Source organism: Choloepus didactylus, chromosome 6 (genome assembly GCF_015220235.1).
Source record: "Choloepus didactylus isolate mChoDid1 chromosome 6, mChoDid1.pri, whole genome shotgun sequence".
Lineage (NCBI taxonomy): Eukaryota > Metazoa > Chordata > Mammalia > Pilosa > Megalonychidae > Choloepus > Choloepus didactylus.
In genome coordinates, this window is record NC_051312.1 from 111,179,192 (window position 1) to 111,251,280 (window position 72,089).

At 39.6% G+C, this 72,089-nt stretch overlaps 1 long non-coding RNA gene across 1 annotated transcript; it reads left to right on the forward strand.

The window, feature by feature from the left end:
* Positions 1-13,780: 13,780 nt before the first annotated feature.
* LOC119538294 lies at positions 13,781-41,993 on the forward strand. Its single transcript, XR_005217538.1, has 4 exons — positions 13,781-13,817; positions 30,029-30,541; positions 30,875-30,972; positions 41,910-41,993. It is a non-coding gene; the product is annotated as an uncharacterized LOC119538294 (long non-coding RNA).
* The last annotated feature ends 30,096 nt before the right edge of the window (positions 41,994-72,089 follow it).

Below are 72,089 nucleotides of genomic sequence, written 5' to 3' on the forward strand. Positions count from 1 at the left end.
TGACTCTATAATTTAGTTTTTACAAGAATGTCATAGAAATGGAATTATATAATATGTAGGCTTTTGAGTCCAGCTTCTTTCACCTAGGGTAACACATTTGAGGGTCAGGTATATTGTTGCATGTTATCAGTAGTTTGTTGCCTTTTATGCCTGAAGAGTATCCCATGGTATAGATGTATCACAGTTGATTCATCCATGCATCGTTTGAAGGACATTTGGATTGTTTCCAGCTCTTGGTGATTATGAACAATTCTTCTATAAATATGCACACACAAATTTATGTGTGATAATAAATTTTCATTTCACTTGGGTAAATACCAAAAGTGGGATTGTTGGGCCATGTGGTAAATGTATATCTAACTTTACTAGAAACTTTCAAACTCTTTTCCAAAATAGTTGTATCATTTTGCAGTCCCATCAATGAGAGTTCTAGTTGCTTCACATCCTTGTCTGCATTAGGTATTGTCAGTTTTTTAGATTTTTTAAAAATTATCCATTGTAGTAGATGTGTGGTATTATCTCATGTGCTTTTAGTTTGCATTTTCCTAATGACTAATGCTGTTGAGATAATTTCAGATACTTATTAGTACCTCATACTGTTGTTCAGGTCTTCTACATCCTTACTAATTTTCTGTCTACTTGTTATATCAGTTATTCTGAAAGCACTCGAAGTCTCCAACCAAAATTGTGGGATTTGTCTATTTCTCCTTCACATTCTATCAGTTTTTGCTTCATGTACTTTGAAGCCCTGTTGGATGCATACATATTTACAATTGTTTTACCTTTTTGGTTAATTGATCCTTTTAAACTTTATTTAATACTCTTATTTATTTCCAGTAATATTCTTTAATTTGAAGTCAACTTTGTCTGCTATTAATATAGGCTCTTCAACTTTCTTTTGAGTAGAGTTTCTATGGTATATCTTTTTACATCCTTTAATTTTAGCCTATTTAGTTCTTTAGATTTAAAATCAGTTTCTTATAGACAGCATATAGTTTGGCTCTTACTTTTTAATCCAATTTGATAGTTTCTGTTTTGCCGGTTTGAATATATTATGCTCCCCAGAAAAAGCCAAGTTCTTTAATGCAATTTTGTGGGGGCAGACATATTAGTGTTGATTAGGTTGGAAACTTTTGATCGAGTGTTTCCATGGAGATGTGACTCACCCAACTGTAGGTGATAACTCTGATTGAATTATATCCATGGAGGTGTGGCCCCACCCATTCAACATATGCTTGAATAGTTTACTGGAGTCCTTTAAAAAGAGTCACTCAGGCCCAGACGCTTGCTGACACTGATGCTTGGAGACGCTTGCTGACGCTGATGCTTGGAGACAGAAGGACGTTAGCTAAGAGACGAAGCCCAGAGTTTGCCGCGGGATATGCTAAGACAGGACCCCTGGGCACTTAGAGAGAAACATCCTGGTAGAAAGAACCTAGAATGCACAGGAGCTGAGAGAGGAGCTGGAACGCAACCCAAGAACAACAGACGCCAGCCATGTGCCTTCTCAGCTGACAGGTTTTTCAGATGCCATCAGCCTTTCTCCAGTGAAGGTACCCTCTTGTTGGTGCCTTAGTTTGGACACTTTTATGACCTTAGAACTGTAAATTTGTAACTTAATAAATCCCCTTTATAAAAGCCAATCTATTTCTGGTATTTTGTAAAATGGCAGCTTTAGCAAACCAGAACATCTGTCTTTTAATTTATTTGGTAAATTAGACTGTTTACATTTAAAGCAATTATTTAAATGCTTAGAATAAAATATATCATCTTGCTAGTTGTTTTTTATTGTTCCATCTTTAATAAAATGTTTTCCCTCTTATATTGCCTTCTTTTGGATTGAGTATTTTTTATGATTTTACTTTATCTTCACTATTGGCTTATTCCATATAACATTTAAAAACATTTTAGTGGTTGCCCTAGAGTTTACAATACACAGTTTTAATTAATCACAGTCTGCCTTCAAGCAATACTTCACACTTCAACTATAGTGTAAAGACGTTACAACCAAATATTTCTGATAGCTCTCTCCCATCCTTTGTGCTATTTTAAAATATATGACACTATATTTTATTTTTAGATATACTATAAACATACAATACATTGCTACTATTTTTGTTTTGGATAAACAGATATCTTTTAAACCAATTAAAAATGAGAACAAAATATTCATGGAACTCTTTATTTATTTCTGTAGTTCCAAGTTTCTATCTGGTATCATATTTCTTCTGCCTCAAGAACTTCTTTTAATATTTCTTATAGTACAGGTCTTCTAGGAATAAATTGTCCTTTGGCTTGAATAGTTTGTTCTTCTGCAAGTTGTGTGTCTTTTTTTCTCTAGCTGATTTCAAGATTGACCCTTTGTCTTTAGTTTTCAGAAGTTCGAATATGATTTATCTAGGTGCATGTTTTTCTTTCTAATTTATTCTGCTTGATCCTCTCTAAACTTCTTAGTTTTGTGGTTTGGTATATTTCATTAATTTTGGAAAATTCTCAACTATTATGTTTTCAAATATATCTGCTTTTTCTTTTTCTTTTCTTCTAGGTTTCCAGTTACAGAGATTATTTGATATTGTTCTATAGCTCTTGAATACCCTATTTTTAAAAAATACTTTTTCCTCCAGAGTTTTTATCATATTAATTATATTTATTTTTATTTCCCTGAGAGTTTGAGCATTTGATCATATCTGAGTCTGGTTCTATTGATGACCTTGTCTCTTGACAGTGTGTTGTTTTTTCTTGTTTCCTTGTATGAATCATAATTTGTGATTAAAGCCTGGTATCTTATGGATACTAGATAATGATGTAAGTTCTATCATCCCTGGAAATGGCTATGCCTCTTTTGCTCAGTATTTAGTGTGGGGGGTTGAATCCATCTAGTTGGGAGTTGAGCTGGTTTGAGCTTTTCTGTTGCTATATGTATCCTCAATGTACCACAGGCCTCAAATTCCTCTAGCATTATTTTGTGTTAAGGGTGGGAGATTGGTACTAGAGGATTTTTCTTACTGCTCCTGTTCTACTGTCAGCTTTAGACTTCCCCTGTGAGCCTGTGCCTTGGAGAGGGTCTTTCTCCCTGCTTTTGCCTCATTCCCAGTGGTAGGCTGCTGTTTGTTATGCAGTGCTTTATAGTCTGGTTTGGGGGCTGGAGAGGAGGTGTTTTTTTTGTTGTTGTTCTTCTGGTTTAACTTTAGTCTTAGGCAGGTGCTATATTCCTGGGTCTCAGGGATGGGGACTTTCATTGATCTCCCTCCACTCCAGTGGTAAAGGATCTCTAATGTTCTGGGTCCAAGACATTTTCCTGCTCCTCCCCCAAAAATAGAAATATTTTATGTGTCCTTTCACCTGCAATTAGTCTTCACCTATACACTGAGGTTGACAGGACTTGCTACCGTTTCATTGGAAGCACAGGCTTTTGTTCCATGGGGGAATTAGGGAAGGAGTTGTGTAGATTATCCAGTTTTTCTTATTTTAAGGATGGAAGTGATTGTCTTTCTAGTTTTCTACTCCTTAAGAAGTGGAAGCCAGAAGTCTTCTTTTATAGAAAATTTAAGCCATGTTAAAGAGTTGAATTGTATCCCAAATGCAGTAGGAATCCACAGAAGGATTTAAGCAGAGCACTAGTTGGACCTGATTTATATTTTTAGAAGATCATGTGTTTAATACTTATTGGGCATCTGCTATATGTTAGGAACTGTGTTAAGATCTGGGGTTTCCAAGATAAATAAAAAAGTAGCAAGAACAGTGTTCTCAAAAAGTGCATAATCAAGTAGATAAGTCTTAATGACTATAATAAACAGCTAACAAAACTTCACTGTAAGAAGTCCATAAGTGAATATCCAAACAGAGAGCTCTGGGACAATGAAGGAGGGAAAATTTAATTCTGGCGCATAGGGGTAGAGATGGTACAAATTGACATTTGAGTTGTATCTTGAAATTTAAGTAGGATATTGCTTCAGAGGAATCTCAAGTGAACAAGATTAATATCAAGAGTCTTGCAGCTTGTCTTTTGAACAGATTTATTTTAATTTCTTTTTCTGTATTTCTTGGCAAGAGTGAGTTGCTCAGATGTGGCCTCTCTCTCTCAGCCAACTCTGAAAATAAACTCACTACACCCCCCCCCCACCCCGACATGGAACATGACTCCCAGGGGTATAAATCTCCCTGGCAACATGGAACATGACTCCTGGGGATGAGCTTGGACCTGGCATCATGGGATCAAGAAAGTCTTCTTGACCAAAAGGGGGAAAAGAAATGAAACAAAATAAAGTTTCAGTGGCTAAGAGATTTCAAATAGAGTTGAGAGGTCATTCTGGAGGTTATTCTTATGCATTATATAGATATTCCTTTTTAGTTCCTAGTATATTAGAATAGCTATAAGGTAATACCTGAATCTGTTGAACTGTAATCCAGTAGACTTGATTCTTGATCATGACTGTATAACTATATAGCTTTTATCGTGTGACTGTGTGATTGTGAAAACCTTGTGACTGGCACTCCCTTTACCCAATGTATGGGCACATGAGTAATAAAATAAAGACAAAATTATATAAATAATGGGGGGGGCATAAGGGGTATGGGATGTTTTGAGTGTTCTTTTTTTTTCCTTTATTTTGGATTAATGAAAATGTTCTAAAATTGATTGTGATGATGAATGCACAACTGTATGATGATACTGTGAGCTACTGATTGTATACTTTGGATGGATCATATGGTGTGTGAATATATCTCAATAAAACTGCATTTAAAAAAAAAGAATGAGTTGCTAAGAAAGGGAAACTTTTAGGTTTATCAAGTATCGGTACCACCACTAACTACAACCACCACTGCCATTGCCACAACAAAAACCTTTCTATCAAAAAGAAGTTCCTAGCCAGTGAAATCAATAGGTGATTTCTGGTTTACTGAGGTGGCTTACTATTAGAATCCCCTTAAATGTTAACACATGGAGATCTCTGCATTTAGCATCCAAAGATTCAGATTCACACTGTGGAGGTCAGGGTTTTGTACTTTTGTGAAGTTCTCAAGGTGACTCTTAAGACCAGCTAATACATGACACATGGATTGCCTCTCATATGTACAGTCCTCTACTGTTAGTTTGAGTTCCTCCAAAAGAAGACTCTGAGATAAGGACTTGGTTGCAGATTGTTTTTTTGTGAGTTGATCCCAGAAAGTATAAATGAGGAAGTAGGGAAGGGAAAAAAGGGAAAGGAAAGAAACTAACAAAGCATTAGTAAATGAGTGGGTTATCACTTTGGGCATGTGGGACTCAGTCCTATAGGGGACTTTCTGAGGAGCCTATACATAGTCCCTCCTGAAAAGGCGACTCTTGGGTAGCCATATTTTGACCATCTAAATCACCTGCTTGCCAGTGATTCTGATTACTGTCTGTTTCCAAGGATGAGCCCCTGACTTGAAGGCAGTGATCTATGGGAAAAAAGATAACTCCAGTCAATGAGATTCTCTCAAGAGAACAAGGCAGTTGGCAGGGACATTTGAGATGAGGTCTGATGCCATGAATTACAGACAACTCCATGAAAGGCAAGTAGAAGTATGAGAGAACAGAGATACCACTGGAGAGAGATGGAAAGAGCAGCTGTCAAGGGTAGTGAGGCTTTTCTATTCATGTGGCCCACTGAAGATACTGTACTGATTCTTCCTGAAACTAATTCATTAAGTTTTCTTAGAAGCCCATGCAGATGTATCTGCACAGCAAAATCCCTATTACTTGAGGTAAGTTGAGTGGGTCAAGAATCTTGACTTAAATAATTGAGGAAAGTAGCTACAGAGCCACAGATGAAAAGCTGGACATAACACAGTCTCATAATCCAGAATTTAAACAATCTGGAAGCAGATAATCAGAACTTGATTTTAATATAATTATAATGATTAGTACTAAGTGAGAGTACTTATTTACTTCCATAGGGCTGTTAAACCTGTGATCAAAATAAACTGATTACAAAAATTATGTATGCCCACATGCAGACCTTTTTGAAAGCAGAGCTTATTGTTATAGAATTCTTCTAACATATTTCCAGAAACCTGAGCCTGTGAGGTGGATTTTTCTCTTTTTTTAATGCAATTTTATTAAGATATGTTCACACACCATATAATCCATCAAAAGTATTCAATTAATGGCTCACGGAATCATCAAATAGTTGTGCATTCATCCCCACAATCAATTTTAGAACATTTTCATTACTCCAAAATAAAAATAAAAATAAAAAAGAATATCCAAAACATCTCATACCTCTTATCTGCCCCTATTTTTTGTGTCTTTATTTTATTACTCCATTATACAGGGTCACTGAATAAATGGAGTGTCAGTCACAAGATTTTCACAAGGTGGATTGTTCTTTACATATGCATTCTGATTCCTCATATAATCTATTCAAGGGGGAAAATACTACAATTTCAGATAATTGTTCTTTTCAGGATAGAATGTGAGTGAGAAGTGAAGTGCCCTGTATTTATCTTAGGCTAGGTCTCGTAGTCAGCTTCTCCCTGTCTGTCACTAAGGTAATCCTTAGGTCACAGCTGATTTTTGGAGCAGAGAACTTGGACCACTACAATTGCCCCAGGCCAAATTCTGTCTTTGGATGAACTTGCTGCTCTTGCCGAAGCCAGAGCGAAAGGCACCCACCATGCAGGTGGAAAACCAGAAGTTTTCCCTAAGAGATTTTTTTTTTTTTTTCTGCAAAGAGCAGCTCTTGAGAGATGAGAGATGTGCAAATTGTAATTGACAGAAAGGAAGGAGATTTTTAATGGCTTTATTCCATTTATTTAGCAAATAGTTATCAGGGACTCACTTTGTATTTAATGCTGTGCTTAGCACTTGTGGTGGTTTGAAGCTGTAATGTACCCCAGAAGAGGCCATGTTCTTTTAATCCATTCCTGTGGGTGCAAACCTATTGTGGATGGGTCCTTTTGGTAATGTTGTTTCAATTGAGATGTGACCCATTGCATTCAATACGGGTCTTAATGTTTTTACTGGAGTCCTTTATGAGAAGATAAAAGAGAGACGAAACTGAGAGAACTTAGAAAAGCCCCAGAGAAGCCAGCAAGGACCACAGAAGCTGAAAGATAGAGCCACTGAAGCCAGAAGCTGAAAACAACAAAACGCAGGAGAGAAGGACCAGCAGACACCGGCCATGTGCCTTCTCGTGTGACAGAGTGTCCCAGATGCCAGCAGCCTTTCTTCAGAGAAGGTATTGTCCCGTTGACACCTTGAGTTGGACATTTTCATGGCTTTAGAATTGTAACTTGTAAGCTAATAAATCCCCATTGTAAAAGCCAACTCATTTTTGGTATATTGCATTCTGGCAGCTTTAGCAAACCAAAAGGGCATTATAGAAGAATAAAGAGAAATATAGGACCCATGATTTTCCTCAGATAGCCTGCCATAGACACAAATAGTTAATTATGAAATTAATGTTTCTATAGCACTACATATTTACAAATTTCTTATATGTGTATATATCTATGTATATGTATGTGTGTATACATGTACAGCTTTGTACATGTAGGTCTAGTCTTTGTACAACTCCTGGGAGGTAAATGGTGAACACTTGGATTTTGCCGAATGGTAGGAGTGTCATCATTATTCATGGTCGTCTACTTTTACCACAGCTGATAGTTTATGTTCATGAGATAGCTCATGGTAGACCCTGAGGAGGTGGTGACTGGAAATTGAATTCAACCATGGGCAATGATTCAATCAATCATCCTCAAATAATGAAACTCCAAAACCTCTGGACTGGTTGGCAATACCCTATGCATATTACCACACATCAATGCTAGGAGGGTAAGGTATCCTGAAAATGATAGTAGGTTTGCATTTGGAACCCATCTAGGATTTACCTTACGGGTCTCTTCCTTTGGCTGGTTCTAATTTGGATCCTTTCACTGTAATAAAACTGTGCTCATAAGTATGGCACTTTCCTGAGTTCTGTTAGTCATTCTAGCAAATTACTGAACCCAAGGGTATAATGAAGATCCTCAAATTTGTAGCCAGCTGGTCTGAAGTGAAGGTGCTCCTGGGGACCCTGAACTTGTGGCTGGTGTCTGAAGTAAGGACAGTCTTGTGAGGACTGTTCCCTCTGACTTTGCAGTTTGGCAAACTCACTACATATACATTTCTTTCCTTATTTAATTGCATAACAAAACCCTCTGGAGTAAGTGACCTTATCATTATTCCATATTTCAGGCATAAAAAACTGAGTTAAGTAAACTTATTCATAACCCACTGTATGTTATTCCATCACTACACTTACCACACTGTGTAAACAAATCTGGCCCCAAATCTCCCAGGTTGCCCACATTGGTCCAGAAGAAGTATTCTCCTTGCCTCCTGAGGTTCCTTGTCCATCTGTTCTCCTGGTGCCTGGTGAACCCTAGGCCTCCAGCTGTGCCTCTTTCCTCAGATCCTAGTTCTTTATGCCCTGTTCATGTTTCTTCACTGCCTCTCCCCCTCACCAACACCGTTGCCACCTCAAACTCCTACCTGCCAACTCGCTCAAAGGCTGTCGGTAGGTTTACCCTATTTCAAGCTGATCATACCTGAGGGACACAGAACAGTGGTAACTAATAGTTCTCAGGACCCCCTCTTGTGTGCTAGTTCCTATACTCATTTCTTTAAAAACATTATTTCATTTATGCCTCACAAGAATTTACATATTACTATAGATGAGAAAATAGGTTGTCTAAGATCATACAACTAGCAAGCAGCAGAACTGGGACCCAAAGCCAGGTATTTCTCACTCCCATGTCAAATTCCTTAATGATTAAGAATAAATATCTGGACTTACCATCTTGGTAAGTTAGAGAGTCTGCCTTGCTTTGGAATGTTGAGAGGATGTTAAGAGGATGTGAACAAATCTTTCTGAGAGCAAGGTGTTGGAGAAGGGTGCACACTACCTTTGCAATTATTCATTTTATCTCTCACTTCTTTCTCCCATACTCTCCTCCAGACTGTAAATTCCTTAGGGGTTGAGACCGAGTTTATTTCCTTATGCCTTACGCTGAGCACATTGCCTGAAACAGAGTAGGCACTCTGAAAAACACTTGCTGAATGAATAAATAAATGAATAAATGAATTTTTCTGCACATGCACAATTTGATCTTGAACACATGGCTTATGAGTGCCAATGTCCTATTTAGACTTGCATGCAACATACTGATTACTGTGATTCATTTCATGATGTTGTCTCATTTCCTATCATTTCATCTATAGAGCGTTCCTCCAATTAAAAACCATTTTGAAAATAGCTAGCATACTCCTGAGGATAACAAAGGGCCACATTTTTGAAGGCAGCAGATGGGATGATTTTGGTGGCATCCATGTAGCCTCATTTTTCTTATCTCTCTCAGATCCTATATCTTCTGTCCTGGGTCATCCTCTCTCTTGCCATCCAAGAAACTGATGGTGTCCTTGACAGTTTGAAGTCCTGCCCTTTCTTCTTTAGCTGATCCTTGCTCACAGTTTCTCCCCTCTCCCTCTCCATTGACATGTCTATATTCCTACTGGCTTATCTCTACTAGGGTCTGAATTATTTTACTATATAATTTATATCGACACATAAGTGACTGATAAACATCCATCCTTTGGTTTTCTTTTTAATTAAGAGAAAAAATATTTAGCAAAGTGATTTTAAATAGTAAAATAAAAGGAGGTATTTTAGGAAGTATGAGTTTCCTTTTCCTCCAACACCATCTCTGGCCAGAAGAACAACTTGCTCTCTGACTTCTGAAGGAGAGACTCCTGTTCTAGAGGATTCCACTAGAACAATAACTCAATGAAGTTCAACTTTGCAAACTCTACAAGAGAATCTGCATCATTTTTTTTTTTTTTCTTAGAAGAAGGAAAAGTGGGAAATGGGTGCTTTTAATCAATCACATATGCAACTAATACTTATTACATATATTCTACATGCCAGGCACTATTCTAGTTGCTAAGGGTAAGGAGGTAAATCAAGCCAACTCCTTGTCCTCATAGAACTTACATTCTAGTTGGGGGAGAGATGTCAGAGACAAAGAAATAAGTCAGTCGAATGATTAGAAAGCCCTTCAAGCTCTAATTTTACATGCATCAAGTTGGGTTCTATTGGAAAACTGGATGCCAAAGATCAAATCCCTAATAGGAGGGTTCTGCTGGAGGCTGCTCCTGCTCTCTAACTTCGATGGCCCATTTGGTTTCTCTGAAGACCCTAGGAAATCACTTTTGCTCATTGATGAGAGGTTAGGAGGTCCTGTGGTCAGTCAGAAAAGGGTCCTCCTCTGAAAGAGGATGTTGATCCTGGGGCCTTGACCAATCTCACGAGGAACTATAGTTCACACTTATTGTTTAGCCCATAAAAACTCTGGGAAATAAGGCCCTCATGAATGGCTCCAAAGCAGAGGATATCTCTCCTGTCCTCTGGGCCTATTATCAGCTACCTACTACCCAGGCCGGCAGTGTGCTACCCAGGAAGCACATTAGCCTAGAATCTTGCACACAGTAGGTGCTCAGAAAATGTTGATACTTAACAGTTTTTTTTTTTTTTTCACTGATATTAAGGGAGAAAGGCATGCACAAATAATTACCATACAATATGAGTGCAATACTGAGGACAGTATACTTACAGCTTAATTAGAATGAACACAGAGATGGAAGTGACTAATTCATTTGGGAGGGGTAGGAATGGTCAAAGAGTGTGTAATATTTCAGGAGGACTTTGAAGAATGCATGGGTTCTAAATAGACATAATTACATATGCAAAGGCACAGAACTTAAAAGAACATAGTTCCATGTGACAAGAGACTGGGGTGTGTTTATTAATTATTTGGTTAATTAATATATTCATTCAACTAATATTTATTGAGCATCTACTATGCACTAGGCACTAACCAGGGGTTTTACCTATACTATTTTTATTTGATGCCTTACAACAAGTTAAGCTTACAGAAATCACTTCTCACCAGCTCCCATTAGGGTTAAGAACAGTATACTTAGTAACAGATATTCATGATCTTAACAAGCCAAGAGTGATATATTAAAGAATCACATGTGTCTTGAGAATCCTAGTATGAGTGTTTTTTAGTCTGGTCAAAACCTTTTATGACTTGTAAAAAAATTTAGTCCCTACCTTTTCCAGTTCCAAAAGCCTCCTTGCTTTGTTTGATATTCCGTATTCCACAGTCAAATTGACCTAATGAATAACAAGACTGTAACCAGCAGTGATGACAAAAGGAGCATCCAGGACTTACTTTGCCGTTAGCTCAGATCCATAAACCTTAGCAGATTCTGCTCAAGACACTTTATCTAGCGTGGGATAGTCTGCTTGTTATCTTCCTATAGCTTTGGCATAATTTGAAGCACATATTAAAGACTCACAAAAGATCTGCTGAGTTCCATCTGTCCAGTTTTCATTCTGAGCCATTAAGAAGTTAGGTTAGTAAATCCCTTTAGGAACACTCTATCTTTGGCCTAGATTCTCGAGTGGAGAGAGTAAATAAGATTCCAGTGGATGAGGGTGGAAAGAATGTCTGTATCAGGAATGGATTTTGTGGCTAATAATGGAAATTCAAATGAATAGTTTAAAGAAAACAGAGGCTTATTTCTTATGTCAAAGAAGTCCAAAGTAGCTGTCCAGGCAGAAATGGGAGTGCCACAGCTGTCAGGAGCCCAGGCTCCTCCTATCCTTCTTTCCACCATTCTTGGTGTGCACTTTCCCTTTTCAAGTTCAACTCATGGTCCAAGATGGCCACCGAAGCTTCAATCCAAAAGCAGAAGGGAGGGAGGAGTAGGAAAGGTAAAGTCTCTGCTTACTGCCTGCCCCCCTTTTAAAGGCCTTTCGAGAAAATCACACCCAACTGTTTTAATTTACATCTCATTGACCACCCACAGTTGTAAGGAAGGATAAATAGACTGTTAGCTAGGCGTATTTTTTGCCAGGAATGAAATCCAGTCTTCTTTCCAAAAATAAAAAGGGAAGAATGGATAGATAGTGACTCTCTACCCCTTTGCCCACCTCTCTGGGTCAGTAATTAAGCTTTACTGGGTTTCTCAAGTCTCTAGCACACATCTGGGATTTGAAATCAGGAAATAGAACAGAGTAAGGTGTACTTTTCCACTGGAACTTCCAACATCTATTTCTTTCCTGGATACCTGGATATAACTATTCTATAAAGTTAACCTAGAAACTGTAATAAGCATCAGTGAGAATGAAAAAATCAGCTTGAAGCAGGAAATGGAATTTGCCAAGAATCTCAGCAGATGAAATTCTGCCTAACTACAGCAGGAGTCCAGAATGGTTTTTGAACAGAATGAGATTAAATAAATGGAGGAAAAGGGGCATGTTTTCTGCCTTGGTCAGGAATATTAAATTCAAAAACCCTGGGTTGAATGCCTGCTAAAGGCACCCCTTCTGTTCCCAGCTTCGATTTTAGTGCTCTAGTCAATAAACACCTATGCCTCCACTTTCATTACCTTCATGCTGGTTTGAATATATTATGTCTCCCCAAAGCCATGTTTTAATCCAGTCTTGTGGGATATTTGGATTAGGTTGTTTCGGTGGAGATGTGACTCACCCAACTGTAGGCAATACTTTTGATTAGATTATTTCCATGGAGGTGTGGCCCTGCCCATTCACATGGGTCTTGATTAGTTTACTGGAGTCCTTTAAAAGGAGCAGACCCAGATGCTTGGCAATGCTTTGAGATGCTAGCCTAGCATTTGCTCCAGAAAAGTGAAGAGAAACAAGCCCAGAGACATTTTGGAGAAAGCCGTTTTGAAACATAACCTGGGAGCAAAGGACCAGCAGATGCCAGCCATGTGCCTTCCCAGCTGACAGAGATGTTCTGGATGTATCAGCCATTCTTCAGTAAATATATCCTCTTGTTGATGCCTTAATTTGGACATTTTATGTCCTCAGGACTGTAACTGTAACCAAATAAACCCCCTTTATAAAGGCCAATCCATTTCTGGTATTTTGCACAATGGTAGCATTAGCAAACCAGAACAACCTTCATCAGGTCATTTAGTGTTTTTTTATCAAAAGAGGCCAAACATGTTTGCAGAGATGAATGCAACAACAAATGTGCCATCATTTTTTCACCTAATAAGTCACATAAAGAGCCAATTTTAAGGAACATTTTTGCATTGAAATAAAGGGGCAACCCATATTTTGTTAGTCCTGCATCATGTTAAAAAAGGCAGAGAAGAAAAACATATGACATGGTCCTTATTTTCAATCTCATTGGGAAGATATGCCATATGAGACAGACCCTACTAGAAAGAGGCATCAAGCAAATCAAATAGGGTACCGATGGGGTTACAAGAACAGGGGGAAGCCCAGAGAAGGGAAGGCTGATGAACCAAGGTGATTAGTCCAGTATGCAAACAAGATGTCACCACTAGAGGTTAGATACATAAGAACACCATTGTGTAGCCTGACAGGAAAGTCAGGATCCATAATGAGGTATCAGGCTAAACAAGAGAGGCAGGAAAGTCTGGACTGGGTGACCAAGAGTTGGTGCACTGATATCCAGCTCAAACAAGATGGTATAAATAAGAGTTTGGTTATTTAATCAAATGTGGGGGTGAGAAGGTCAAACTGTGCATGAATAATAGTAGAAGAATATGGTACATATATTAGGTTCTGGTACAAATGTCCACCCAACAGGGACAGAGATGAGATCAGTGATCCTAAGGTTCACAGCTTATTGATCATGGTGGTTTTGCATTCTCTTGTAGTAATCACCTTTCAGGAATCTGACTGGGGTCACACTGGGACTTTGAGACCTTCCGGCCCAAGCAAGGAGTATGGAGACAGTCCTTGAAGGTAATCAATTTAGTTGCGCCTCACTGCCCCCCTCCCAGCTCCATCTTAGTTTCCTAGGGCTGCCATAGCAAAGTAGCACAAGCTGGTTGGCTTAAAACAACAAGAATTTATTGTCTCACAGTTTTGGAGGCTAGAAGTCCAAAATCAAGGTGTCAGCAGGTCCATGCTTCCTCTGAATTCTGTAAGTTTCTATCTGTGGCTTGCCAGCAATCCATGCAGTTCTTTGGTTTGTGGCTTGATTCAATCTCTGCCTCCATCACATGGCTGTCTTCTCTCTCTGTCTCTGTCCAATTCTCCCCTTCTTGTAAGGATATCAGTCATATTGGATTAGGGCCCACCCTATCCCAGTTTGGCCTCATCTTAACTAATAACATCTTCAAAGATACTATTTTTAAACAGGACTCGGGGTTAGGATTTGATCATATATTTTGGGGGAAGCACAATTCAACCCATGGATCCTCCTTTTTCAACACCTCAAGAGCTCGGCAGGAGGAATTATGGAAAGTGTGAGGCAAGGAGTTCAGTTCATCCTGTTTAGTCATTAGTCAGCCATGGTTGAAGTGCTTCCCAATAAGTGTCAGTTGACTGCCCTCCATGTATAGAATAACTACTGGCTGGACCATGTCAGGAAGCCTCGTATGGCTCATCCAGGCATTATCTCACTGCCTGCCCCTCATGAGGTTCACAGCCTTAGAAGGAACAGAGGAATGGTGGAAGGGCTCCCACTCAGCCCATCTGCCCTGAGGTCAAGCCACCAAGAGATAGTCTTGGGAGCTCTGATAGCAGTGCCACAAATCAGGAGACCTGTCTGCCTTGTGGGGAGACCTAAACTTCTGCCCAGTGGCTGTGGAGTCACTTTTATGAGTGACTGTGGGCAGGAACATCTCTCCTGGGGCAATCACACATAGTTATGGATGTGGAAGTACTGATTTCATTGCTTTTTAAATAGCACACTGTCTTGATAACTCATTAAATCCCAGTCATTCGCAGCTTGCCCCCTAGAAATCAGGAGAAGGAAGCTACCTTCTCCTAAGGTTTCTAGTAAGAACTTGATATTACAGAACACCTTTCTGAAAGGACCTCAAAGCTTTAATATAATTCATCCCAATCTCAATTTACATGTGAGTAAATGGAAGCACCAATTAACCAACTTTCCTGAGGCACAGAAAAAGTGTGGGGACAAAAGGTAGTACTGTAATTAGCCAGACTGGACTTCACCCCAGGCGAAGAGTTACAGAAGATGCCAGATCTTAGCATATGAACAGCTTGCAAGCAATTGCTATCCTTCCATACCTCAAGAAAATCCTAACTGATTTTCAATCATTTAAAAAAGTAACCTATAGTAACTTTTTTTAAACCACCAACTAGAAAGACCCAAAGTGGCTTTCTATACAGATAGTCTGGTAGTGTGTTTGGGTTGGGGTGAGGTGGGATGTGGACAGCATAATTTTAAAAGAAGTTGCATCATGTGCTAGGCCAATATCTTATCCATTGCATCAAAATGTTTTTCTTGAAGTAAAAAATGAGGGCCAATTTTTCTCCAATTTATAAATCTATATTTCTCCATAATTAAATTATGTTGATTAAAAATAGTCTGTCTATAAACTACATTTTCCCTTTTTCTCTCTTGCTTCACTGAGAGATTCTTCTCAGTCTCTTCATCTAGCTCCTTCTTACCTCTTAGACCACTTGACATGAGAATGCTCCAGGGCTCAGTCTTTGCTACTCTTCCCATTTTAATCATACTCACTCCCTTGACAATCCTGTCCTGTCTATGGCTTTAAATGTGATTCCAAGTCAAGACTTGCCCACTTGACATCTTTAACTCAGTAAGTCAGAAATAGAACTCCAGGAGAGCACAGGCACAAAATGACAGAGTAGGAAGTTATACATATCACTCCCTCCACTAGAAAAATGAAAGAACTGAAAAAAGAGACTAATTAACTAAGTGGTAACCCTGGAACTAGAATGGCCATTTTATAACAACTACAAAAGTGTCAGAGCAAGTGAGAGGCTAAGTAACAATACCTACAAATATGTATGCTAGTATTATTTCATTTTTCATTTGTAATGTTGTCTTTTATGTCTTATAAGGCTGAAAAATCAAATGCATAAAATACAAGCCTAAATCTTTGTTACTGGGCACACAATGCATAAAGATGTAATTTGTGAAACGAACAACATAAAAGGGAATGATGGAGGGACGTAGGTAATGTGTATGTGGTAGGCTATTGGAGTCACGCTGGAATCAACACAAACTAAATTATAATATATGTGCCAGTTTGAATATATTGTGTCCCCCAAACGCCATTATCTTTGATGTAATCTTGTGTAGGCAAACATAATCAGTTTTGATTAGATTGTAATTCTTCGAGTGTTTCTTTGGAATGAGCCCCACCCAGCTGTGGGTGACGACTCTAATTGGATGATTTCCATGGAGTGTTGGCCCGCCCATTGGGTGGGCCTTGATCAGTGGAGCCATATAAATGAGCTGAGGGGCAGAGGGAACTCAGTGCAGCTGTGAGTGATGTTTGAAGAGGAGCTACAGCCAAGAGGGTCACTTTGTAGAATGCATTGGAACTGAGAGAGAGGCTTCAGCTTACAGAGACATTTTGCAGACGGCCTTTGAAAGCAGACTTTTGCTCTGGAGAAGCTAAGAGAGGACAAATGCCCCAAGAGCAACTGAAAGTGACATTTTGGAGAGAAGCTGAAGCCTAGAGAGGAACATCCTGGGAGAAAGCCATTTTGAAACCAGAACTTTGGAGCAGACGCCAGCCACGTGACTTCCCAGCTGACAGAGGTTTTCTGGACACCATTGGCCATCCTCTAGTGAAGGTACCCAATTGTGATGTGTTACCTTAGACGCTTTATGGCCTTAAGACTGTAACTGTGTCACCAAATAAACCCCCTTTTATAAAAGCCGATCCATCTATGGTATTTTGCATTCTGGCAGCATTAGCAAACTAGAACAATATATATAGTAAGTTAAATGTAACCCCATAGTAACCATAAAGAAAATATCTAAAAACTCTACACATAAGGAAAGTTTAAGTAATTCAAAATGGCTCACTATAAAAGATCATCTAAATGAAAAGGAAGGCAATAATGGAGGAAAAGAGGGACAAAAAGGTGTTCAACCTATAAACAACAAACAGCAAATGGCCAAAATGAATCTTCCCTTATCAGTAATTTCCCTAAATGTAAATGATTTAAACTCTTCAATCAAAAGACAGGGGTTGCCAGAATTAATTAAAAAAATGACCCAACTATATGTGTTTACAAGAGACCTACTTATATCTATAAATACAAAGAGGTTGAAACTGAAAAGTTGGGGGAAAATTTCATGCAAATAATAATCAAAAGAGAGCAGAATGATTATATTCATATCAGACAAAATAGATTTTCAGTCAAAAACTTTTACAAGAGAAAAAGAACATTAAAAATCAATAAAATTGTCAAATCAACAAGAAAATTCAACAATTATAAACAAACATGCACCTAACAGTAGAGTGCCAAAATATATGAAGCAAACATTGACAGAATTGAAGGGAGAAATAGACAGTTCTGCAATAGTTGGAGATTTCAATACACCACTTTCCATACTGGACAGACCATCTAAACAGATGATCAAGAAGGAAACAGAGGACCTTAACAACACCATAAACCAACTAGATCTAACTGACATTGATAGAACACTTCATGCATTAGCGGGAGAATATGCATTCTTTTAAAGTGCACATGGATCATTCTCTAGAATAGACCATATGTAAGAGCACAAGAGAAGTCTCAAAAAATTTAAAAGTATTCAAATAATAGAAAGTAACCTCTCTGACTACAATGGGATGAAGCTAAAAATCAATAACAGAAGGAACACTGGACAATATGTGGAAATTAAACAGCATACTCTTAAACAATCAATGGGTTAAAGAATAAATTACAAGGGGGATTAGAAAATACTTAAACACAAATGAAAACAAAGACACAACATACTCAAATTTGTGGGATGCAGCTCAGAGGGGGAATTTATAGCTATGAATGCTTATATTAAAAAGAAACACTCAAATTAATAACCTAACTTTATATTTTGAAGAACTAGAAAAACAAGAGCAAAGTAAACTCCAAGTTAGCAGAAGAAAGGAAATAAGTAAGGTGATAGTGGAGATAAATAAAATATAGAATAGAAAAACACCTGAGAGAAGAAACAAAATATAAAGTTGGTTTTTTAAAAAATCAATAAAATTTACAAACCTTTAGCTAGACCTGAAAAAGAAAAAAGGGAAAAGATACAATAACTAAAATCAGAAAGGAAAATGGTGATATCACTACTGACCTTACAGAAAGAAAAGGATTATAAAAGAATATTATAAACAATTGTATACCAACACACTAGATGATCTAGAAGAAATGGAAAAATTCCTAGAAATACACTAATTATCCAAATTGACTCAAGAAGAAATAGAAAACATCAATAAGCCTATGACAAGTACAGGGGTGGAATCAAGAATCAAAAAACTTCCATCAAAGAGAAGTCCAGGACCAGATGGATTCAGTGGTGAATTCTACCAAACATTTAAAGAAGAATTAATGCCAATCCTTCTCAAATTCTTCCAAAGAATTCAAGAGGAGGGAATACTTCCTAATTCATTCTATGAGACCAGCATTGTTCTGATACAGAAGGCTGGTAAGGACATCACAAGAAAAGAAAATTACAAACCAATTTCTTCTATGAATATAGATCCTTAAGAAATTCTTAAGAAAATCCTAGCAAACTGAATCCAATGGGATATTAAAAATGTTATAAACCATGACCAAGTGAGATTCATCCCAGGGATGCAAGAGTGGTTCAACATACAAAAAACAGTAAATGTAATACACTACATAGATAAAATGAAGGGAAAAAAACACATAAGTGTCTCAATAGGTGCAGAAAAGTTACTCCTCAAAATCCATAACACTTTCTTGATAAAAGCTCTCAGAAAAGTAGGAATAGAAAGGGACTTTCTCCATATGATAAAGGCTATTTATGAAAACCCACAGCTGTATCATATTCAATGGTGAAAAATGTAAATCCTCCCCCTAAGATCAGGAACGAGGCAAGGATGTCCAGTTCACTGCTATTCGGTATCGTACTATAAGTCCTCCTAAAATCAATCAATTGGGCAAGAAAAAGAAATAAAAAGGTATCCAAATTGGAAAGGAAGAAGTAAAACCATCTCTATTTGCAGATAACATGATCTTATATGTAGAAAACCCAAAGGGATCCACAAAAAAACTATTAGAGCTAATAAATGAATTCAGCAAAGTTACAGGCTACAAGATAGTTTGTTTGCTAAAACTGCCAGAATGCAATATACCAGAAATGGGTTGGTTTTTTCAATGGGGATTTATTAGGTTTCAAATTTACAGTTCTAAGGCCATGAAAATGTCCCAATTAAGGCAGCTGAGGAAAGGCTGCTGGCATCCGGGGTTCCTCTGTCACATGAGAAGGCACATGGTGATATCTTTTGGTCCTTCTTTCCTGGTTTCTGGTTTCAATGGCTCTCTCCAAAATGTCTTTATGTGTTTTCTTTCTATGCTCTCCTGCTTTACTTGCCTTTTATACTCTCATAAAGGACTCAGTGAAGGATTAAGACCCACCTTGAATGGGCTGGGTCACATTTCATTTGAAATAGTCTAACCAACATATTCCACCCACAATAGGTCTGTCCCCACAAGAATGGATTAAAAGAACATGGACTTTTCTAGGGCACATAACAGATTAAAACCAGCATAGTCCACCCTCTTGACTCCAAAAAGACATGTTCTTTCCATATGCAAAATACATTCATTCCATCACAATATCACAAAAGCCTTAAATCATTTCAGTAACAATATTAAATACAAAGTCTTATCAAAGTCAGTTACAGGTGTGGTTTTTCCTAAGGCAACTTTCCCCTCCAGCTGTGGACCTGTGAAATTTAGAACACATTGTCTGCTTCCAATATACAAAGGAGGGACAGTTATAGGATAAATGTTCCCATTGCCATAGGGAGAAATTGAAAGGAAAACAGGGGTCACCAGACCCAAACAGTTCCAAAAAACTTCAGGGCAGGCTGCATGAGATTTCAAGGTCTGAGAGTCATCTACAGAATGATGTTTTATCCTCAAGGCTTGAGAGGGTGGCAGCCCCACCCTCTTATGCAGTGCCTTACGCACCATGGACCTGCTCTCTCCAAACACTGGGGTGAGGGTTCCAATATCTCCAAGTGTTGGGGAAAACAACTTGGTTCCACCCTCTTCAAGCATCAGGGCAGCATCGGAATCCGCCATCTCTGGAGAACATTCTCAACCCCCTTAGAAGAGTGGGGGGGGGGTGTTAGCCAGGCTTTCCCCAATCCCTGGGTGTGATGACTAGGTTCATGTGTCAACTTGGCCAGGTGATGGTGTCCAGGTGTCTGGTCAAGCAAGCACTGGCCTAACCTTTACTCAAGGACATTTGTGGCTAGTCAACTGGCTGCAGCTGTGACTGATTACATCAACAAGGGGCGTGTCTTCCACAATGAGAGATTTCAATCAGCTGGATTTCATCCAATCAGTTGAAAACTTTTAAGTGAAACAGATACAGGACCTTCACTTCTTCTTCGGCTAGCCAGCAAAGTGTTTTCTGAGGAGTTCATTGAACACTTTCATCAGAGCTGAGGTGTTCATCGAACACCTTCATTGGAGTTGCCAGTTTGCTGCCTGCCCTATGGAATTTGGACTCTTGCATCCCCACAGTTGCGTGAGATACTTTTATAAAATCTTATATTTAGATATCTCTTGTTGATTCTGTTTCCCTAGAGAACCCTAACTAATACACTGGGGAATGTGCCCCATACTCTCTGAGGCCTGGAGTAGCAGCATTCTTCCTGAACAACAGGGCAGCCAAGCTTGTCTCAGTCCTCCAGGCATCTGAGAGCCTTGGGGTGATAACACTCTTCCTGAATAATGGGGTGGAAGGCCCGCTCTCTGAAAACTCTGGGGCAAACTCACCCTCTCCACCTGCATGAGTGGGTCTGCTCTCCTGGCTGTAGGTTTCTTGACTCCAGACTTCAGCTTCCATGATTCTGTCTTTGAAATCATTTTACCTTCAATCTGTCCTTTTTCTGTCCCTTTTAGTCCAGATGGGGAGTGGTTCCATTTATACAGATCCCAAAAAAACTTGTTGGTTTAGCATGCAGCACACAGGAGTCCTAACCGTCAGACAATTGGACCTTCCACAGATCCATTATGGATAACTCCGTCTCCAGGCCTGGCTCATCCTGAAATGGTTGACTGGTTCCAGGTTTGGTTAAATCCTCACATGGGGCAGTCTTCTCTGGGGACTCATTTTTTGAAAGCTCAGAATTTTCCAAACTATCAACTTCTAGTTTCCTTGTATCCAAGAGTTCAGTTCTCAGCTTATCCCTTCCCTCTCACATTTTGCTATAAGCTGCAGGGAGATGCCAGTATGCACTTCCCACAGTTAGTTTGGAAATTTCCTCAGCTAGCTATCCAAGCTTATCACTTTCAAATTCTCCCTTCCATCCAACACCAGTACTCAATTTTGCCAAATTCTCTGCTACTTTAAAATGAGGGTTATCTTCCTTCCAGTTTGCAATGACACATTTGTTATTTCTGTCTAAGGCCTCATCAGAAGCACCTTTAGTGTCCATATTTTTACAAATATGGACAATCTAGTCTCTTCAAAGCAATCTAAGCTTTTTCTATCAAGCATCTCACAATTATTCCAGAATCTTCCCCTCACCATTTATAAAGCCATTCCAGCATTTTTGGTATTTGCAAATCACAGTACCCTACTCTTCTGGTACCAAAATCTGTTTTGGTTTGCTAAAACTGCCGGAATGCAATACACCAGAAATGGGTTGGCTTCTTTCAATGGGGATTTATTAGGTTACAAATTTACTGTTCTAAGGCCATGAAAATGTCCAAATTAAGGCATCAAGAGGAAGATACCTTCTCTGAGGAAGAGACCTTCTCTGAGGGAAGGTACATGGTGACAAATGCTAGTCCTTCTCTCCTGGGTTCCAGTATCAATGGCTCTCTCCAAAACATCTCTGGGCATTTCCGTCCATGCTCTCCTGCTTTACCTGCCTTTTATCCTCTCATAAAGGACTCCAGTGAAGGATTAAGATCCACCTTGAAAGGGCTGGGTCACATCTCAATTGAAACAGCCTAACAAAAAGATCCCACCCACAATAGGTCTGCCCCCAGAAGAATGGATTAAAAGAACATGGTCTTTTCTGGGGTACATAACAGACTCAAACTAGCGCAAAGATAAACACATGAAAAACAATTTTTCCCTATATACTGGCAATGAACAATCCAAAGGGTAAATTAAGAGAATGAACATTTACAACAGCATCTAAAAGAATACAATATCTAGGAATAGATTTAACTAAGGCTACAAAGACTGTTATATTGGAAAGTACCAAACACTGCTGAAAGAAATGAAAGAAGTCCTAATTAAATGACAATATAGCCCATGTTCATGCATTGGAAGAGTTAATATTGTTGGTATGTCAATATTACCCAAAGCAATACACATATTCAAACCATCCTTATTAATATTCCAGAACTTTTGTGCATCAATTTGAAAACTGATCCTCAAATTTATGTGAGACTCTGAAAGCCAAACACTCTTAAAAAGGAAGAAGAGGGTTGGAGGACTCATACTTCCTGATATCAAATTGTATTACAGAGCAACAATAATCAAAACAGTGTGGTACTGTCACAAAGATATACAAACAGATCTGTGGAATAGAACTGAAAGGCCAGAAATAGACCCACACATCTTTGGCCAATTGAGTTTTGACAAAGGTGCTAAGTACATGCAGTGGAGAAAGAAGAGTCTCTTCAAGAACTGGTGTTGGAATAAACAGATATCCACACGCAGAAGGTGAAGCTAGGTCTTTATCTCACCCCATTTACAAAAATTGACACAAAGTACATCAAAAATATAAATACAAGAGCTAAAACTATAAACCACTTAGAATATAACATGGGGCAAATCTTTGTGACCTAGGACTCAGCAATGGATTCATAGACATGACACCAAAAACATGAACAACAAAAGCAACTATAGATAAATTTGATTTCATCAAAATTAAAAATATTTGTGCATCAAAGAAAATTATCAAGAAAGTAAAAAGATACCTAAAGAATAGGAGAAATTTGTTTCAAAGCATATATCAGGTAAGGACTTAATATCCAGAATATATAAGGAACTCCTACAGCTCAACAACAAAAAGACAACCCAATTTAAAAAATGGACAAAGGATTTAAATAGGCATTTCTCCAAAGAAGATATACAAATGGCCAATAAGCACATGAAAAATTGTTCAACATCATTAGCTGTTAGGGAAATGCAAGTTAAAAGCATGAGATACCACTTCACACTCTCAAGGATGGCTATTATTAAAAGAATGGAAAATAACAAGTGTTGAAGAGGATACAGAGAAACTGGAAATCCAGTGTATTGTTGGTGAGGATGTAAAAGAGTGCAGCCACTGCAGAAAGCAATATGGTGATCCTTCAAAAGTTTAGATATACGCTTACATTTGACCCAACAATCCCATACTAGTTATATATCCAAAGAGAGGGAAAACGGGGTCTATGCATATACCCAAGGGGAGGGAAAACAGATACTTGTACAGCAATGTTCATAGCAGCATTATTCACAATAGCCAAAAGCTGGAAATAACACAAATGTCCATTAACAAACCAATGGACAAACAAAATGTGGTACATGCACACAATGGAATATTATTTGGCCCTAAGAAGACATGAATTTATGGGACATACTGCAATATGAAAGAAACTTGAAAATTTGTGCTCAGTGAAACAAGAAAGACACATAAGGACAAAAATTGTATGATATCACTTAAAAGAGATGATGAGAATAGCAAATTCACAGATAGAAAGCAAATTCGAGGTTACTGGGGGGGGGGGGATGAGCAAAGGGAGAGGTTTTATTTGTAAAAATAAAAAAATAATTTAATAATAAAAGAGATAGAACTCCTGATCATTTCCTGAAAACTGTTTCATTTACAGTGATCCCATATCTTCTGATGCCAACTCCATCTTTCAGTGTTCAGACTAAAAACCTCCAGTCATCCCAGAGTCCTATATTTCTCTCTTACTCTCCATCCTATCAGTCAGAAAGCCTGTTTCCTCTACCATCAAATTATATCCACAGTCAACCACTTGCCACCTCTGTGGTCTGGGCCATTGCTATCTCTCACCTGGATTTCTGCAATAGCCCCCTGATTCTTCTCCCCTGAGTCTACCCTCAACATGGAAGTCAGTCTTTCTCTTAAAATATTGTTATTTATTCCTCTGCTCAAAATCCTCCAGAGTTTTCCCATCTTCCACCTTGTAAAAGCCAAAATCCTTACAATGGCCTCAAGGCTCCACATGTTGTAGCCCTCCCTCCATCCTGCCACTCCCTTCCTTCTCTGAGTTCATTTCCTACTACTTTTCCCATTAATGACTCTGCTGTAGTTTAGCTCCAGCCCTCTTGGCCTCCTTCCTATTCCTGCCAAGCACATTTCCACGGTAGGGCATTTGTATCAGCCGTTTCTTCTGTCTGGAATGCTCTTCCTTTAGATATCTGCATAGCTAACCCTCTCACCTCCTTCAAGTTTTTCTTAGCCTTCAAGATGACAAACCCCAAATTAAAAAGGAACTCTCAGTACAATGGAAATAATGAGTTCTCCTGAAAGATGGAAAGCAATGGGATTGGATTAGGACTAGAAACTGTATCCCAGCATGTGAGCAATGGCAAGCAGAGAGCACTGCCATAAAAGGTGGGGCTGGCACCAAGGGCTACATACTGGGAGGCAGGAAAAGAGGGCACCAGAGAGAGATTCCAGTATAACCAAGCCTTCAAAACTCTGCCACAGTGTCCCCAGAGAGCTCAGAGGGCCCATGTTTCTAGTATCCAGATTCTATCATGGCAGAGATCAAAGAGAATAAGGAATGCAAAAAGGTAAGTTACTGCATTTAGTTGGAAAGAGGTCATTGGGAACCTTAAACAGAATGGTTTAGAAGCATGACTAGAGAAAAAGTTAAATTTCAGGATTCTCTAGAAGAAACTGGAAGATCATATTCAAGTGAGTTTAAAGTTTATATTCTAAATTATTAGTGTAGGAGATTTGGAAGTCAAGAAAAAAATGAGCTGGTTTCCCAGGGGAATAGACAACCCTTGAGATAAAGGTTAATATGAACTGCTCTCTGATGCATGTCTTTCCTTGTGAATAAGAAAAATGTTTGTCCAAGGAGGAAGGAACTTCTTGGGGAGGAGGGATAGGATATGCACTTTAGAGTGGAGAGAGGCCTCTTGTTCTTTGGAGGGATGTGAGGATGTGGCGTGGGGAGAAGAGAGGAGAGGGCTACGGAGAGACATTTTCAGAAGCAGGACCCAGAGTCCTGCTTACCCAGGGTTAGGAAAGGATTTTCCTCTCCTGTGCACTCATTTCAGTAGTGGGAGTGAGGGCAAAGCAACTGGGAGAGGAGAAGGACAATTTCTTTTTTTTAATAAGTGAAAGCCCATTGATTGCTCATACTTTGATATAGCTATAATATTCCCTGCAAATGTGACATGACACTTGAAATTAATCAAACGAATCACATGATTTTAATAAATAGTTAAAAATTTTAACATATAACAGGAAGTCAAATAAGGGAAAAATTAGGTTTTGCCAATATCAAATATTTGCAAATATTTTGAGTATTAAAAAAATCGTCAGAAATTGCCACGCAAGTGAAACCCACTGTCTTACCCATAACATTCCTGGTAACAAAGTCCTGGACTCCTGACCTCAGGAAAGTGGTTTTCACAAGCACCCTTTTGGAAAATGTCATAAAGTGACTTCATTGCCCAATAATTACATGGGACAGGATGGGACAGATGATTTATGCATCAATCTTAATATAGAACACCTACTAAAATCATTTCTTTTTCAACTCCTAAACTTGTGGACACACTGTCTCCTTTTCTTTTTATCTTTTATTTCACAGTCTGAACAGATCAATTCTTGCTTCTTGTCTGGCCATTCATTCATTCACTCATCCATAAAACATGTATTTAGTGCCAGACACTATGCTAGACTCTTACGATAAAAGAAAATAAGACACAGTCCATATCTTAAAGAAGCTTGCTGTCTAGTAGGGGAGGCAGGCAATTCAGAAAATTCCTACACATGGTGTTCAATGTCATGATTGCAGTTCTTATGAGGGCTTAGACCTTGGGGTAAGTGAAGGCAGAATTTCAGGTGTACACACATCTAAACCAAGTCTGGGTTCAAATGGGTAAAGGAAGGGCAATTCAGGCAGATGGAGTGCATTTCACAAGGACTTAGAGAGCAAGATTGTACAGTCTACGCAGAAAGCATCCATGTCCTTGTGGACTTAGGAAGCAGGGGCTTTCCCCCATATGGAGACACTACTGTCTCACGAAAGCCCAGCAAACTGGTGTTATGCTTCATATGCTCGCTTCTATCCCATTATTCTCATAAGGAAGGCACATTTCTACAGAGCACAGAAATCAGATGCAGTAAAGGCAAATGCTGAAAAAAACTTAAGAAGTGTGAGTAATATATATGTGATGGGCATAAGGCAAGCTGTTCACCCCCCTTCCCACACGGGGGTGATGGGAAAGTCTGACACCTGCCAGTCACTAGACAGATGCTGCTGTTAGTGCTTCTGGAATAAACATAATGGCCATCAATATGGCTCCAATCAACAAGAGTGCCCAGTTGGGAAGGAATGCACAGCACTGTCATGGAGCAGAGTGGAAAGACCTGTTGCCCACTGTCCCCATGTGGTGTAGTTTGTGGGACCCTGAAAAACTTGCCTGGACATCATGTCTGCTCACCAGTTTCTTGAATACTCCACTGGTTATGGTTTCAAAGATATCTGTTAAGAAGTAAAAATGTCATCTGGGTGAGTGACTCATTAAGCTGATATCACTCAGCCACACTTAGCATGAATCCATCAATACAAAGCAGGGTCTGATGAGTAGGACCCAGGAAGACACAAGAGTTAATGGCTACAAGGGAATTCACAAAAGCTTTGGGACATGGGGCTAGGCAACGGAGAGGTAGTAACAAAAAGCTATTATGTCCTTTTGGAGAAGAGTTCTGCCTAAGAGCAGCAGGCTATCAAGAGTAGGGGAATACACTTCCCTCTTCCCAACTTCACATGAGGTCAGACTTTCAATACCAAAACACTAGGAACGATGTTTTTGCCATCCATTGGCCAATAGATAACATATGGATTCTAGCTCAAGGAAAGTGTGGACAACTCAGAGGTGATAAAAGCTGGTGTTAGATGGGTCACAGGGCAGTTGACATCAAGGAAGCCCAAATATAATTTAATAATGATGAGATAAATACATAACATCGTGGCTGCTTTGCTACTTCCAGTGTAGAAGTTATCTGCCATCATTCTTCATTCCCTTTTACCTTCTCCTCCCCTACTGTATTGGTTTCCTATCACTGCATAACAAGGTACCATTAATTTAGAAATTTAAGACAACACAAATCTACTGTCTCACAGTTTCCATGAGTCAGGAGACTAGACATGGCTGAGATTGGTTCTCTGTTCAGAGTCTCACAAGGCTGCAATCAAGGTGTTGGCCAAGCTACATTCCTATCTGGAATTTGGGGAAGAATCCATTTCCAAGCTCGTTCAGGTTTTTGGCAGAATTCATTTCCTTGTGTTTGCAGGAATGAGAGCCCCAGCCTTTTACTGGCTGTAGGCTAGAGGCTGCCTGCTGTTCCTAGAGGCTGCTCTCAGAGTCTAATGGGCACCCATATTTCCTTGCCACATGAACTTCTCTTGCTCCAGTCTGCCAAGATGGAGTAATATATAACCAAATCGCATCCCATCACTTTCGCCATATTCTATTACAAGTCACAGTTCCCACACAAACTCAAGATGAGAGGATACGTGGAGTGTGGACACCAGGGGGCAGGAATTATGGAGGTCACCTAAACATTCATCCGGCATAACCCCCAAGACTGTCCCTTAAATTACATTCTTATTCTCCACCCTAACGAAAAGTCACCCTATCAAAAAGACATTGTTGTATCGAGTCTATGATTCTGCCTAATACAAAAGGTTGAATTAATAATTTTAGAATGTAAGGGTCTTTAAGATCTTCTAAGGCATGCTTCAGCTTGGCGGCTTTCTCCTCAATACCTGTGAGTGATACTGTGAGCTGGAATCCACTTTCCTCTCATTCTGAGTCCAGGCTTGCTATTATTCTTTCAGTTCCTTCTATCCCACGGCATCTATATTTATAGCAGCTCCTCTTTCAGGGAAAACAATTTCACCACAATTTTTGGCTTCTTGTTTTCCTTCCTTGACTGAGTGCATGACGAACTGCACCGTCCCAGGAGGGCTGTTTTCTGTTTTTACCTGCGGTCTTTGAATTATTGTATTACCAGCTAGCTTTGCCTGCCCAGGCTCCTTGTGCTCTTCATTTCTTCACTAATACAATTTTTCGTGTGAGTCCTTGGTTTTGTCTTCCTGCATGTCATCTGCCTCTAGGGAAATTATCAGCTGTGAGCAAGATAGAGCAGTCTGTACTGTGCCGTGACTCTGAGGAATGCTTTCCCCATAGTCTGTTGAAAAAGTACCAGGCTTACAAAAATACCAGCCATGGCAACTTAAGCCCCAAACAGCTGCTGGTGCCGCCTAATGAATGCAGTCCTCAGTGGGACTGCATAGTGCTTCTGCATTTCTCACACACTGAGCAGGAAACTAATCTTTCTTCTCTTGCTTCCCCCTCCACCTATGCCCCCATGCTTGAACTCTTCTTTCCACTTTACCCCAGTCTGTTGTTTTTGCCAAATGTTTCAGGTTCCACAGATCTGACTTTTTCTCGTCTCTGCCATGAAACATGAACTCTAATCCCTTACCTGGTGGTCATCTCCCACGTGAAACCAATCCTATATGCTGCAAAGGGACCAATTAAGAAGCTATTTCTCTTTCCCTAAAGTTATTTGTCACGGCTCAAACTAATTCAGCCAGCTTCCAGAAGTTCCTTTCTCCCAGCATGTTTAGCAGCAGGAAGAGTCAAATGTTCCTCAATGCCTATGGCTCACTCCCCATATACACAAACAGGTTTGACGAAATTCAGTTTAAAAAAACAACATTCAGTTGAGACCAGAAGACCCCAAATGTTTTTCAACTTGAAGTTTCCACTTCTCAACCAACTGTTTTTGTGTCCTGTTAGCTCAGCCTAAGCCACTGACTATTTGAAAGTTGTGTTGGTAGGAGGCTTGTTTATTTTCCAGGCCACTGGGAAACCTTGTGGGATATGACTTTATGGCTGTGTATCAAATCCATCAGTAATTATGAGTGCACTGCAATACACATAGGCAAGACTAAACCTCATTTAGTTATTAAGATTTAAGAGATATTATTGATTGGTTTGTCCTCAATGGGTAATATACATATGGACCAAAAGTATTACTTTTATATACATACACAGTCTGATAATATAAATAAAATATATATTATATAATGACTATATATTTTATATAATGTATAGCCTATATATTATACATTGACATATAAGATTTATAATATATATACATGTATATGCATATGTGTATATATGTATACAGATGTGTGTGTGTGTGTGTGTGTGTGTATAATCTGCAAAGTAATGCATGATAACAATAAAAATACAGTCCCATCCTGTGGCCCTTGTCTCATCCCCACCAGTCCTGCTCCTCAGAGGCAACCGATATTTATTTCTGTTTTTAGGTCCTCTGGCCTAAATAATATGTCTATATTGTTGTTTCTGTTTTTACGGACTAGCAATGTTTAGCTATTGGCTTCATACAATGATCTTTGAGGCTTTAGCTACTGTTTTCCCGCAACCCCTCTTGGCAAAGTTTTAGGATATTCTCTCAATCTACAGTGTTCTAAAATTTTACTATAATATGTTGAGGGGTGAGTCTATCGTTTTTTATTAGGCTTGGCACTGCATAGCCTCTTTATATTTGGAAATATTCTCCTGTCATCTCTGGGAAATTTGTTTTGTGTTTTGTCTTTGATAATTTCTCTGCTCTCTCTAGAAATTCTACTAATGAGAAATCAGATCTCTCAGGTTGATCTTCAATGTCTTTTAATTTCTGTTCATATTTTATTTAACTGTCTTTTACTTTATTTTCTAGGCGCTCTCCTCAACTTGGCCTTGCACCACATCTACTGGATATTCAATTTTGGCATCACACTTTTAATTTCTGAAAAATGCATTGTCTGAGACCCTACTGTTATTTCATCTACGCAATATATTCTTGAGTACTTCTGAGTATACTAAGTTCCCTTCTATTCCCTAAGTTCTCTTTTTTGTCTTGGGCACAACTGATGTGTTTATGTTGGTGTTTCTCTTTCTTGCTGTAGGTTTTCCTCAAATATCTTGTGATTTTTGGTTGTCTCTTCAGATTTAAGAATGAGCAATAAACAGACCGACCAGGAACTCTGTGTATGCATGCAGGATGTGTCAGCTGGCAGGCTTCCTCCAAGCTCAAGGATATGGGGCCTTCTAGGATGGTGGGGAGCCCCAGGTGTTGAACGAGGAGGACCATACTCTGGGTCACTAACCTCCACACTGGCTACCCTAGTTCGAACCCAAACAATTCATTCTATTTTGTTAGAGAAGAGCCCTCCAATTCTTTTCCCTGAGGGTAAGTACTTGAATTTATATTTCATGAGGAATGGGTGGAAGGGTGCGGCTGGGGTCAACTGTACTATAGACAAAACTTCTATTTCAGTCTTATCTTTCTACTCCCTCCTTTTGAACCAGAGCCTCTCAGATTTTTCAAGGCAGATCAGCTACCTGCTGTGCTGCAATGTCTTCTGCTCATATTCAAGGCTGCATCTTTCTCTCCTCTACCTCAACAACTGACATTCTTTCATCCATTTTCCGTATTCCAGAAATTCATTGATATCTCTCATCTCTCTACCATTCATTTTATTGTTGTGAGATAGTTTTTGTTTTTTAAATATCCTCTCAACAGGGGCTCAGCAAAGAGATGCAGTTTGTACGTATGATCCTGAACAGGAATTTAGAATGAGAGTAACATCTCCCATTTGCTCTTCAAGGGACCCATGTGAGGTTAGTGTCTGCTGGGTTCTTTTACTCAAAATTGTATGATATCAACAAAGGTCTAAATGATTGAATTCACACTGAAGTAAATTATTCTTAAAATGGCTGTGAACATCTATGTCCTCTTTAAATGAGGATCATAGTACCTACTTTACATGTTTATGAGAATTAAAGGATAACATATACATATATATGAAAGTGCCCAGCACAATGCTCAGATCATAAAAGGGACTAAATTAATAATAGTTCATTTACTTCTCCCTTGTCATCTGTTGATTATAAGTGCTATCTAAAAACAATTCTCCTATTATCTTTTACATTGGATTATTTGGTATCATTTCACCCCCACTCAACACTGCAGCAGCCGAAAATTTTATGTACACTCTATGTAGATTCTACAAGATCCACTAGTGCTTTCAGTGTTGGGGTTGCTTATTCTTGTTTGGTTCCTGTAAGTTGTAAAGAAAATACGACATTTGGTAGATTTCGGTTATGATTTGCTTATTTTCTTGCCTCTATTACTTCAACTCCAGTTAGGTAATGGAAAGAAACTCTCTCTCCAAATTCTGTACAGGTAATGGATTTTGCAATTACTGCTTTTAGAAATTGCTTTTAATAGACTTCACCTAATTGCTTTATTTGGAAAGTCAGTATCTAGTGAACCTAAGTGATGAAAGAAGGAGAAATGATCCTGAGGTGCCAGGGGTTACTCCAGCCTGGAGGACAGAGTACTTGGAATCAGCGCATGAATCAAGAATGAAACCCATACTGTAAATAAGCCCAGAAACATTATACTGAGCCAGGGCTGAGTTGACATGTGCTCTGGCCATTGCTAGTTAGTTAGGTCTTACAGAAATATGAGGATCACGGCTGGGTGGAGGCCTTTCCAATGATTCATTTATTTCTAAAGCTGTCTTTGGCTGCAGCTCAGCAGCGTGGGGAAGCAATATGTTTGGATAGGATGAGCAAAGCTTAGGAGAAAGAGATCTGTATTCAACCCTGAGCTTACCTTTGGCTTCTCTTTCCTTAGGCTAATTACATCACTTCTCTAAGCCTTCGTTTCCTCATCTTAAAAAAAGGGGATAATAATATTTACCATATAGAGTTATGGCATGGATCAATTGTCAAAGTGTGTTTAGCACATAGTAGATTCTCAGTATATGTTTGTTCCCATCTCTCTCTAACCCATACCTTCCCAGCTTTTTCTATAAAGAAACAAGATCACCAAAGCAATTTGTGAAAACACTGAAGAATCTAGGCATTGTTCAGCTGGATCCCAGCCTTTAAAAATCTGCACTTTCCATGACTGGGTGACTCATGAAAATGATGGGCCTTGGAAGACAAGGAATACCAATTTAGAATAGCCGGAACCATTGGAAAGTGGATTAAAGCTATTTACAAAACAATGACATTATGCAATCAATGACATTTCTAAATTTTAACTTCCAAACAAATGTATTAGACCTGAAGTTTTGTTTAAGGCCCCAGGAATTCACAATAATTTTGCCCTGACTCAACATAGATAGAAATAATGGTTCTTTCCTTTCTTTCTTTCATTTGTTCATTCGTTCTTTTTTAGTTTGAGAGCTTTTTCTTGAAGTTGAGTGAGGAGATTAAGAAAGAAGGCAGGTCTTCTCTACATATTTAATCTTCTGGGCATTTACCCCTTAACTGGATTATAACACAAAACCTAACAAATCATTGTAAAAACTAAGTAAAAAAAAAAAAGAGTATAGCAGTTTTGTGAGCAAGGATCTTTAAGCCTAGTTAGTGAAGCCAGCCACAGTAGAATAGAGTGGAAATGGTATTTCAAAACTTTCCCTTTCATTTGATTTCTGAGCGTGGCAAGAATCCAGGCAAATACATATACTAGAATTCCCAGGGCTCAGGACTGTGGGTGACTGACCCATTTCCCCATCTCCTGCAGGATGTCTGGGAATGTGATCTGCAGGCCAAAGGCCCAGGACCTGAAAGAACATTTTTTGTGCTTTCTAACAGATTTCAAAGATCATTTTGTACAGGTTTTGGGACACGTATGTTCGAGTCTCTGCCTGAGGGACTTTCTTAACTCTTCTTGGAGGTTTTGCCTTTAGGTCAGGCAATTTTTAAAACCGGCCCAGTGGAAGCTCCAAATGAGTCTACCAACGTATTTTAGAGGTTTCCAACTCACAAGCACACTGGGGCTTCCAGGTACATAAGAACTTACCAATTAAGTTGATTTAAGTTAAGGGGAAAAATACCTCTCCTTCACCATCCTCCAAGTTGAATATACTTTTCTTCTACTCACAGGGATTTTATTCCCTGTGGAGATTCCAAATGTCTTGGAGAGCCAGTGAGACATTTATATTGTAGTTTTCATAGCCTGAATGAGTAAATTAAAATCTTACTTGAGTGACAGTTTTGTTGAAAGGCATGAGATGGAGAGAAAAGGAAAAAACTTGGTCTTTTGTGGGACGGAGAAATGCTGGCCATTCCCTTACAGGCTATGTCATTTTGTTGAGTGTCACCCATAATTTTATCCCCAACCTTACATTACCCTTCCACTGGGAGGCACACATCAGGTTACTAACAGACTGACAGTCTAGGATAATGGTCAAGTCAGATACTCCTAAACAAGTTATTTAAACTTGTTGAACCTCTCTCTCTTCATCTTTATGATGGGAATAATAAGAGCTAACTCATAGGATTATTATGAGAATTTAATAAAATAATCCTTGACAAGTCTTTTTCTTTTATGGCCTGGTATATAGTAGTTGCTAAAAAAAATGTTGACATTATCATCATCTTCATCATCATCATCATCATCATCTGGTTCTAGTAGGTATGGTCTCCGAACAGAAATTATTTGTTACTGATTAGTTGCTGCCCAGCCAGACTCAGTTCTGTTTGACCCAGGGTTTTCATTTGTCTTCCCTTGAGCCATGAAAAAGAAGGTACACAAACTGAACCACCCTATTTGACCTTGGGGATAGGACCAGACTAACAGGGAATGTGCACATTGCCAGGACTTCTAGTGTATATTAAATACCTCCCTGAAATTGCATCTGTACCTTAGCTGTGGAAAAGAAGGTATAAATAGCCTCAGGGAATTGTAGATGAGTTTGAATGGGACTGGATATCCCGGGTGTCTCTTCATGAGATACTAATAACCCTCCCCTCTCTGTTTTAAAAGTAATGATGTGCAGGACTCATGGAGAAGAAAAGGACAAGTAATAAAGTCTCTACTCTGCTTTCACATCCTATGGCATCCCTTGGGATTTTTTCTTCAAGGTTTATACCCAGTGTGTGAATCCGACCCCTTGATATAACATTCGTGAACAGTTCTGTGCAAACAGTAAGATCTTGTTTCTGCCCCTCCTTCCAACTCCCCGTGGAATTTTCAGGGATGAACAGAGCCTTTTCATCCTGAAAGCAAGCAGGAATAAGTTAATGTCCACTTCCCTTTTCACCATCTTCCTCATCCACTATTTTCAAAATCTTCATGTAAGGATTTATGTAGTAAACAAGACAGGTCATGATTTGCTTATTGTGTGCGGAAGTTGAAAAGAGCTAGAAAGAAAGAGAACGGTTCCCAAACCTCAGGAGCTTTGGGAAATATACTTTAATCAGAGAAGTTCACTCAAAGGCATATCTTCCCAGTAGATATAAAATGAGCTGTTTTTAAAATTGCATTGTATCAGCTGGGATTGCCCTTCCAAAAGTCGCCTTGAGATTTATTATAAGACCATTGAGAGTTAATCCAAGAATGCAAATGGAGGGAGAGGAAGCTCGAGACTGCCACATGTAGCTCTTACTTTTCACAAAAGATATGTAACTCAGATATTAATTTAAGATATGACTCAGATAACTTAGGTATGACACATGATTCCCTCATTCTTTGTCCTGTGGGAAATCCAATGCCTTCCCTAGATTTCTGCAAATCCCCAGGGAACTTACATGCACATGATCACCTCTAAGCTGAGCGATTTATACTGAATTTTAGTTCAGTCCATGAACCCCCAGCCAACTCCCTTCTGAAATAGGTATGGAGTGCAGCCTCTTTCCCTGAGTTTGACCAAAATCCATTCACACGGGACTTTTTTGAAGGTATGTAAAAGCAGAGAAGTAAACATACCACAACAAAAACAATTTAAATGTGAGCATTATTCATATCTGTTCTTTAAAAAGTCCCTTAGACAGTTTCCAACTTGGGCAACAGCCTCTCATCACGCTACTGGGCCCTCCACTTTCCCCTCACTCACCCCACGATGCATACTCCAAATATCATTTCTAGTGGACAACTTAGTTCGCTCTCTCACCCTTCCTTCCTTCCTTCCTTCCTTCCTTCCTTCCTTCCTTCCTTCCTTCCTTCCCTCCCTCCTTCCTTCCTTCCTTCCTTCTTCTTTTCCCATTGTCTCCTGCTGATCCATGTCCACATGGTACCACTTTTAGTCCCGGTGGTTTAAGATATCTTTCCTATATGAAGCAGTTCTTTTAAAAAAAAGGAATTCTGTAGAGAGTTGCTAAGATAATAATTGTTTTGAAACCCTTTAAAATATGTCCCAGGGGTATATGAAAGTTGACTGAAAAGTGACTCCTATCTTAAGTTAATTTTGGGAAAGCTCACTATTTAGAGGACTGATAGGTTGAAACCACAGGCAATGTGAAAAATTCTTATTTTGGTTTTCCAGATTATTTTAATTTAAAAAAACCTCTGACTTCTTTTTTCTTCTTGGCCCAATGATGGACAGAAAAACTGAGTCTTCTTTCCAAAGTGAGAAGGGCTATGGCCAAGCCATTTATTAGTTTCAAAGGGAGGATTCATACCACATACTTTTGAGTTGTCTTACGTTGTCTACCTGTGTCTAGGCCTTGTTCCCACATAGAATGCACACATAACACACAAACACACATCCGGAAGATTCCTTTCCTTCCCTTGGCACAATTCAAGAACTTGAAGGAAGAGCCCTTCTCTTCCTCCAATTACTCTAATTTCATTCTGACTCTTGAAATTCCTTTAAAAGGAGATAAAGCCCTTTATTCCACAATTTGATATAGTATTTAAAATGCAGTCCAAGAGGTGGAGGATGGATAGTATAAATTCAAACCAAGAGGTAAACGGTTAATCTTAGATCTTTGTTTCCTGAGAGCTGTTGTGTATGTGTGTGTTCCAATAAAAGTTTATTTATAAAATCAGGCAGCAGGCCAAATTCATCCCACAGGTTTTTATTGTCGACCTTTGGTTTCTAGTATTACCCTTTCCAGCTCTCATAGAGAAATGGTGTAGGTTTTCCTGAGAGCTATTTTTTTGATATGGAAAAGATAAAATAAGAGAGCTTGAAAAGTGAACAGAATAGAAATGCTGTGTTGTAGATGAAGTCAGGGCATTTACAGAAGGGGCACCTGCTTTAGGCCAGTCAGTGATCTGGGACATTATCTACGTAACGTATCTTCTATAACTCTAAAATCACTCTGAAGGACAGAAATGATAGATTATCAATATTTTGTACTTGAGGAAACAGACAGCATATAAATAGAAGAGCTGGAAACCTGATAAACAAGATTCTTTTGTATTGGGCCACCCGCCATATCAGCACCCCATCCCACCCCCCAGCCACTCTGACCGTTTCCGAACTGCAATGCAAAATTCAACAAACATCTTTGCCTCCCCCCACCCCCCAAAAAAAATTGCGCAGAGCATCTGGTATGGGTCAGTAGGAGCTAAAAAGCTGCACTCCTTAACCCCAATATATATGCAACCTGGTCTCCATTTGTCTCTATTTAGATGCATGTGATTCACTCTTTTATTCCTGGGGAAAGAGAAAGAAACTTTATGTGCCTAGGTAAGGAGTGTTACTGGAGAGAAAGGAAATGGTTTGAGGAAGATGGAATATTGCCTCCTTTCTTCCTCTATAAAAGCTAGAGCTGTGTGTGTCTGTGTACCCATGTGCACAAGTATACCCTCATTCATGGGTGTGTTTTCAATTTATGAAAATCCTGAACACAGGTGGACAACACTGCACAGATTAAAACCATGTAGTATGGTTCCACCATTAAAATCTAATAATGATTTGGCCATAAACCTTCTAACTAGGGAAAGAAACCTCACAGAACCTTTCCATCCATTCTTATGTCAAGTAGCAAAGAAGAACAATTCATATTTCTATTATTAAAACAATCTAGAAAAGCTAAATTAAGGAGTGATTATTCATATAACTGGGAGATTCAGCTGAACAGCCCTCTAAAAAGGGAAATTTTTCCAGTTCACTTGGGGTAGTTTTGAACCTCAAATGGAGAAGAGTCAGAAGAAACTGATTAATTGTTCAAGAGAAACTTCATCATGCAACTGAGTTCAGGCACAGCTGTTTTGGGGCTCTGGCAACAAATTGTGATGTCAAATTTGGAAGGAGCACATCCCATCCCACTCCATCACTACTCTCAGTCCCAGGTACATTCAATTCCAGAAATGCTCTGGAACTCTGAGGATTGAGAGATTTGAGAGCATCTGAAAGGAGCAAATCTGGTGTGGACATTGGCATTCTCCAGGTGGGCAGTGGCTGTGGAAAACCTTCTCCCTGCTGGTTCGCAGGCAGCCAATGGGGGCGATGGGGGACTTGAGCAGGAGAGGAAGAACCGAGCTGCTGCCATGAGGTAACTTCAGCTGACAAACTAGTTTAAGGAAACATATAAATAACCCCTTCAGGGAATCTCAAATATTGTTGGGGTTGGTGGGGAGGGATCTGTAGAGATTGGCCAGGGTCCTGCTACAGCTAAGGTGGGAGCTAACAAGATTCTATATATTTGAATTGTGAATGTTTCTTTACCTTGGCGAGTTACTGATCCAGTGGAGGAAACATCCATCCAACATTCAACATCAATATATGTGCTGGTTTGAATGTATTGTGTCCCCCAAAACACCATTATCTTTGATGTAATCTTGTGTGGGCAGGCATATCAGTGTTGATTAGATTGTAATTCTTTGAGTGTTTCCATGGAGATACGCCCCACCCAACTGTGGGTGATGACTCTGATTGGATAGTTTCCACGGAGGTGTTGGCCTGCCCATTCAGGGTGGATCTGAATTAGTTCACTGGAGCACTATATAAGCTGAGACAGAAGGAGTGAGCTTGCTACACCAAGAGGGACACTTTGAAGACTGCACAGGAGCTGAGAGAGGAACTGCAGTTTACAGAGACATTTTGGAGATGGCCTTTGAAAGCAGACTTCTGCTCTGGAGAAGCTAAGAGAGGACAAATGCCCCAAGAGCAACGAAGAGTGACATTTTTGAAGAGCTGAAGCCTAAAGAGGAATGTCTTGGAAGAAAGCCATTTTGAAATCAGAACTTGGAGCAGACGCCAGCCATGTGCCTTCCTAGCTAACAGAGGCTTTCCAGACGCCATTGGCCATCCTCTGGTGAAGGTACCTGATTGTTGATGTGTTCCCTTAGATACTTTATGGTCATAAGACTGTAACTGTGTAACCAAATAAACCCCCTTGTATAACAGCCAATCCATTTCTGGTGTTTTGCATTCTGGCAGCATTAGCAAACTAGAACAATATATAACTTGTTTTCCCCTGGTCACATCAGCCATGGGAAAAATCAAAGACTCTATCAGTCCCAAAGTAATAATCAAAGAGGTTTAGTTCCAGTCCCCACAAGTTTTCTTGCTTACATTTCACCTCCCAAAGCTCCCTCAACCACAGTGTCTGGTATTAGACCTTTCTTTCTTGGCTATAAGGACAATTATGAGAGAGGAGTGCCCCAAGACTTGCAGGGCACAGTGCTTCTTATGGCAAGCATCCGTGACCCAGAGCCTTGCAAAGTGTCCATGAATAGCTCTATTTATTTTACCAACCTCCTCCCTGCCCTACAGAACTTAGAAAGGAGCCATGATGACAGAGCCAGGAGACAAATCCTTATAAGAAATATCACCCTGTCCTTAGAATTATCCTTCTGTTCCACAACTAGGCCCTTCTACTAAGTATGTCAGTCTGACTCTTCCCTTAGGCTAAGTTGTCTCACAGTCTCTCTAGTATAAATAGATTTCTGACAGTGCTGTTCCCCCCATCTACCAAATATGCTCAGGCATGTCTTAATCACCAGACACAGCCAGGTCAAGATTGAGGAGACTAGTTAGATCAGACACAAACTCACTAGAATCAAAAGACCTGACTGCTGGTTCCAAACTGCCTGAACCATGTCTCTTTCCCTGAAGTGACCCAAGACCCTCATCTGAAGTATCTTTCTTGACTTCTCAGAGTTCTTAAAATTGTGTTTCCCTGCATCTATCCTTTAATATGGATCATAATAAAAACAAACAAACAAACAAACCAAATAGTGATATAACCAGCATAAGGAATGACCTGAGGTAGGAGCTATGTAAGAACAATTCATCCCAACCTGGAGAATCAGATAAGATTTCATGGAAGAGTTACATTTGGCCTCAGGCATTTAGAAATGGGTAGAATTTCAACAGATGAATAAAGCATTAAAGGCTTTCAAACACTCACATATCTACTCACTCACTCATACCACAAATATTTACTGAGATTCCATTATGTATCTGGCTCTGTTCTAGGCACCAGGGACACGCAGATGAATAAAGACATCATCACTGCTTCAAACAACATGCAGTATCTTCATTTTGGGCTGAAGACACAACATAAGCAAAGACACAAAACCCCAGAAGGTATATGGCATGTTGGGTGAACAATATGGCTGAGACCTGGGGTTCGCTATGTATGGGGTGTTCTAGTTTGCTAATGCTGCAGAGTGCAAAACACCAGAAAAGGATTGGTTTTTATAAAAATGGGGTTTATTTGGCTACACAGTTACAGTCTTAAGTCCATAAAGTGTCCAAGGTAACACATCAGTAATCGGGTACCTTCACTGGAGGATGGCCAATGGCATCCAGAAAACTTCTGTTAGCTGGGAAGGCACGTGGCTGGCGTCTGCTCCAAAGTTCTGGTTTCAAAATGGCCTTCTCCCAGGACGTTCCTCTCTAGCAAGCTTGCTCCTTTTCAAAACATCACTCACAGCTGCACTGAGTTCCTTCTCTTTGAGTCAGCTCATTTATATGGCTCCACTGATCAAGTCCCACCCTGAATGGGTGGGGCCACACTTCCATGGAAATATCCCATCAGTTATCCTCTACAGTTGGGTGGGGCGCATCTTCATGCAAACAACCTAATCCAAACGTTCCAACTTAATCCCCACTATTATGTCTGCCCCACAAGATTGCATCAAAGAATATGGCTTTTTCTGGGGGACATAATACATTCAAACCGGCACATGGGGGCAGGTAGGCAAGTATAGGGTATGGTGAGGCAGGTAAAAAAAAGGCTGGCGACAGAACACAGATTTTACTACTATAGTAAGAACTTAAAACTTTATTTTGTAGGCTATGATAAATCACCAGCAGTTTGAGCTGAGAAAGGATATGATTAATTTATATTGTAGCTGAAAGCATCCCAATGGGTTCTTATTGCCTAAAACATTTCAGTGGCTTCTCATTGCTCATAAGATAAAGACCAAAATCCTTAGCATGGAATTTAAGGCCTTGCAATGTTTAGCTGCTACATATTTCTTCAGCCTTATCTTATACCACTCTCCCCCTTTGCTGCATGTGGATGTCACTGATCTGTTATCACACCATGCCATCACTCACCACAGGGCCTTTGCACAAATTGTTTTCTCTTCCAGGAAACACTTTCTCCTTTGCTTAATTAATTTCTTCTCCTTCAGATGTCATCTCAGTCATTGCTTCTCTGAGAAAGCTTTTCCTGACCACCATACCACTCTCTACCCCCACTAGGGCTGTCCTCTAGTGTATACATATGTATATTTGTGACTCTTGGTTACTTTCTGTCTCCTTCACTAGGATATAAACCCCATGAGGGCAGGGACTCTTTTGTTCATGAGTTTTTCTCCAGTTCCTACTCCAGTGCCTGGCACATTGTTGACATACAATAAACATTTATTAAAAGCAAAGAAAAATGGGAAACCATTTTTTTTCTGTAACAGTGTAGGGTATGATTTTGTGTTGGAGCTGGCTTATAGGCAGGATGATCACAGAAGAAGCTACCACCCCATACATTGGCACCTACTTCATAGCCAGGCACCTATTGTAAATTGATAATAATCTCTCCTTGAGGCAGCTATGGGCTCATCAGAGGAGTAAGTCTTCTTCTGGCAGCTAATTAGGCTGAATTTCGGGGTTGATTAATCCTTCTCTCCAGGAAACAGCTCAGCTCAGACCCTGGGTGTAAAAAGGCCCCATTGTTTTCCATTGGTTAATTAAGGTCAGTGGCTGGTCGCAGACAGGAGAGGTGAAGATATCACACAGAGTGAGGATGTGCCGAGAGTGGAGATGCAGTGAATCGTAGCTGTATGTGAATAAAGGGGTTAACATTCAAATTTCAGAAAGGAGACAGCACAGGAAAAATTGCTTTATCACAACTGCCTCAGAGATTGTGAAGGGTTAGAATAAGTGGGCTGATGAATCAGTGCTTCTCCTTTCCCACTGCTGAAAGCGTGAGAGAAAAGGGGCTCAATCTGCAAGGAGAGAAATCTGAGTAAATTATTGCTCAACAAATTTCCAGAGGGAGCTTACAAGGTCTTTGTCTCTGGATAAAGAATAAGGGAGAAACAGTAACTTTCTTTGCTTTGCTGATGAGCATTCTACTGCCTTAAGGAAGTGTGGGTGGCAATGGGTGTTGTGTGTGCGTGTGTGCATGTGTGTGCGCACTTAGTTCCCCTAACCATCCCTCCCACCATTAGGATTATGTCACCATGCAGGGGTTCTGAAGTTATGGAATGACTGCTCTGCACGACATTTCTTGTTTTAATCTGGTAATGCTTTGTAAACCCCATGAATCACCAAATACGCCATGCTTGAAAGATTTTGACAGGTTTTATGAGTCCACCTAGTGCTGTTTATTTTTGTTCTCTCTTTCATTCTCTATAGGGAGGAGCATTTTCAAGGGTAACCTTTAGAGAACTGGCCAGGAGCTACAGTAGCAAATCTAGCTGAGTCATCCTGAGGCAAGGAATAGCATGTTTTGCTCTTGTCAACTCCTTGGTATGGCTGTAACATGACTGATTGAGGCAGCTATTTCCACAACCAGTAACCAGAGCAGAGAGTCCAGGAACTGGGGGTGAGCAAATGAGATGCTCTTTTTTTTAGTGTCTAAATAAGCTGTGGTGAGATGTTCCAGACCCATGTTTGTTGGGGAACTACCTGGTATAATTTCAGGTTCAACCACAGGCTCTGTCACAAATATTTCCAACATGACCCAGTGCCTGAATTATTCTCTATGGTAATTCCTCCTTTGGACGTGGCATTAAAGGCACTCTAAAGCAAAATTGCTCTACGGAAGTAGTAGCAAATTAGTGTCATTGTTACCATTTAACTAATTAGTGTAGTTTGTTTAGTTATCTCAAACTATGCTGTTCAATATGGTGGCCGCTAGCCACACATGGCTACTGAGCACATGAACTGCAACTAATGACTAAATTATCATTTTCCAGGTAATTTCATGAGATTTTCATTAGTATTAAACCCCCAAACAAAGTGGAGGATCCAGTCAATAATTTTGAGAAATTCTGGCTTAAACACAGTTAAAATAGTTTCCTATTGCACAATTTCAGAGTGCCCTCAGCATGCCAATGCTCCTTACGCCGTTCTCAGAAGAGGATGCTGTAGGCCAATTTAACTAGGTTATTGACCCTAAGAAGACATTTTGTTTGTTTTCACAGAGCATCTTGAGGAATACCATTTGGGAAATGACTCTGCATGAACAAGACTCAGAACATGTCAGGCATAGAACTCAAATCTATGCCTTTAACAAGAGAAGATGTGTCCCGAAGACAGAACCCCGGTCTGTGAACTGCAGGGAACTGAGCCTTAGCTTCCTTTCTATGTATTTATTTGTGCTGTTTTTGTGAACTTAGGCATCCCACAGACTTTACCTTTCTCCTTCTCCCTGTGTCAGCCTTAGGGTCACCATTCCTCCTTTGAAAAACGAGGGAGTTTGACCAGATGATTTTTTCCAAATTTAAAATTCTGTGCTCCATTCAATTCTGATTCTAATCCTTGAAATTTCCTTTTTTTTTTTTTTTTTTTTTTTAACACTTTCAAATCCTAGCTGGGAAATGCCTGAGTAAATCAGAAACTAACCTGAGGTAACATGGATCATAGCATCTTACTTCTGACAGGATCATAACTATAAGGAAGAAAAGAAGATCCTGAAAAGTATATAAGGCCAGATGTGCCTGGTACCAAACCAATCGGGTGAATGCAGAAGCCTGAAGAAAAGGTAAAGCCATTCTCTTAAAGTAAGTGAAGTGGTCCTCAAGGGTTTTAGGTGATAGGACTTTATCTAGACGGTAATCATGAGCCTTTGAAGACAGAGAAATCACATAGTCACTGATAGATCATGAGCCAAGAGTAGCTGGTGAGACATTTTCCTGTATGTAATTGAAAGTGACATGACTGGAATCAGAAACACCAAGCAGAGATTGTAGCAATTATCCAAATGAGATGTTGGCCAAGGATTATGCCCAAGTTTTTGGCTTAGGCAATAGGTGGATGGAGGTATTTGTTCTAGAAAATAGGAAGTATTGAAGGATGAGAAGGGTTGGAAGCAAAATGATGGTCCTTCAAGTTGAGACATGCAGACTCGAGATGGTTGTGATACAGTCCACGTTGATAATTAAAGTTCTTTTATAATTAATAAAAAGAGTTAATACATGCAAAACATAAAAGAATGCATGGTTTACTTAATAAGTGTTATTATTACTATTTTCTCCTTTTCAAAGATAAAGAAACTAAAACTAAGAGCAGATATGCAGTTGGCTAAATAAGACTCAGCTACAAAGTGGCAGTGTCAAGATTCAAACTCAATTCTTTTGAGACAATCCACTGTTCTTTCCATTATATATAACACTGCAGTCAAAGCTCTAACCATTCAGTTATTAGCTCTTCATTTGTGAAATGGGAATAGTAATAATTGCTACTTTATAGGCCTGTCATATTATTTGTAAAGCATTTGGGACACTGCCTGGAACACTGTAAGAGCTATATAAATGTCTGCCATTGTTGCTGTTGTTGTTATTATTAAAATTTTCCTGTTCTTGTTGCCTGGTAGGATAAAAAGTGTCTCCTTTGGGGAGGATGCGAAATGAAATGAAATAAAACTTTGGTGGCTGAGAGATTTCAAATGGAGTCGAGAGGTCACTCTGGTGGACATTCTTACGCACCATATAGATAACGCTTTTTAGGTTTTAATGCATTGGAATAGCTAGAAGTAAATACCTGAAACTACCACACTCCAACCTGGTAGCCTTGACTCTTGAAGACAATTGAATAACAATGTAGATTACAAGGGGTGACAGTGTGATTGTGAAAACCTTGTGGATCGCACTCCCTTTATCTAGTGTATGGATGGATGAGTAGATAAATGGGGACAAAAACTAAATGAAAAATAGGGTGGGATGATTTGGGTGTTCTTTTTTATTTTAATTTTTTATTCTTATTTTGATTCTGATGTAAGGAAAATGTTCAGAAATAAATTGTAGTGATGAATGCATAACAATATGATGGTACTGTGAACAGTTGATTGTACACCATGGATGATTATATGGTATATGACTATATCTCAATAAAAACTGTTTTTTGTTTTTTTGTTTTTTTTTTTTTTTTTAAAAATGCCCTAGGCTAAAAAAAGAAAAGAAATGTGCCTCCTTTTGGAACTAACTCAAGATATATCTAAGCTGGAATGGAATAGGTGGAAGGAGCCAGCAGGTGTGCATCAGATGTTCCCTTTGCATCAAGTAAAGCAGAAGCCTAGGAACTTTCTGGATGAGCTGAGTGGAAAGCTGGCAAGGCCAAATTGCTGCAGACCTTTGGACTGGGCAAGCAGACCATGGAGCAAATAGGCAGGGAAGAAAGATTTCAGATCTTTCAGATGTGAAAAGAGAAGCCCCAGTGACAGCAGCCATACCTGGTGTCAGTTGACCCATACCCTGCAAAATGAGGCTTGGAAGATGGGCAAATGGGATGAAAACGAGGCCAGGGTGCAGAAAAAGCGCAGTTCAAAATAAATCTGATTCCTAGTTTCCTATTCTGATCTGTTCACATAGCTTCAGAGTTTGTTTATGATTGTTTGTGTGGCTGAGAATCTCTGGGGCTTTTTGATTGTCTTTTATTTCAACATCCCACACAGCAGGATACAAGTGTTATGCCTCTATTCCCATTTTATCAGGAAAGAACAGAGTAAAAACTTTTTAATCTCCCTTGTGCCCCGACTCCCAACATTGCTGAAATGATTTAATACCTCATAACAGAAGTAATTTTGTAATAATGACACAAAGGCAGCAATTAAAAAATATTGCTTGTTTCAGGGCCTATAAATTGGCTGTTGGTAATTGACAACAGAATGTGTTTTCTAATCCACTGAAATGATATCTTATTGCAAGCTGGCATGGTAATTACTGTATTTGTACAGTACCAGAGGAGTTCCAGCCTGAGTCTGACAGGGAGTTGATTAAATCACCCAGGTGTAATTGAAGGTTTTGATTGCATTTCCTCTGAACTCATCAGCCTTAGTAATAGCCCAGCTTTCCGCTGTCATGTGTTTTTAGAGCGGGTGGTGTATCAGCCCATTCCATCTCCCTCCCCAGTCCTCAGCCACTATTGTGCCAGTGTCAAGAGGTAGCCAAGAGAGTGCCTCAGAGCAGAAAAAATGAGAACAGACAGCAGATCCCTCGCACTGGACCTGAATGACATCACTGGAACAAAAAGAAACCTGTTTCTAACTGCTTGCTTTGTTTCTTTATGTGGCGCGGGCAGGAATCATGATACTGACTATCATAATTACGCCTGCTCAGCTCAACATAACAAAATGTATCCATGTTTTGCAAGAAAAGGCCCCTGCTCATTATTTGCTGGTTTGGTGATTTCCAATTTTTTAAAAGCTTCACTTTTCAAAAGGGAAATTTTAACTTGTCCATCATAAATAGAGCATTTTAGTAAGTGATCAAGAGAGATTTTGTGTTTCTATGAAGGGCCTTTGAATTTGTAGGTATTCTTCCATCTAATTAAGTGTTACTTCCTAAGTGATTTTTTTTTAATATAAACCACATTGCAAAGGAGAAGGGAAGATAAGATACATAAATGAATTCTAATACAAAATCACATACGATAAAGGCCTTACAGATAACATAAACTAATTGAGGTGGGAGTACAGAAGCTATTCAACATCCCACAAACACTCATAATCATCAGCTAGGATTAACTATGGGTGATAGAAAGATGAACCAGAACTAGATTTTTTTCCCCTCTAAGACTTTAGTCTAAGCAAGGGAACAACAATAATAACAAGAAAAATGACAATAAAAGTTAATATTTTTAATTTTACATGCATTATCTCTTTAAATTTTCATAGGAAACCCTGTGGTAGAAATAATTTTTATCTCCATTTCACAGATGAATAAAATGGGTAGAGAAGTTCAAGAACATCCCCAAGGCAGAATTGGAAACTGCTGGATTCATAATTTGAGCCCAGGTCTTTAGCAATAACTCAGCAAAATAATTATTTTCCCCATCTATAAAAAAGAAAACTGAGGTAGAGAGATTAAGCAAATTGCCCAACTTCAGCCCTTGGGAAGTGGTACAGCAAGGAGGAAAGAAACAGATGTTTAGCATATCCCCCCCCCCAAAAAAAAGTGGCATGGGAAGGGGGAAGTGGATCAGATGAGGTGATCAAGGAGGCCTTTATAAAGGATTCGGCATTTGAGCTGAGGTTGGGAGCAAGACTCTGACAGGTGGAAGGTTAGGAAGGGCTTTTTCACACCGGAGAGGTCAAGTCAAATCAGTCAGTCTTCTCTTCCTACCTATCAATGGTTCCAACAAAAGTGTCGGACAAAAAGGAGAGATAAAGGAAGGAAGGGAGGGAGGGAAGGAGGGAGAGAATACGTGCTGGAACAATTTGGAACTTTGGAGTATGTGGGAATTCTAGAAGGTGCTATCAGTGTGGAGAACTGAGCACTAGTTGTTAAATCAGATCTCTTCTTTCTGTTTATTAAATCTGATAAATGGTCACTGAACCAGATTCAGCCCTGTCTGTTTTCTGTAATGGGTGGAAACTTGAAAGAAGAGCCTCCTTTCAGGATTTTCGCATTACTTTAGCTTCAAAGGGAAACTTGTTTGCATGTTTTGGAGCCCAGGAGACAGGAGCTGCCTGTGAGCTGCCCAGTGCCAGCTCCAGCTGTGCAAACAGACCTAGAAGACACTGGGTCACCTCTGGGGAGGGTAAGAAGACTTTAATGGGGTGGGGTGGGATTTGGAGGTTTCAGGAAGATGGTCCAATATGCTTGAAAATTACCTCTGAGAGGAACCCTACAGAGAGGTGAACATTTAGGAAATGTCCCATCTATTCTTTCTCCTTCTTAGTATATGGCACTTATAGACAGATCTGCCTCTAGGATGGCCATCTGTGGACACTGCCCATTTTAGTTTACTGGATATATTTTCCCAATGTTTAAATCAGTGAGGTCATTTGTGCCAGTTTGAATCTATTATGACCCCACAAAAGCCATGTTCTTCTGGGGGCAGACTTATTAGCCTTTTGATTAGGGTGCAGCCTTTTGATTAGGGTGCAACCTTTTGATTGCTTCCATTGAGATGTGACTCACCCAACTGTGGTAAGAACTTTGATTAAATTATTTCCATGGAGATGTGACCCCACCCATTCCAGGTGGGTCTTAATTAGATCACTGGAGTCCTTTAAGAGAGAAATTTTTGGAGAGAAGCTAAGAGCTGACACAGACACACATACTTGGAGACGCTTGGAGATGCAGCTAGAAGGACCTTTGGAGAAGCTAAACTAAGAGATGAAGCCCAGCATTTGCCCCGGAAAAGCTAAGAGAGGACTCCCAGGTGCTTGGAGAGAAATACTCCAGGAGAACCAAGCAGAGAGCTGAGAGAAGCTAAGAGAGATAGAAGCCCAGAGACATTTTGGAGAAAGCCATTTTTAAATGCAACCCAGGAGCAAGGTACCAGCAGATGCCAGCCATGTGCCTTCCCAGCTAACACAGGTGTTCTGGACACCATTGGCCTTTCTTCAGTGAAGGTCCTCTTGTTGATGCATTAGTTTGGACATGTTTATGGCCTTGGAACTATAAATTTGTAACCTAATAAATCCCCTTTATAAAAGCCAGTCCTTCTTTGGTATTTTGCATTCTGGCAGCTTTAGCAAACCGGAACATCACTTTACATTGCTTCCTCTGGACAATACCTGGCTTCATCTATACAGATCAAGGAGAGTTCCCAAACCCAATAGAAGGGGAATGTATCCCCTTGAGGGCTGAATACATTGAGTAAAGATTGACCCAAGATGAACTTTGGTTCCTATGCGAACTATGTGGTGAGGGCCACTTCAGGGCATACATTTGGAACCCTGTTGTGTCTGTTCTAATGCTGGCCCAATTCACTCTTTTTTTTTTTTTAATTCAGTTTTATTGAGATATTCACATATCATACAGTCATCCATGGTGTACAATCAGCTGTTCACAGTACCATCATATAGTTGTGCATTCATCACCCAAATCTATTTTTGAACATTTTCCTTATACCAGAAAGGATCGGAATAAGAAAAAAAATAAAAATAAAAAAGAACACCCAAATCATCCCCCCCATCCCACCCCATTTTTCTACTCATCCATCCATACACTGGATAAAGGGAGTGCGATCCACAGGGTTTTCACAATCACACTGTCACCCCTTGTAAGCTACATTGTTATACAATGGTCTTCAAGAGTCAAGGCTACTGGGTTGGAGTTTGATAGTTTCAGGTATTTACTTCTATCTATTTCAATACATTAAAACCTAAAACGTGCTATCTATATAGTGTGTAAGAATGTCCACCAGAGTGACCTCTCAACTCCATTTGAAATCTCTCAGCCACTGAAGCTTTATTTCATTTCATTTTTCATCCCCCTTTTGGTCAAGAAGATATTCTCAATCCCATGCTGCCAGGTCCAGATTCATCCCCGGGAGTCATATCCTGCGTTGCCAGGGAGATTTACACCCCTGGGAGTCAGGTCCCACATAGGGGGGAGGGCAGTGAGATCACCCGCCAAGGTGGCTTAGTTAGAGAGAGCGAGCCACATCTGAGCAAAACAGAGGCTCTCAGGGGGAGACTCAGGCACAATTATAAGCAGGTTTAGCCTCTTCTTTGCAGTAACAAGCTTCACAGGGCAAGCCCCAAGACAGAGGGCTCAGCATGTCAAGCCATCAGTCCCCAATATTTGTGAGAACATCAGCAACAACCCAGGTGAGGAAGTCCAACACCTCCGCATCCTCCCTCAGCTCCTCAGGGGGCCCCAAATATATATTTTTATTCTCCGCCCAAATTACAGTGGGATGTGTTGCTATTTCACTCTAACCTACACAACCTACCTTACCAATTCACTCTGAATCCCCCTGCAGAGAGGCAGTGTAGGGCTAAGGCAAGGCAAGTGAAGCCCTTGCTTTGAACACAATTTTAAAGAAGGAACCTTAAATTTGAAATTGAAATTAATGCAAAGAACATCCATGATGAGCAATATATCAAAATTTTAAATAAAGACAAGAGCAATGTTACAGACTTTTCCTTTTGCCTCAGATTCCTTAGACTCAGCCTGATATTGCAGAGGGGTGTACCTGTATTCTGACTTGCAGCTGCTAACATGAGGGAGCAGAACCCTCAACACCAGTTGAGATCCTAGGGATAAAGTCTGGCTTTCTGGAGACCTGATAGACTAATTCTTAACTGGTAACAAGGATCTTGCTCTAGTACCCAAGCCATTCGAATTACAATAAGACATCTCAGGACTGAATTCTACTGCCACTCTGAATCTGTTTAATTTCAGGAGCTGATCTTATATTTCTGCCCAAGAAAACCTGAGGTAAATAATTTCATAAAATCACAGGGTCTGGCACATTGTTTGTGCTCAATAAGTGTTTAATATGGAAGAAAATGAAAGATAACAGTTATTATATTAATTTAATCTCTTTTGAAGTAATCACAACTGTTTTTTTTTCTTTAATCTCATAAGATGTTAAAAAACTGTTGCATTTTTATATGCAAGTACTAATTACATGTGTTAACTTATTGATTGACAAGGTGTAAGGGGCAAATTAGAAATACAGTTGTATTTATTTGTAGTTTCTCCATCTATAACATGATAGAGTTATTGGAGACTCTATTTGGGCTCACAACATTTAGCCCTGACCATTAAGTCCTAGTTGAGCTGGTGTGGAAGGTGCCCTTGTTGGGGGGAAATTTCACTTAAAAATAAGAAAAAATTTGTCAATTTCATGACTTTGTGACACACAACCAGGGGAGAGCTCACAGGAAAATGAACAGAGCAAACTGCTGCTATTCTAGGAAACAGGTTCCAAGGGGTAAAGTGACTTGCCAAGGCTGTATAGCAAATAAGCAGTACCGGGATTTGATACTGGGTCTTCAAATCCCACATCCTATGAGAATTCCACAATGTCACTGAATGATAGTGTCTCTCCTTCTTACTTCCAGCTTATTTCTCAACTTGCCAATCTCACTCCACTCTTCTGCTCGCTTCTGTCTCCACCTATAACAGGTGTTTTTTCCAGGGTCATTAATTACCACCTAATCTTGAAGTCTAATTATCTCTATCCAATCTCCATTTTACTTGTTCTTCCTTTAGCATCCTACCCTGCACTCCTCCATCCCTCCTGAAACTATTTTTCCTTGATCTCAATTCTTAACAAAACGATCCATCCAGATTCTCAAATCAGAAATCTGGGCAGCGTTATGTTACTGTCATTACTACCCCCTCCCCCTTCTCTATCTGTCTTTCCTTCTCAAATATACACACACCTCCCACACACTCTGAATTTTGGTCACCAAGACCTATCAAGCTTGCCTTCCAAATGTCCTTCTAACCCCCTGCTCTTGATCTAAACTCTCCCTGCCTTTGTTGTTCTTCTACTGACTGGAATCCATTGCAGTAGTTTCACATGGTCACTTTGTTTCCAAATCATCCATCTTTCCTCTATACTTCCAACCATTCAGTTCTCCACTCTGTTCAAAACATGACCCTGGGGGAGATGCAAGCATTTCCAACAGATATTCAACAAATCAATAGCTCTCAGAAGAGACCTATAAGTACAGAGATGCTTCTTCATCTGCCAGGACCTTTCCTCTCCCCTCTCTGCCCTCCCCCAAGGCCTTTACACTCTGCTAGAATGTCCAAAGGGAGGTAAGCTAAGAGCACGCAGAACGACAGGGAGGATGTGAAAGTGAGCTGTGGGCTACAGACGCAGCACAGGGTAGTGTAAATAGCACTGGGCTTGAGCCCTACCTCGACCACTTCCTAACCACTTGACCTTGGGCCAGTCCCTGAATTTCCCTGAACTTCAGTCTTAAAGTCGTGATAATTTATAATACCTTCCCATGATGTTGTTATGAGGTTTAAAACAAATATTGAAAGCAATCAATGTAATCAATGTAACGGACTGTCAACTACATACATTTTGCCTACATATTAGTTATTTTATTATTAGGTTATGAACGGAGAAATATTTAGGAGTTGTACTCTAGAGTAACTAAGAGAAAAAAAATATTGGCAGTGAAATGAGGGGGATGGTTGCCCTCAAATTGAGAGAAATTACAGCCTAGAGTTTATGAGCATAAGCTTAGACGGCTCTGGGTTGGAGCTCTAACTGTTCACTTACTAGTTGGGGCCCTCAGACAAGTTAATATCTCTAAAGAGAATTAACAGCAACAATGATAATAAATATTCTCTAACCTTTACTAAGAATATATGCTAGGTATTGTTCTAAACGTTTACATGATTATTTACGAGTTTCAGTTTGTTCATGTATAAAATAGCAAAGTAACTATTGTTCCTTCCTTGCAGGTTTACTGTGAGAATCAAATGAATTAGCATGGTGCCTGGCATGTAGACACAGAGGCAGCTCAAAATATAACTGCCAATATTGCTATGATTAGCTATGGAAATACTAAAGGTAAAAGCAAGTGAGAAGGTACATGTACTTCTCTCTACTACTCCCGGTAGGTACTGCCAAAAACCCGGGGCATTATATATAAAATAAACAAGAGAAGACTCTGAAAGGTGGAAAGAAGAGGGTAGACTGTCCGGGTCCTCAGAACCGAGGCACAGCATGGCTGAGTTCCTTAGTTCTCTTTTTGAGTCATGTACCATAGACACCAGGCTGAAGAAGCCAGCAATCAAGAAACGCTAATGGCAGTAGATTAAAATTAAAAAAGAAAAAGAAAAAGCCCCAAGGAAAACCTGTTGTCTTTAGCTAAAAGACCAAGAAAGGGACGGCCTAGTTAGACAGAAAACTTTTAGACAAAAACGTCCTCCCTCAGTCAAACACCACAGAAGAAAACCACAGCCCCACCTCCATCAGCAAAGGCCGAGTGGGGACCTACACTTCCAGCCCGGCTGGGCTATAACGAGGGGCCCCTACCCACAATGTGGTGGCAGAGAAGACAGAGCCAAGAGCTGGGACTTTCATCCTCCTCCCACTACCTCCCCACTGTGGTGTCAGGGGAGGCGACATGGGAAGCATGGACTTCCATTTGCTTTCAGCAGAAAAAAGGCACCCCTCCCTCTCCTCACTGGGCTGGCCAAGTGAGAAGTCAGGACTTCCACAGCCATCTGCACATACTTTTTTAAAAAGTGTTTTTATTTTGAAATAATTACAGTTTCACAGGAAGTGTGAAATTTTCAAAAATAGTACACAGAGTCCCATGTACCCTACATTCAGTTCCCCCCGAAGGTTACATAGAGTGATAATGAGCCCCCACCAATGGAGGCTGCATGGGGAGCAGCAAGAGGGACCCCAAACCTTCCCCCTCCAGCCAAGGCGGGGTCAGCAGAGGCCTGGTGGGGACCTGAAATTCCATCTCTGCCTGGATAATGAGGCGCCCTTCCACAAGCATCAGAGGAGGCCAAGTGGACTTCCACTTCCACCTGGCAGTAATGAGGTGCCTCCCCTTCTCCCACTGATGCAGTCTTGGCGGAGGCTGCTAACACAGAAAATTTAAATCAGATCCAGAATTTCGTGAATTAATACCCAAAATGTCCAGGTTTTAATAAAAAAAATTCACCTGTTATAGCTAAAACCAGGAAAATCTCAACTTGAAGGAGAAAAGGCAATCAATATATACCAACACTGAGATGGCAATGAGATGATGGAATTACCTGAATAGATTGAAAGCAGCCATTATAAAAATGTTTCAATGAGCAATTATAAACATGCTTGAAAAAAATAAAAGTACAGAAAGTTTCAGTAAAGAAGGAGAAGTTATGAAGAAGAACCAAAGGGAAATTTTAGAATTGAAAAACGCAAGAACTAAAATAAAAAATTCAACAGGTGGGCACATCAGCAGAATGGAGAAACAGAAGAAAGTGTCAGGGAATTTGAGGACATAGCAATAAAAATTACCCAATCTGAACTACAGAAAGGAAATAGAATGGAAGAAAAAAAAAAATGAACAAAGCCTCAGGAACTTCTGTGACTATAACAAAAGTTCTAACATTTGTGTTGAGAGTATCCAAAGAGGAGAGAAAGAGGGCAAGGCTGAAAAGGTTTCCAAAGAAATAATGACTGAAAATTTTCCAAGTTTTTGCAAAAGACATAAATTTACAGTTTCAAAAAGCTGAGCAAATTCCAAACAGGATGAATAAAACTGAATCCTCTCTAACGGAAGATATCATCCAAAGCCTCTAAAATGTTTCATACACAAACAGAAAAGAAAATTAATTAAACTTAGAGTGGAGTCTAAACCTCTATGAGATATGTAAGGGTAGACTAAAATAAAATTAGTCTATGTAGTCTAAGTGTCTTTTACAATAAATTATAATACAAAATATGGTGTATTTTGTAATCTATATTACCAAAGCTTGTATCTTTGCTTTGTCATTTACTCCTAGGCACCCCTGAACAACTAGCTTAATCTCTCTGTGTCTTGGTTTTCCTCATTAGTGGACTCAGTTTAACATCCATTGTATTGAGCTGCTGTGAGGATTAAATGAGAAAATACTTGTAATGTATCTAGCACAATGTTGACATGTAATCTGACATTAGAAACCAAGAAAGTGAGTCAATTTTGTATGTGAATAAAAAAAACTTTCTAAATTTAAAAGTTTGGGCTAGATGATTATATTTCACTATCTGGCTCTGTCTTTGTAACACCTTTATATCACTTATTTAGGGGGTAACAAGAAAAGGCCCCAAGCAAGCACTATTGTATATTTTTCATAAAGCTGATCAAATCCCCTGATATACACAGAACACTTAAAAATTTCAAGTGAAATATGTTTAACATTATACTGATGAGTGTTTCTTTGAAGATAGATGCCAAATAAAATATCTAAATTGGAAAAAAAAATTCCAAACAGGATATTCAAAGAAATCACACCAAGTCATATCACACTCAAATTTCTGAAAACTAAAGACAAGGAAAAAGTAATGAAAACAGCTAGAGAGGAATTATGCATTACCATATAGGGGAAAAACAATTCAAAGGATGGTGGATTTCTCATCAGAAATCATAGGGGCCAGAAGGGAGTGGCACATTTTCAAGTGCTGAAAAAAAGAATTGTCAACCCAGAATGTTACATCCAGTGAAAATATAATTCAGGAGTGAAGGTGAAATGAAGGCATTCTCAGATAAAGGAAAACTAAGAGAATTTGTCACCAGCAGATCTCTCCTAAGAGAATGGCTAAAGGAAATTCTTGAAACAGAAAGCAAAAAGGAAAAAAAAAAAAAAAAAAAAAAGTAATCTTGGCACATCTGGATAAAGTAAGAAAACAGAAGTAGTAAAAGTATGGATAAATTCAATAGACGTCCTTCTCGTCTTGAGTTTCCTAAACTGTGCTTGATGTTTGAAGCAAGAATTATAACACTGATATGATTCTTGAAGTAAGTGAGAAAATATTTAGAGCAATTACACTGTAAACAGGAGAAGTTAAAGAGACTTAAAGAGAAGTAAGACTTCTCACTTTATTCAAACTGGCCAACTTTGACAGCAGTAAACTGATCAGTCATTTGTCTGTAATGCAATGCTTACAACAACCACTAAAAAATCTGCACAAAGAGATACACTCAAAACACCACAGAAAAACAAAATGGAATTTTAAATTTGTTCAAGAAACACACAGGAAGGCAGCAAAGAGAAAACAGAAAATAAAATAAAATGGAAGACTTAAGCCCTAACATAGCAATAATTACATTAAATGTAAATGCTCTGTGATTCCATTCATATAGCATTATTGAAATGACAAAATTCAAGAGATGTAGTACAAAGTAATGGTTGTAAGGGTTTAGGGATAGTGTGGGGGGAGATGAGTGGGTTTGACTCTAAAGGGGTAGTCTGAGTGAGATCTTTGAGGTGATGGAATAGTTCTGTATATTAATTGCAGTGGTGATCACATAAATCTACATGTGATAAAATGACAGAACTATACATACACATTGTACCAATGTCCATTTCCTGGTTTTTATATTGTAGTCTAGTTATGTAAAATGAATTATATTTTAACTTCATGTGAAACTAAAATTATTTCAAAATAAAAAGTTTTCTTTTTTAAAGTAAGAGCAGGAAAGAGCAATGAGCAAGGAAACTTGTTTTAGCACCATGGCTCAAAATCCACAAAAACTCAGGGATTGGGAGTGAAACTGAAAACTTGTCATTCCCTCTAGATTTGAGCATATTTTTTAAGAACTTGACAAGAGAATGGAGACTTCAGTGCTCTCTGTTGACTGCTAAGCACTTCAGGTTACTTGTAGTAAAAAATAAAAAAAATAATAATAAATTGTCAGAAGCCAGGAAGCTGCCTCCAGATTCAGCGGGATAAAGCCTCAGAACATCATCATGCACAATGATTTAACCACCAGACAAATGTATCATCATACATTTTTCAATGGAGAGGGCGAAAGAGGCAATCAAGAGTGTGACACAGTTTTCACATGAGAAATGCTCCATTTTCCTGGGACTGAACATGTTCTCGGGTTCTGCCAACAAGAATATTCCATTATGAGATCCGGTTTTGGATGCCAAAACCTTCACCATTTTAAAAGCTAGCTCTTCCTTCACTTTTTTGACCTCTATGGATTCATTAATTACCTATGAAAAGAAGTCCATGTAATGTGTGTTTTTTGTAAGAAGAATCTCTTGGAGAGTTTCCTTCCCCCAAGAACTTAGAACTTCAATTACCCTCTAAAACAAGAATGGCTTAACTATGTGTCTAAATGTTTAAGGTCAACCATGTGTAACTATATAATCATGTGTGGTAATGGGGCATGCCTAGATTGAAATCATATCTAATCAATTATATAGTCTTTTGCCTGAATAAAAAGTGCTAATGAAAGTTCCATATAATAAAAAGAGAGTCCAAGCAGCATGAAATTGTCAGTGTTTGCCCAGAACTGTGCAAGAGGTAGAGACACTGTCTTACTCAACCAAGCCCCGCCCTGTCCCTGCACCCTCTGGAGCTGTAGTACCTGTCTTTGTGCTTCTCAGGCATGACAGGGGACTTTCTCTTCTGTTCCTATATGGCCCTCTCCTAATAAGCTGTCAGCACTTCTAGGAGAGATCTCAAGATGGTTTCATTCATTCCTACCTAAGTACAGGGCAAGTGGGCTTTTCTTTCTGTATTAGAGTATTTCTATTAAAATAAGGCCAAAAATACAGTGGCTTAAATTAAGAGAGAAGTTTCCTTTTTTCTGGTGACAGTCCAGAGGGGAGTGGTGCAGCTGGTGGAAAGGCCCTGGTCCATGTGTCCTCAGCACCCAGGTTTCTTGCTCTGCTGTTCTCAGGGTATTATCCTCCTCCACATGGCTATGGGAAAGGGGAAGAAAGGGGAAGAAAGCATGAAGGAGTAACCTGCCCAATATTCCTAGTCCACATCAAAATCCAAAAATGGTATAACACTCCTGCTTATATCTTAAACACATGGGTTAACCTAGATACAAGGGCAGCTATAAACATGTAGTATCTAGCTAGGCAATCAATGTAGTGCTTAAACTGAGGGCAGATATAGGTAGGGGTGTGTGTGTGTGTGTGTGTGTGTGTGTGTGTGTAGGAGAGGAGGGTCTATCCCTAAAATAAAGAAAAGGACACCAGGTTCTAGGGGGTCAGTTAGCAGTCTTGCCACACTTTCTATTTTACCACCATTCCTCTAAATGTCAAAAGTCCCGGCTTCAACGGAGGAGTCTATTTGTATCCTGGGACATTGAAAGGAAGCTGTCCATGTGAATAAATCAGTAGGGACAGAGCAGATTCTTAGTACAGTCAACCAGCAATGCTCTGGCTGATGCTGAAGTCTTCTCCAGCTTTAACGGAAAGAGAAACCAACAGGGCAAGTGAAGGATGGATGGAGCACCTGCCAGCATGTAGTTTTCTATTGCTCATCTCAAGTCCTTCCATTCCCTGAAGTCTAGTTTCTAAAATTCATAGGCAACCTTCCTCTCTATTGTTCAGTTCTGGCCTCCTTTCCATGAGGTAATGAAGGAGGACTGAAAACTAATTAAACTAAGGAATGTCCAGAGGGGTAGAAGAAGATTGCAAGAACCAAATTACCAACAAGAAAATAAGAGAATATTCCTTTTTCATTTAATACCCTCAGAACCTAAAATGGTTTCTGACACATAATATGTCTTAATAAATGGTTTTCAAACTGAATTTATATTTTCCAAGAGTAAAAGTAATTCTCAATTTATCCTCTCAAATCCCCAAAAAAGGAGATTTTACCTCTACCTTCTGAACGCTGGCCACTGCAGTGGGATCCTGCCAGGTATTTAGTTACAAAGCTTTCTTTCCAGAAAGCTCAGGTACAAATCCACCAGACAATGAAATAACATAGATCAAGACTCAGGTTGCTTCTAGATTCCAAACAAAAGATAAGTTGTTCCTTTTTAGACAAATAAGCCACATTGAATTTACTATGCTACTCTATCAACAACAAATACCATGTTGATGGCCAACAAGAAACATGTAACTCTTAAAAATTTGTTTATTTAATCTATCAACTTTCCACAGATTTCTGATAAAATTAAATTATTTTTGTTTGTTTTTACAAATCTTTGTCTTCCAGCCTTTTTATAAAAATGGATGCCCACTGGTACTATAAGGGGCATTTCTGAGCTTTTCTTACTAATTCAGTCATTTTCATTACTCAAAGGTCTTCTTCCTTTTAATTAATTGGAGATGCTTACCTTGAATAATGCTGGCCTAATCAGTTCAGGACCCATCAGACTTTGCTCTTTGTCTCACAAAATGACAATATTTTCTAAATAATGAAAACTTTCAAATAAAGCTTCACATAGTTTTTGTAGATATTTAATATAAAGCACAAACTATTTTTATGTCATAAGTCAGAGCTAATTTTTTTTTCCTTTTGCACTTCATATTTTACAAAGCATCTTTTACTTTCATTACCTGGCTAATTTCATGAGACAGTTATTGGTATTATCAATCTTTTATAGATGAAGAAATCAGGGCTTAGAAATTGGTTTAAGGTCACATGTCAAGACCCAGATTCAGGTCCTCCGGCTCCAAATATTTTTACTACATCCTAAAATTTCCCTCTTTTATGCTTTGTTTACAAAACCGCAATATTTGTCACTTAAAGTCATGGTTGATCATAGACATCCTCTTACAAACTGTCATGAACCATAGAAATATCTCAAGGACAAAAAGACTGTTTCAAAGCCAGCCTATAGACATTTGTGAATATAAAATCCATGGAGGGTTGTCAGCGTAAAAGATAATAAGCTTTGCAAGGTAGGAAACTTAGAACAAAGCATCATTGGTGAGAAGAGCTGAGTTTGGTCTTCTACTCCACAGCTTCCAGCCTCTGTTACCAGAGAATGAATAATGAAACCAAGTTTGTTTTTAATCCAGGAAGACTGATTCCAGAGATTCACACAATTACTGTGCTATCCTGTTTCCCTAATTCCCTAAATACGTTCAAAAATATGCCAACATGATGGCAGGGGCAGGTGATCTACCAAGAATTAAAACTCCAAAGATGATGGTAATAGGCTAAGAGCTAATGATGATTATGTCAGGATAGAATCCAAAGTGTTCATTCCCAGCACTAGTTTGTTTCTCCCTTATCTATATTACTCACAGTGATAAACAGGACGAGTTTGCATGGTTAAAAGTTATTAAAGATTTGAAAGACTCTTCTGCTAGGACAGTCATGGGTTTTTACAAACCGATAGGTTTAGAGGATATCTTGGTCACTCTCAGATATGGTTAGAGAGGGAGCTGGAAAGGGCAATAGGGAACCACCATAGAGAAGGGTGTTTTGTATTCTGAGAGGAGTTTTTGCTACTGGGTGTATCTCTGTCTAGAAGTGGGTTCTTCCTATGAAATCACTGGAGTAGAAGCCTTGTCATTCCTGCCATTGTTCCATTTGTGTATTAATTCATTGGATATTTTTTTGAGCATTGCCTGTGTGCCAGACTCTGTGCTAAGTGATGTGGATACAATGATGAATAAAACGTGGACCCTGCCCTCAAAGATTTTTGGTCCCTGGAGAAGTGGAGAGAGGGTGAAGTTTAAGCATGATAATGGACCCTGACAGTGTGGGAGGTGGAGGTCAAGACATCAAATTGTACACTGTAATAAAGGACAGGATCCTGCAAGGCCTGGATGGGAAGAAACACACCCAGCCTTTGAAGATAAGGAAAAATTTCTTAAAGGAGTAAAACTCAAAGTGGGCCCTGAACCAGGAATCAAGAAACTGAACTCAGATTCAATCACAGAATGTATCTGCTAAGAGCCGTGGGTTTACAGGAAGATGATGAAGGTCAAGCTCCAGGGACCATCAATTGCACAGGTCCCTTTCAGGGCTCTGGAAGGAGTCCTAGAAATATGTTCCCATAGTCATATGCTTTTGTAAATTTGCAAAATTAAGATATTATGGTTCCAATACATTAAGACCCCTTTTGCTTTCCACTCTGACATCTCCTCCATCACACATCTCCTTTGGTTGGGTAGCGTTGGAGTGACCACAGGCATTTCAGAGACACAGCTTAGAAGCTGAGTTGGGGACACCTTTTATTTGCATTTAGTGGAATAAATTTATGTCTTGTATTTCTTTTACTTCCCACAAATTTTCAATGTCAAAAGGACACATTTATAGCAATATGACCTCAGTCTCTCCCTATTGCATGTTCCCCTTCCCCCAAACCCTCCTAAAAAACCCTAATACAGGAAAGACTTAACTAATTTTCTATTCTTTCTATAGAAGATACTACAAATTATCTTATGAAGAGGCACTTAAAGAATATGCAGCCAAAAATGCAGGAAAAAGTATTATGGAGGGTGTGCTTTTTAGAATTTGTGATGCTTATGGTATTTGTCAGTTTTTTAAAATTGCAATTGCTTGTGATTTTTTTCCTCATTCTAAATAGATAGTTATTCATGACTATATCTAATTTTGTACTTTTGATTTTCATTTTTTTTTTTAAAGAGGGTCCTGAAACTTGTATAAGCTTCAGACCCACAAAACCTGGATCTTTCCCTACTAGAAACAAAGCTGCATGCTTATAATCCATTGAGCTGGTTAGAGTAGGAGCAATATATGGCCAGGGGTTACCAAGGCAGCCAGCATAACTAAAAGGGGAGATAAAGATGTGGCTGATGAGGTCACTGATTCTAGTAAAAGATGGCCTGGGTTTGGACCTTCAGTGTGTCGTTTTCTCTCTTTTAGTTGCTCTTTGACCTGAAGGGAAAACTAAAGATGTATATTTGAGATTCTGGGAATGTAGCCACAAGTCTGAAAATCCTTTGAAGTCTCTTATGAAAGTCCTTTGGGAAAATTCTGAGACTCTCCAACATCATTGAGTAATGATGTATTTTTCTCTTCTTCTCATAAGAAAAATAGAAGTTAATAGACTATAGCTATGTTTCTTAAATAATTATAATAGGAACCACAATTTTTATATTAAAATGTTATTTTCTCTTTTGCTTAGACCCAACCTCCAACATCAATCTACTTGGAGGAAGTTTATAATTTGCTGGAGAAGGAATACAAAAGATACACATTGGGTTAACATAATAATGTTCCTGACATTCAAAAATAGGATTATATAGCAAAATTGGAAAGACTCAGAGAAGGCTATTGAGAGAAGGCTTGCAAAAGTTCCTTTAAGCTTGATCTTTAGCCTTTCAGAGCCCAAACTTGTAGGCCTCAGTCCATAGAGTTTTCCCAGCTTGATTCTTAGGCATAGAATATGAGGCCTACTAGATGCGTGCTTCCTTCTTTGTGGTAGAGGATGGAAGATGCGTTGATTTAATTTTACCCTTTACCCCTGGACCCTTAAAAATGTCACTGAAATGACAGTTTCATGAATCATCCTGTCCTCTGCACCTCATGCCTTACAAGGCCTCAAGTGAACCAGCCACCTTTTGCTCAACTTAATGGATCAACCTGAGATCATCAATACAAGAGATCAGTGTGATATTCTTTGAGATGTTCAGATGGTACAGATCTCTTATGAATATATTATGACAGAGGACAGAAGAGTTAACAGAGCCCTGGGGTAAAAATGTAAATGCATATTGTTGTCTGTCCAACATGGATGCAGCCTTTCTAATACTCTTTGCTAACTGGAATGGAAAATAACACATCAATGACTACATACCATGGATTTGAGGTCTTATTAATCTGCTCTAGCTACAATGCATGTTTGGCACAGCAGCTGCAATTGAGGATACTACTTGGGTATGCCTTCAGTAACCAATTATTTGGTTATGGAAGTCATTTCTACTTTCATTCTTAAGGAACCGTCTGATTTATGCAAGAGCCAGACTGGTGTATGAAACAGATATGATGGTTGTCCCAACCCATGCATCCTGTACATCTTTAATGGAGACACTAATCTCTGCCATCTGCCCAAGGAATGTGATATTGCTTTTGATTTACTATCTTTGCCAGGGTCACAGGCAGTTTCAGAGGTATCTACTTGTTCTTCTCCATGGTGATAGCTCCTACCCTACAGGCCAAGGACCCAGTGTAAGGGTTATTCCAACTACCAGGTATATTAATTTCAATTATATACTCAACAGGATAATGACCCTGGGGTGGGTTCCTGAACCACCTGAGCCCACAGTGAGCCAGATTTCCAGATTTTAGCCAGGACTTCATCTGTTTTATTATCTGACTTCTATAAACCCTCCTCCCCACATTAACAAATGGTCTACCAATGTCAACTCAACCCCTGTCTCCAATAGTCCTTAAAATGCCTGGGTATTCCTCTTTCTCCAACATACAGTCACCTGAGTAAATGGCCATCCGTCTTTTTAAGGAAGACTCAGAGAATCATCATTATTGATCTTTGCCATGGTTTCATAGTAGCCTCCTAGGAACCTGGCCACATCTTCAGTTAATGCGTTTCTGATCTAAAAATTGGCTCAGGTCTGAGATCGTGACTTTTTTTGGAGTAACCGCCTTCAGTCTCCTGCTCTTCCATCCCTGCTTCCCCTTTGTTGTTGTTTCCTGGTTCTAGATGCTCAGCAACATCATTGTTGGCTGCCCACTTATTTTGTATCTAGGGATGCAAGCCCTTTTGACCATCTCCACAATTCCTTGGGGTCAAGCCCCCTTGCCTGCCATTATGGTAATTGTAGGTTCCTGGTTTCTGGTGGTTAAGTGCTGCCACCTGGTCTTTATTATTTTGGGACTGCATCATTCCCATGTCCATACTCGGTGATTACTTCTGCTACCATCCTACCTCTACCCTGGCCTGCAGAGGAGAGCCACCACTGAACGTCTCAGCAGTGCTGGTGCCCCTCTTACCTGTGCATTCCTGATGGCACTGGTGGAAAAGTGTGTCCTCTGGGCCCTCCCACAAAGCATAATCCTCTGATCTCACATCACAGATCCATTCCAGGATTCTCACTTCCCTCAGCCTCTTTGTTCCTTCCGCTACCATCTAGCAGGGCAGCTCAGGCACTTCCCTTCATGCAGCATTGATCAACACTTTTTCCAGGCTTCTAAGAGCCACCAAAGCAGCAAGCTTGTTCCATTCTCTGGGGTCCTTCCTGTTAAATTCCATGTCCCAAGTAAGTTCCCCCAGGTCAATGAATTCTTGTTTGTCCAGTCCTACATTCTAGTCCTCTTGATCAAATACTCTCAAAACACAACCCCAGTGGTACCGTACTTGCTTCTGCTGGTACATGCTAGGTAATTCATGAAACTTTCTGGGTATAGAATTTCTCTCCATAGTAATCAGGCTTAACACGTTACCAGTTGGTTATGCTGGGATTTAACCCTAGTTGTCAGACCAATAGGATAAGAGGTAGGAGTACCTCCTGAGGGGTACACTTGTTGCCGTGCAGGGAAGAGGACTCTGTAGCATCTTTCAGTGCAGTGGAAGTGCTAGTTCTTACTAGGGAAGTATGAAGTTCATCCAGCTCCAAGGGTTTTGGGAAGCTCTGTAGAAGCAGTGTACTCAGAGGCATTCATCCAGATGTTCCTATCCATCCATGTTCAGGGTCCCAGGCCCTCCCAACCAGGGCTCTAACCTTAGTATAACAGACCTGCCTTTATTGAGCATTCAAGTGCACTTAGAGTTCTGTGACCATCAGATCTTCAATTTGCTGTTCAGCGTTGTCTGCTTTCCTCCTGAGGAAGATAAGGGCTTCTTTGTGGGCTACCAAAGAGGCCATCTGGTAGCAGACTTTAACTGCTTGTCAATGACATCCAATGTCTCATTATCCCTCTGCAGGGTATCAATACACTTGAGCTGTAACCAGCCAACTCTGCTGCCTTTGTGTAGGCACTATCTCCACCATCACCACCAACAGACCTATGGTAAGTTATGATTGGATGTCATTACAAGTTACCTTTTCTGCCCCAGACAGGGATCAGAAGAACTACTCTGCTCTTTAAAACCATTACCTTATCATATACATGATGCTTCCCTGTGGGTTGTGGCAAACCATTCTGAGACTCTCCAAAAATCAAGGGGAATATATCAGTTCAGAAGAAATCCTACCTTTGGTATAGGGCAGAGTCTATTTGTATCGCCTAAGTCATGAAACTTCTATTTTATTATGCATAAAAGAATCTAAGGAAGAGGTAGTTTGGTAGTGTTGGGGATACATGGTCTTCATTTTTCATAGGCCCTAGATAAACTTCATATTTACCCTCAAAATTCTTGAAATCTTTCATTTTAATATATGATTTATTTTTTAATGTGAAAATTATACCTCCAAATAACCAATTAAAATTGACATGCCAGAAAAAAATGCTTTCTTTTCCTAGGACTTCATGATTTTTCCTGGAACATTGCTGCATACCCTAGTTTGAGAACCATGGCTTTAAAGATCTCCTGCCTTAAGATCTATTATTTGGGATCCAAAGAGAAAATGGATTCTTGAAAGTAAGTAGACCTTTCAAGATTATGTGTGCAAGATGATATGAATCTTAGTCTTATGTTATATGAAAGATATAAACTCTACTATGCTTAAGGCAGTTCCACAAGACATATATGCAAAATAATAAGAAAAATGATAAAAGGGGAAAATAAGGGTAGCAAAATCTAATAAAACAAGTAGTGAAAGTCAGTCTGTGATATGTATGCCTATAAGGCTTATGAACCAGCTTGAATATCAATGGAAAAAAGAGAGAATTTAATCCAACCAAGGGTATGGTGGTTTTGAGCTATATACCCAGAAAAACATGTTCTTAAACTTAATCTATTCCTGTGGATTTGAACCCATTTTAAATAGGACCTTTGATGAGGTTACTTCAGTTAAGATGTAGCCCAACTCAATCAGTATGGGTCATTGATTACACTTTGCCTTTAGTTACTCATTTATAATAAAGTGTCCTGGAACACAGAAGCTTAACAAATTTTGGGAGAGATTCTGGCAAGAGTGTAGACTGGCTCTCCATGGAGTATACAATACCCCAGGGGTAGCAGGTGAAACTGTTAGAAGGATAAAAATCCATTTGACTCTATTACTGGAGTCCTTTATAAACAGCATGAAATTCAGACAGATAGAGAAAAAGCCATGGGAAGCAATAAGCTAAAGGTCAACAGAACCCAGAAGAGAAGGGAGAGGTCAGGAGAGGCCACCATGTCTATTGCCGTGTGACAGAGGAGCCCAGGACCAAGGATCACCTGCAGCCAGACCCAGAATGCCAGTCTCCAGGAGAAAGCATCACCTTGATGACACCTTGACTGGGACTTTTCCTAGCCTCAAAATCAGGAGCCAATAAATTCCTGTTGTTTGAGCCAACCCATTGCATGGCGTTTGCTTTAGCAACAAGAAAGCTAAAACACAGGACAACACAAAATATGAAGAGAAAATAGGAAAATAGAGAAAAGATTCCTAATAACCGCAGCCTAGAGAAAAAGTACATCTATGAAACTTCTAGAAACTTTCCACAATTGTGATAACAAACCTCATTTGATAAAATGCCTAAATGTTAAATAAATAAAAAGACGCTCTAAAAGACTCCAACAGACTCTAGGAAGCTCCCAATTAAAGTACTATATTCAGCTATTGTCCTTAGAACAAATACTGAAACCTCATTGAACCAATTAATCATTTAGTCCTCTATCAGGGCTTGATGAAGAAGGGGTCTATGACTGGGATAAGTATTACACAATTGGGTAGATATCTTGCAAATATCATACTTGGTTGGCCCACCTCTGCCCAAACCCATCAGGATGAATAGTGGGAGGTGTTTACATCTTGGCAGTTGAACAACAGTTCCAAGGTTATACAGAACTGGCACCTGTTCAGGGATGCTGAGCTCATAGTGACTACAACTTTGCATGCCCCAGTACCCTTGTCCCTAATTACACTTTGCCTTTAGTTACTCATTTATAATAAAGTGTCCTGGAACACAGAAGCTTAAATTTTGGGAGAGATTCTGGCAAGCGTGTAGACTGGCTCTCCATGGTATATACAATACCCCAGGGGTAGCAGGTGAAACTGTTAGAAGGATAAAAATCCAGCAGTGTCTCTGTCAGTCCTTCTGTCAGGAAAAGACAGTGGCTGCTCAAGGCGAAGCTCGTTAATCATTTATATGCGTACTCAAATACAGGCTTCCCATCTCACAAAATGGCATCAGCATCACCCAGGTGCTCAGGCTAAACATCTAGGCATCATCCTGGATTCTTTTCTCCCCGTCATATACCTCATCCAAACCACCAGCATATTCTATCTCCATACTTTGAAATCATCCTGAACCCATCCACATATCTTTATCTCTGCAGTTCTTACCCTGGTCCAAACCACCATCATTTCTTGCCAGGCTACTAGAAATACCTCCTAAGTTGTTACTCTGATTCCTTCTTGCTCCTTTACAAAACATCTTCCTCACAGCAGCTGGTTATCTTGTATTTTTTTTTTTTTTTACTTTGAGATAAAATAAGAAAGTCATAAGAAATAATACAAAAAGATCCTATGTACCATTTACCCAGTTTTTTTAACTTTTAATTTCAAATTTACAGGACAGTTGCAAAAATAATACCAATCCCAAACAGAGAACTCCAACATACCTCCACCCAGGTACTCAGAGCCCCTAACTTTTTACATTTTGCTAAATTTGCTGTATCATTCAATATCCATCCACCTGTCTGTCTCTGTACTATCTATATCTATCTATTTTCTAAACATTTGAAAGTAAGTTGTATACTGTAAATTGGATCAAATCACCCCCTTTCTTCAAACCCCCAGGTGGTTTCCTGTTTTATTTAAAAGGAAACCCAGATTTCTCACTATGGTTGACAATGCCCTACATGATCTCACCTCTGCCCTTTTTGCTGACCTCATTTTGCACCCCCATTCTTGCCACATTCTAGGCACACAGGGCTTTTTAAAATTTGTTTGTTCCCACTTTAGAGACTTTGTACTTGTATTGCTTCTGCCCAGACCTTTCCATTTAAGACTTTGCTCAGACATGAGCCCCTCCTCCCAGCCTGTCTGGATGAGTGTATTCTGAAGTACCTCTCCCTGCATCCTACCCTTGCCAGTGTAGCTCCCTATCATATTGTCCTCTTTTATTATCTACAGCACATACCACTAACTGAAATCGTCTTGTTTATTTGCGTATTTATTTTCTCTTTCCCTTCATCTAGAAAGTAAGGCTCTACAGAAGCTCCAAAGCATCTGTCCCCAGTTCCTGGATTAGTGCTTATTACATAGTGGGCACCCAAAAAATATTTCTTGAATGAATGAATAAATTGATCAAAAAATCAATAAGAACTATGTTTTTACTCTCTTATTAAAATAAAACAAAATGAAATTCAAAATTTTAGTCCCAGGTCCAAAATCCTAATTCTAACAAATACCTCTGATTGTGGCTCTGAGAATATGCATGGTGATTGGGGAGGGCAGACTGAAACATCTGGGGCAAGACTTATAGAGGTAAGATTTTCCAGTGACAGGTGGAATCGTTCAGATAATTTGATGTTAAGAATGAAATTTCGGTCAAACTTCCCTTATGGTAGGACATGCTTAAGTTCTTCCAGGATCAGGGTCTGGGATGGGAAAAAGAATATAAATGGGTCCTTTCTTCTCCTTTACCTTTGCCTAACATCTCCCTGACTACAGAAAGGAGCTACAGAAACCTTATTACAGGGCAGTTTCCCCCAAGAAACATTCTGAGATGAAGTTTAGCAGGCAGGAGGTTTGAAAGGGAATACTAATGGGATCAACACCTGTGGGAGGAGAGAGAAGGAAGCAGGACTGAACAGAGGGAGAAGTTGAGCTGTGACTCGGACTCACTGGAGGCTTCAGCCAACCCTATGGGAGCCCTGAAGCTGCAATGGACGTTCAGATTTGTCCCAAGCTGGGGCAAGGAGGCTGGGCCTTCGTATTCCCACTGGGTTGAGTCTCTAGGTGTGGGTGCCCTGGAAAGGGGCTGTAACTTGGGGCCAGGCATCTCTCTTGAGCAGAAGCAATCCCCTAGGGGCCCTGGGTCTATCAGCCAACTGCACTCCCAGCGACTGGGAGGATAAGTCAGTCATTCCCCAAGGAGAACGCCTGATGCCTCACAGCGACCAGAACAGACCCAAAGCCCAATCACCAGAGAGGGAAGGTTTGAAACAACCTCAGGGCAGCCCAGAAGCTGCTTTTAAAAGAGAGGTTTTGTTGTTCCTGACTTTTTGTTGATGTTGTTTGTTTCCCACCTAAGAAGTGGAGATTCTTTCCTCTCTGCTCCATGTCAGTCGGTGGCTAAGCTCTTTTCCATCTATATCCCTGCCTTTAAAATGGAGCCTCCTCATTTAAGCAGCTCCTTCAATCCATACTAGGAAAGGCACTTCAGGTTCACAGAAGCATGTATCTAAAATAAATACTTTTCCTAAACCAATCATGACTAAAAGCTAGTTTTAGGAATTGACCTGAGAAAAATCTATGATGAGTATACTTCTAAACTTCGGAAAACAGGTGTAAAATTATGCCAAACTACCTTAATCATGATTCTTGTTCTGTTTTGTTAATTTACTCTAAAGACCCTGGCAAATAATTTCTATTTCTTTGGATCTCAGACTTGAGTGTTTCTTAGAATAAGCTGGTATGCTTATGAAAAACAGACTGCTGGGTCCCATCCACACATATTCAGAAAATCCCGAGAGGGACCCAGCCATCTGTGTTTTAAAAAAAAAAAAACAACACTCCATATGGTTTCTGATGCAGGTGGCCCAGAGTCCACACTTTGAGAATCACTGGGCTGGCAAACACCATTTTACTAATAAAATAACACTCAGGGGTACTGATTCTTATGAACAACACAAATAACATAATTTGAGGAAGACCTTAAAGATAGGACTGCTGCTGTCTTGCACAATTCCAGGTGACACCATTGACACAAAATCAAATTTTGCTCCAAGGGTTCCATTCAGTGTTGCATTCTCCTCTCTGAATGGTGCTCCCAGACTTGTACAAGAGGTGGCTCTAGTTAAGGAAATACAAACATCTCAGTACAATGGAACTACCTAAGGTCCTCACTCAATTGCTGCAAACACTGGGGTCCTTTGTACTTAGAGAGTAGCAAGTAGTATTCTCCTTCACCTGCTGGGTTACAAGCCTTTTCCCAGGTCCACTCATGTGTGCGTTACCTATTCCTAGACACCCTTCAGAGAAAGAATATTTCTTACCCCCGCCCCATCCACGCTGTGTTACCCCTAACACAAACTATTCCTAATTTCTCTCTGAAGCCCCCTTGATGTCCAGCTGCCCAGCTCTCACGTGGCTCTGAGAGGCACATTCAGTGGAGGCATGCAGCATTCCTTGCTGTTGTCTTCTCCTAAGCACTCGTTCAGGGAATGTTTCCACTAATTGGTAACCTACCTTCTTTGATGGGTCACATTCTTTTCTTTTGAATGTTTTAAAATGACCAAACAAAACACAACATGTTATGAAGAAGGTTATACAGACTTACCACAATAACAATGTGTTCAACCTAAAGAAGCAGTTTCTCGCCCTGGGTTAGGTCAGGAAAGGACCATATTCACATTTTTTTTCAAAACCAAAAGCTTTTTTTCTTAAGAGCAGCTGGGTAAATTAATCCCTTCTCAGTACAAACAAAGAGACTTTGTATTTGGGTAAATATGTTTTTGGAGATATGATTATGTACTTGAAATAATCTAGATTCTATACCAAAACTTTATTGCATTAACTCATTTAATCCTCATTAAAAACCCTAGACAGGAAGTAATGTTATTCTCCCCATTTTACAGATGAGGTAGCTAAGGAACAGTTACTTTCTGGAAACTATGTAGCAAGTAATTGGCAGAGTAACCCAGAAACTCAACTAACCACACAAATATATTTCCTAAGATAAGGCTGCAGCCTACATTGTGAGATCCTGTAGGTATATTTCAACCCACATCTAAAATATCTGTCCCTATAAAATTCCCATTATTAGACAAATTACTTGAATTGGGACTATATTTTCAGAAAACCACCATTAATAAAGCAAGAATATAGCCTCAGAATAACAGCTCCCCATCCCCACCCTTTTACGTGGAAGCACCACTAGAAAACATTCCTGGAATATCTTAACAAATAAGTCAACTCTAAACCATGGAAACAGAGAACTAGAGGCCTCGGGTAAAGCAATTTAGGACTGGCTAATTTTGATGGGAGGCATAAAGGAGAGTTCTGGAGATTAAATCACTGATAAGTTTCATCAAACATCTCTGGGCCGATGATTAGTAAATGTGCTTTAAGAACTAGAATTAAGAGGAAGGATGAATAAAATGGAGTCAGGAGATGTGCTGCCAAGGACGGATTTAACCAACTTTACTATTTCGTTTCATTCTTCACAGTCTTCTTTCCAATTTGACTATTCAGAAACGGACTTGCTAGTGTATGGCTTCCCGTTTCCCAATGGAAAGTGAGCTTGTTTTTTATCCAGCTTTGACTATTAAATGGCTATTAATTATCTGAAATAGGACCCCATCCTCTGGCCCACACCACTCTCCCATCACACTTTATCCCCTCACCCTGCTTATTCTTCTTAAGAACACCCCTCATCATCTGAGATCAAAGCCTGTCTTATCCTAACCCATTATACATTATCCTACCATATCATGATATCATATCACATCGTAACATGCATTATTTACTTATTATCTGTCTCTCTGTCTAGATAGTAAATTCCATGAGGGGCAACCTTATCAATTTTCTTCACCCTTGCATCAACTAGCACCTAAAATAGCACTTAGAATATAAGAGACAATCAGTAGATATTTGTTTCATGAATGAATCTATTACGGTGTAGACTGCCACAATAGGTACTGAGGGAGTCAATATATAACATTATTTAGTGTTTCTCAGCCCTATTCTGTTTCCCAGGCCCTGTTCCATGTACTTCACATGTGTTTACTTCTTCAATACGCATTATATTTCTATGAGGTAGATACTATTATCATCTCCATTTTTCAGGTAAGGAAAGTGAAGCGTGCGGAAGGTAAGTAACTTACCCAATGTCACTTGTCTGCCTGGGAAGGGCAGAATCATGCTAGAACCCAGACTGCCTGGTCCTGGGTTCTCTTAAGCACTAGACTAAAACATGGTCAGTTTGATTGGGAAGAGAAGTCTTGTCTACTGAAAAAGAAGTTCATGGTAAATAACAAAAGAAGGTGTAATCAACAGGGTTTTCTAAGGGCTGAGAGGAGTAAAGGTTCCCAGAGAATTGCGGTGGTCAAGAAAGGATTCACAAAGATTCTAAGATTTGGACAGACTGTTAAATAATGGCTTGGCTAGCGATGCAGACTGCTTTTCACTGAAGCCCAGCGATTACAGTAAAAAAGCTTATTCCAGTAAAGATGTAAAGGACCAATGATCACATGGCACACAGACATCTTTCTGAAGGTTCTGTTTGCCTTGGCTTTGAAACATTTATAAGGAAGCATGAAAAAGGGGGAACAAAGAGTAAGGGTCTGATTATTTCAGTCTCCTGAGACGATTCTGGAGGAGGCAACATTGCTTCTGGGTTAGCAGTGGCCCAAGAGTCAGGAATTCCTCCTGGGGAAAGCAAGGCAGTTAAGAGATACCTCCCCCTCCCCCACTCTGTTCCATCACTGCAATGAGAAAGGAGCTATTATTACCAAGAATGTTTAGAAAGGCCGAGCTTTGCTAAGAAGGACTCATCTGCACTGGTTGGTTACTTCCCAAGTAAAGCCAAATTTCAATACATGATTCACCACTGATTCCTGTCCTGATAATTGGGGTGTCAAAGATCGGCATTGCTGTGAATGAGAGATAGGAATAGGGTGGCTCCTTCTCTTCTGGGTTAGGATCTGAGAAGGAGCCTAAAGCATTGCAGTTGCAACAGGAAGGGAGATATGTTAGAAAATAACATACTCTCAGGGCTCCCGACCTTAAACTCCTTATCCAACACTGGACTGCAAGACCTCACTGTGGTGCTGTCGATTTCTTCTGTGCACCAGGGTAGCAGGATTCATGCATTCAGGAGCTAAGAATTAGAATTCTTTCTTTTGAAAATTGGTTTTTGAAAGTGTCTGGTGGGAATGACTCAGAGGTTTTGTGCAGTGGGGTTTCAGTTGGTGTTTTTATTTTTTCTTATTATGACTTAAAGGAAAAA